Source organism: Uranotaenia lowii, chromosome 2 (genome assembly GCF_029784155.1).
Source record: "Uranotaenia lowii strain MFRU-FL chromosome 2, ASM2978415v1, whole genome shotgun sequence".
In the NCBI taxonomy this organism is placed as follows: domain Eukaryota; kingdom Metazoa; phylum Arthropoda; class Insecta; order Diptera; family Culicidae; genus Uranotaenia; species Uranotaenia lowii.
This window is the reverse complement of record NC_073692.1, coordinates 59,223,351-59,295,439: the sequence shown is the minus strand read 5'-3', so window position 1 is coordinate 59,295,439 and position 72,089 is coordinate 59,223,351. Positions and strand designations below refer to the sequence as shown.

Genomic DNA, 72,089 nt, shown 5'->3' with positions numbered 1-72,089 from the left:
GTGTTCATTGCGGATCTTGCGGATCTTTTCCGCATCTTGCGGATTTTTTCCGTTCGTACATACATTGCGATTAAATTATATTGTTCATGCTGTTGAAATCGACAATCCTTTCTATTGCTCTGGTACCGACACATAGAAGATGTTTGATAGACTTCTGGTCAACATATGTAGCCAATGAATGTCACCGAGACTGATATTGACGAAAGCTCCGGTTTAGGGGTTCATTCACCTTAAAATGATGTCCAACGTTCGGATACTATCTTCATGTTAACTTCATCTTCATGTCCCGTGATCATACAGTTAAAACAGGAAAATTAATGATAAAATATGAATTATTGGTTTTCACAACTCAGCTCGGAGATCAAATGAGTAACCGTTGAATAATAGTACCGTTTTATAGATTATATGTTAACTGTTTATCAAATTTGTAAAACGCCAACAATAAACACACGCTCATATTTTTTTAAACATTATGACTTTTATTGAACCATTTTATGAGATTTCCGATAGAACTGCGATTATTGTTGTTTTTCAACCACAGTGTACGGTTCAATTTCAAGCATTTTAGAAGATCTGAGGAAGAATGTAAAAAATGGTTAAATTTCAACCGCAATAAGCAAGAAAAACAGTTGCCATCTTTGGACGCGCCGATAACAAATTTTTGTTTTTTACTGCTGTGCGTCGAATCGACTGAATGTTGAAGTAAATTTTCTCACTTCAGAGGAACAATCAGATTAAAAAGTTTGTAAGTACACCCACAATTCAGCCTCTGTGCCAATGACGGCATCATTGGTACAAGGCATCATTGGTACAAGAAGATAACGCGACCGGTGCTGATTCGATTTGCTCCCACCGGCATTAACCTCCTAATTTAACCGAATTGCGTATGTCTGAAAGAAACAAAATAAAAACGAATTCACGTCCCTCCATATCGCATCACAAGACGAAGAAGGATAGAAATAAATACCGGCCAACACCAGGCAGCCAGCGAACCGAGCACTGTGCGTGTGAATGTAGCAAAAGCAACAACAAAAATATTCCTTCAATTCAATCCGCCGCGCCGGCAAACAACCACGGTAGAGCTGTGTGTGTGTATGTAGTAAAAGCAACAACAACAACATTGCTTCAATTCAATCACTGGCAAACAGCCACTGGCTAAGCTGCGCATGTGTAACAAAAGCAACAACAGAAATATTTCTTCCACTGGCCAAGCTGCCCGGCTTTGGCAGCTGTGTATATGTAGCGTGTGTATGTAATAGCAGGCAGTAAGCAAAGCACAGTTCTCATTCAATGGGTTTCCCGTTCCTTCACTCCCGTTCCCTTTCCCGTTTCCTTCACGAGACAAAGGAATGAATTGAAAGGAGACCAAACGCCGGGAAGCCGCCGTTGTGCGTTTTTTTTTTTGTGATTGATCGGTGACATAAAGCCTATGACAAATATCCCACATCCTGCATGAAGTTCGAATAGTGCACTGGTTAAGGTGTCGGACTGGCATGACGATAGAATTAGTAACTTGAGTTCGATTCTCACTACGGCACTGTGATTTTAATTTTTATTTTCTTGTTTCTGGGATGAATTATCCAATAGGAAAGAAATCCCATAAAATGTTTTTCTTGTTTTGCTTGAATGTAGTGGTCATTATTTTGGTTGGGAGCCGAGTCCTTATGCCAGTAACGGTTTTTCAAACATACCGTCTTCGGCACAGTGCACATTTCAGCGCATTATCGGCACAGAGATATGCTAAATAGGCATTGGATTTTTGCAACCTCTTCTGTGGGTGTATCTACTAAAATGAACTAATTTGTAAAATTACTTTCAAACTTCCTTCAAACCCCCCGCGTCACTAACATTTTTTCTCTCTCAAACAGGACAACCGGTAAATGAAATTTTCTACCATTGGACGGATCACAGGCTGCTTCATATGGATCCGCATCAGGAGCTTCCAGAGTAATTCTGCAGTAGCAGAATCGGATGCTCCGCAGTCCCCGCAGACCAGAAAGCATTCAGCGCTTCATCCGGAAATGGTGGCATAAGAAGTAGAGGAAAATAAAATTACAAAAATCGTAATTGTATCATATTGATAAATATATTATAAAATATAGGTACTATTCATGAAACTCTGATTGATTCTTGTTGTTCTTAATTCATTAAAATCATTTTTCCCTGAATTTATTTCATTTTCACTTTTTTTGACCATGCTTGAAAAATAACCATAATCCAAGTTCTCCCCGGAATCTCATTTTATGAGTTTTCACTGAAAACTCATAAAACGACTTGATCCACAAAACTGTCATTATGGTTATTTTTCAAGCATTTATGGTTCAATATGGCCGAGCGTGCACTTATGCAAAACATAAACAAACGAGACTAGGCTTAAAACCATTATGACCTAACATTCCTACGTAGTGTTATAGCACAGACAAAGTTATAGAATTTGCTAATTGGGGTTTTACATAAAGTTTAGTTCGCGTTTCGTGGAAAAATTATCGTTTAAATTGCGAAATTCTCGTAGCAAAGTAAGGGTGATCAATAGAGATCTCATTCCGTGGGTTTATTTAAGATTATTTCGTTCAACGGAAATTGATTTAAAACTAGTTTATTTAAAGGAAATTGAAAAAGAGGTAGAATTGATCAGATTCATGGCAGAAGCCAAGTAGACGAATTTTCGAAAACAGAAACAAACTTGCTGTCCAGTATCTTTTTTTCTTGAGAACTTAATAAAAAAGGAACGATTTCAAATCGCTTTCTTCCTAATAGTTCCAAAGTAATTTTGTTTGATAGGAAGAAGATGTGTAAATGGATTAAACCAATACCGAGTCATTCACCTCAAGCGTGCACGAAGTCAGTCAGTCGGCGAGCGAAGCAATGGGTACCCAGTGCTACTTCCGGACTTCGGGGCCCCGGACAGGTCTGCACTGTATGAAACCCATATTATGGTTGTGTATTCGTAAAAAATCCAACGGCCTCAACTAAAGCTTTTAAAATGCCATAACTTTAATATTAAAATAGACTTAAAGAAGTGTTCGCCCGAAGGAGTTGTTGCAATAAAAAATATTCACGAGATTTTAAAATGCTCTTATCATTTTAAGTAGAAATAAAAAGAAATGAAAAATGAAAATAGACTTCGAGTTCATCAGCAAAACCTGGAGATACATCTGCGGCGGAATCCTCTTGGTGCCCTTTTTTGTACAGTACACGGAGTCCACATCATGAGCAACACTACCTACGGTATGGTGACTTTCGAGCAGTGTGCGCTCCTCATTTTTTTCACTCAATGAATAAACATTCAATTTTGGTTCTGTTCATCAACTTTGATGTGTGCTCACGGAAAATGTTGAGATTTATCGGAATATTAAACTCCATAATTCTAGTGATGATACTTCAAATTACAAAAAAAGCATGCGTGTTGTGGTTAAAATTATTTTACTGTAACAAGTGTCGATATCGTTACAACAAAATTTAGAACATCTCCAGAAAGACTGATAATGTTGGAATAGTAAAATGTGCTTCAAGTTCACATAAGTAGCGTGGCTTCCCGAACAATTTCTTAACAAACAATTTTCTATCCACCCAGGGTTTGATGTCGTAAAAGATTTGTTCCAACGACAGGTTGAGTCACCGGAATGATCTGCTATACATTCAGTAGTCTCATTCAGCTTGAAATTGCTGCTCGGCTGCTCCTCTTCCAGTGTCGCGCATTTTGGTCTCGAATCTAGAGGCCACGCTTCGTCACGGTAGAAAACATTTCAAGAATAGAACTGACTGCCCCTGATTGTAGGACCAGCACCAACACCAACACACACACATCAATACGTTACGGTAGCCCAATCATCGTTTCGGAGTCATTATTTTAGAGCTGGAAAATGGACGGGGAAAGAGTAGTGCTCCGTATTGAGTACGGGAAAAAGGTACGAAATAAAACTATAATAATAATCGACGGACGGGCTAAAACCTTCACCACACGAGAATAATGGTCTGCTGCCTGTATGTATGTATGTATGTGTGAAGGTGTAATTGTGGTTCTAAATAGACGTGCAAAAGAATGGAAAGCTCCGGTGTGTTTAACGATTCCGACTGGAAAATATGGGAAACAAAACAACAACAACACGAGAAAAAGAAAGAATACAACAGACAACGAACCCCAGGTGAATGGTGCGCTCAATTATGAATGTACTGACTTTGGATATCTAGTCCTACCAACCTGTCTGTACCAAGTTGTGGGGAAGCCAAAAAAAAGAACGATCCAAAAGCAGTCGATACTATCACCTGATGTGGCTATCAATTTTTTTTTATAAATTTTGTAACTCTAGCGTTTAACATGGAGTGCGCCAAAAAATGACAATTTGTTGAAAAATAAAAAAAAATTCTCTTTTTGCCCAAAAATTCATGTAGCCGACAAAAATGACAATTTGTTGAAAAATAAGAAAAAAATTCTCTTTTTGCCCAAATATTCATGTAGGGGAGATGGGGGCATAATGGCCACCTTAAGGAAAACGGTTATTTAACCATAGAAAATAGCTATAATATGGAGGTTACATTATTGTTTCGTATTCAGACACTTGAAAAGCCTATTCCCTAACGGTCTGAAATGTGAAAAACTAGATGAAAACGTTAAAAAATGCATTTTAAAAAATTTTGCCAAAAGTTGAAAACCAGCCACTGTGGAGGCATAATGAGAACCCCCCCCTGAGGCAGTATGAGCACCATTAATCAGAGCAAGATGTGCGTTTTTGCCGGGGAATCTAGCAGCGAATTCAATTCGATGAAGTCAGGTGAGTCATAGATTCATCAAACAAAGCAATAACAAAATAATCTAGGTCTGTTTGTAGAATACAAACAATTCACGCACGCTCATACATTAAGTGCTTTGTTCGGAGGATGATGCTACTAGCCGTAAAATGTAACAATAAAAAAATCGATCATGAATTGTGAATGGAAAAAAATCACCTCGAACAGAAATCTAACTCTAGTCTTTTGATTACCTCTCCGACACCTTACCAATAGGCTAAATCGTCGGATGAAAACTAGTCAAGGTGTGGCGTGTGTGGCGGCAATTTTAATTCGCTGCTAGGTTCTACGGCAGAAAATGCTCATTATGCCTCGATAATATGGTGCTCTATATGCCCCTAGTCAAAAAATTTAAGTAAAAACGTGTTTTAAAATTGATAAAAGTGAAAAATCAAAAATTTTATGATGGTAAAAATTGAAAAACAATGTGTACATCATGTTGCAGTGCGTACATTATAGATCAAAGTTATTTTAAGATCATAAGAGCTTATTTCGTGGGGCTCAAAAATTATAATATTTTCGTAACTTGAGAACCAAGCCAATTTTTTTCTAAATATCTCTGTAAAGATGATAAGGAGATTCCTTTTTTTTGTGAAAAATTAATACTATAGGAAGTACGAAACAAATCCTCATGAAAATTTATTTAAGAAAATACGTACTTTCGTAGAAAAGCGTAGTGCTCATTATGCCCTGGGTGCTCGTTATGCCCTCATCTCCCCTAGCCGTAACAAAAAAAATCCTTTTTCCCCGCATGTTTTTTTTGTTTTTTTAACAAATGATTTGAACGAAATTATATTAGAATTTTATCAAGCAGACTTCAGAGTGAAATAACTTAGTTCAATCCTCAAGATAACTTTATTTATGTTTCCCTTTTTTCTCAGAAAATCTATACATATTAAAATTAACTTCTATACATATTAAAATGAACTAAGACTCGAAACTACTGAACCGATTTACGTGAAACTTGACAGGTGAAGGTTTTTGAGACCGGGGAAGGTTCCTATAATAGCTTGGGACCCCTTCCTTTCACTAAAACAAGTCCTCATAACTCGATAACTGATCATGCAAAAAGAATCAAATTTGGCATGGGAGTGTAATTTGGTACGATATACACACAAAATTTTCGAGGCCGGAAATTAGCAAAATTTTGCTCAAATTTGACCAGCTAGAAACTTAGCAATCAATTTAGCAATATTTTTTAACTAAAATTTTAGCAAACGAGTACAATAGTTAGCCGCCGCAGTTTTTACTCAAATTTCTAGCAAAAACCGGAGAAAAAGATTGCCCGGATCCGTAATTTCATGTTTCTTTATTTTTTCTCTGGAGAATCAGGGGAATGTTTGAATATTGAATAAAATACATAAATTTCATTCACTTATAATTAATTTTTCACATTTTTTATATTTTTTTCACATTTTTCCTATTCTGGGAACGCACCTACTGGCGAGCGAAATGCCATGCCACCTTCGTCAAAGAAAGCACCGGAGTGTTTGCCGGATGCAGCTTGTTGAATTTCCAGTTGTGGTCCTTCTTCATTACCGGCCTGTGGCGCGCTTCATGTTGCGGTTTCATCCTGGTAGAAAAAAAAAAAAAACAAACACACAAATTAGAAATTGAGAAATTATAGAATCTGAACACTTTAAAATCAGACCTTACCCTGTAAGCATCCGGTGTTGATTCAGCTACCATTTCGTTGTGGAGTTTGCCACCACAAGAACCATCAGCAACGAACATCCGGAACCGCACTTAATCGCGACAGCTTTTTATTTTTCTCCCTACTGGCGCGGCGGCTGGTGTCTGTGAACAAAGCGGCTGAAAAACCTTCGTTTTACTAAAATCAAGTAAAATGACTTTTTTTATTACTAAAATCAAGTAAATTTAGATTTTTGCTAACTCAACAGTAAAAAAATATTTTTGCTAACGGGAAGTAACAGCGAAATTTTGCTAAGTGGAGCCCCGAAAGTTTTGTGTGTACGATGTTTTTATGATGGTTCGGAGGAAAAGCCTCTACAGCTTGGAGCAGGCGGGTCGTGATTGGAACCAGCAGCGATTCGACGATGAGATAAGAAAGCTTGGTTTCTATCCGTAGAAGAGTTACTGCTGAGTTTACCGGTCCTGCAAGCGAGGAATCACCGTTATCCTGTACGTGGATGATATCGTGATTGCCGGAAATGACGTTTCAGAGGTTATCTGTATCAAATCCGAGCTTGGAAGGGTATTCCAGATGAAGGCTCTCCTGGAGGTCTAGACTTTCTTGTAAATAACCATCAAACGAGACTTTACCAAGAGTAACATCGAGATTTTGCAAGCAGGATACGTCAAAAGGTTCTGCAACGATTTGGTATTGCCGATTGTAATTCTGTTGGCACACCGCTCGACAGCATTGGTATTCCGCAGAAACGCGAACCAGATCCGCTTATTGGATATCCAGATGCAGACTTTGCAAACGATTCCGATGACCGGAGATCTGTGTCAGGCTACGCATATATGATCTTTGGGAATCTTATTTTGTGGTCAACGAAACGTCAGCAGAGGGTCAATCTGTCATCTACCGAAACTAAGATAGAGGCCCTTTACCATGCAGTCAAGGAAGGTTTGTAATTAACTAACTTCCTGGGTGAATTGGGTGTGGTTAGCACTCCTTTCAGGTAAATGGAGGACATCATCGCTTCCATCCAGTACCTGTAAGAGGCACGGTCCCATCAGCGGATGAAGCATCTGGACGTGAAGTATGCATTCATCAGGGATATCGTAAGTAGCGGTCAACATCTCTACTGAGGATCAGCCAGCTGATGTGTCCGAGAAGGCGCGACCAAGGGCGAGGCACGCGAAGCTGTTCAGCATTCTCAGTTTACGAATTGAGGGGAGGTGTTGGAACTTACGATTGTACTTCGGTTCCTCCGGCATCCGATAACAGCAGCAGAAGATTTCAGCTGCCACGAGCAGAACCAAAACAATGTTTGTTTGGTTCCTCTTGCTATGTCAAAATCGCAATTGATGATTGCTGAAGCCTAGTCCACACTAGGCAACTTGGACTGCGATTTCGGTTGCTGAGATTTGTTAATGTTTACATTCGCACTCGTCTCGTTTCATTTCTCCCGACAAGTATGGGAGACCTTCATCAACCAAGATGTAAACATAAACAAGTCTCTGTCGTGACTGATGCACATTTTATTCCTGGATCGTACTTTTTAAAAGACTTATCTTTTCTTTTTAAACTCAATTAATCGTGACTAACCAGAAAAATAATCCGCGCTTCTCAACATTCCTTTACTAACTGACTTTGACTTCTTCCTCGACCGATCCCGAAGCATTTACTCTCCGAGAAATAGCCTATCACAAACACATACTCATCTCAACTTTAGCGTTCTTTTCCATGCAGTTTCCCATTACTCTTGGCACTCATTTGTCTCGTTCTATGTAATAGTTGCCAGTATTCTAGTTCGTATAAGAATCGAATTTTCAAATGGATTCGTAATTATCATAACATAACTATACATTTTTGTTATAAGTGGTCTTTTTCATTGGCATTATGATTTTTATCATTATTATTATAACTGTCTTACTATCAATATTCTCTACAGTCTCAGCAACCGAAATCACAGTCCAAGTTGCCTAGTATGGACTAGGCATGAGAACAATAGGATGGTGATGGCAATGACAGTACAAATGTTTGCATCATCACACGATTGAGCGAGACTACTAAAACTAGGTTCGTGGTAACACAACAGTGTTGCAAGAAATTCTGAATAGACGTAGCAAATTACTCATTGAGGAATGAGTACTTTCCTGATTAAGGAATTCGAGAATGGAGAGTGACAAATAGCTATCACTAATATAACGGGTAGTTATTTAAGGAATTGACAAAAAATGTCATAAATGAAACTGTGTTAACAGATATCAGCGATCATTATTACGTAATTTTATCGATAAGTTTACGACAAGTTAGCGAAAAGTTTGAAGCGAACTTACGCAATAAACCACTGCACACCCCATGAAGGCAAGATTATTGCTCCATACAATAATTTGAAAAAATAATGTTCATCATCTTATAAAATTGAAGCAAAAGTAAAGAGTTTTGCCCCTGGAATACGTTGGACCTCTGGCAGTGAAAATACGAAGTAAATTTGAACGAAATCCGAACAGCCTTTACCTCCGTGACCTTCCAAAGCACACCTCCAAAAGTCTACAAACCTTGTAAGAAAAAACTTAAAAAGAGTACTACAAAAATCTGTTTAGAAATGCGAACTCGAAAATTATGTGGAACTGTCTAAACTCTCTATCAGGAACTTTAAATATAGACATCCAAGAAAATAAGTTAAATAACGAAGGAAGACTTATTGAGGATCAGCAATTAGTCGCTAACGAAATCAACGATTTTTTCAGTAAAATAGGGCCCCAGCTTGTCACAACGATCACTAGTCTAGGTAACGTCAAGAGATTTGGAACACTTTTGCCACAACAGAACTCGAAATTCCTTCGACCTGCAAGTGCACAAGAAGTGCACAATATATAAAAGATCTCGACTAAAATAAAAGTGTAGGAGCTGATGGAATTCCCGCTCATTTCATTAAGCGACACTATAATTATTTTTTCTGAGTTGATCAAAGATGTTTTCAATGAAAGTCTATTAAATGGAAGATTCCCAGATTGCCTCAAAATTGCGAAAGTTGTCCCTGTCCATAAACAAGGACCAAAGACAGACCCCAACAGCTATCCTCCAATCTCAATTCTGCCAGTCTTGAGTAAACTCATTGAAAAAATGTTAGTATCACGCACTACCGACTTTCTTTAACAAAATAATATACCCTATAAACATCAATATGGATTCCGCTCAGGTTCAAGCACCACTGCTGTGACTTCTGATTTGTTTTCTCAAATATACCATACACTAGAAAACAAAAAGAAAACTGGCCTTCTCTTTCTGGACCTTAAAAAGGCATTCGACACAATCTACCACACGACCCTTTTGAAAAAATTAAACTTCTATAGGATTCGTGGAAATGCGCATTACCTCATGAAAAGTTATCTGTCAAACAGAAACCAGTAGGTGATATAAAACTGATTTGAGAGTTATCTTTGCCCCCTTAAAGTAGGAGTGCCTCAAGGGAGTAACTTAAGCATCTTGCTGTTCCTTATCTACGTGAATGATGTGCCTAACTTGCAGCTCCACGGAAAACCCAGCTTATTTGCTGATGATACCTGCTTACTGTACGTAGAAGAAAATTTTAACAATATGATCCATCTCATAACCGAAGACATGAAACTCCTCCAAGAATACTTCAGCGAAAAAATGTTGTCTCTCAATCTATCCAAAACGAAACACATGATTGTAAATCCGTTTCAATCTGCTGGCACTGAAACATACGAGCTTATTGTTCATTCCGTTAAAAAACGAACAAGTAATGGAATTTACATATCTTGGTTTGACGATCGACTCAGCGTTAAGATGGACACACCATATACAAAAACTGAAAAATGAAGTCGTTACAGCATGCGGACTCTACTGGAAAATGAATAGCTTCGTACCCCAAAAACAACTTTCCATCATGTACCATGATTATGTTCAGTTCAAATTTCCTGGTACCTGGTATTCATCTGGGGAGCCGTAGTCAGAACAAGACTCAAACCTCAAGCTCAAAATCGTTGTTTGAAGGCCGTATACAGGCGTCCAAGACTAAATCCTACTAGGAGTCTTTTTCATTAAGCAGATGAATTTACTCTGCCAATCAATGCATTGAGAGAACTCCAAGCTACATCTATAATCCACAATGTTCTACATAACCCACTTGCACATCAAAATTAACAATACGATCGTCCAGACCACAGATATCCTCTAAGATACCAAAGCAGCTTGTATGTACGACAACCCACCACCGAAATAGCTAAGAAAGCTTTCACTTACTACGGTAAAATCTGTTACAATCAACTACCTGCGGACATACGATCTGAAAGAAGTAGCACCAAATTTTAAAATTTAATTAGAATATTTCATCCAATAAGTTAAGCCAACAATCCGTACTCCAGTAGCCTGCCAATCAGCGTTCCCTTAAAAGAGAATTCTCTCACTGAGAACGCATGAAGTCCCTGAATCCACATCGCCTGAATTTGATAACTAAATAGCACTAATCCCCATGCAAATATTATTATCTTCTCGCCACCAGCCGCCACCGCTCATCACCACCCACCGCCTCCACTCACCGCCTCCACCCACCGTCACCAGTCACCTACGCCAAAAAACCTTTTAATAACAAAGTATTTGTTTCTAATATCAAAACGAAAGTGAAAATGGTAAAAGACAACATTGTAACAACACCATTGAAAAAATTAAAAAAAAATTACTAACGAAACGTAAGCCGCCGGTCGTGGCCTAGAGGATAGCGTTCCAGTCTTCTAAGCCAGAGTCCATGAGATCGAATCCCGATCACGGCACATATAGTACTCTTTCTGTGATCTGGTGGTGTTAGCATTTGTTAGATGCTAGCCATAATATCCTTGAAAGATGTACGCCTTAGAGTTAAGTAAAATTAGATCTCTTCAAAGAAACATGAAGTTTCACTGAGATCCTATATGTGTGTGTTCGTTTTTTTAAAAATAATTTAAAAAATCCAATAAAGTAGTGATGAGGAGGTTTTATGCATTTAGGAGAAATGGCTTTAAGAATGCTACACTCCCAGGGGCTTTTCCTTGCTTACACAAAAAAAAAATCCAACAAAAATTAAAAATGTTTTAGTTGGGAGTAATTTTTCGAAAAGCATTTTTTTAAACACAATGACAAATCCAAGATAAACATATTTTTTCCATGCAAAAGCTATTTTTAAATTGATAATACTTTGGTAAACATCGATGTATTTTTGCAGAATTTTAAAATAAGAATTTTTTTCAAAAAACTAGTATTCAAAAATTTTTCTATACATTTTGTGGCATTTTAAAAACTAGTAGTACATATGCAATCAACGGAGATATCTATAGAATCTATCTAGCTATCCTGTGTTCGCCCCACAAGCGGAAACTTGTAGTGCATTTTTATGTTCGTTCGCACTGAATGTTTCCGCTTGTGGTGCGAACCCCTCTTGGCCTAATATATGTGGTGGTAGATGCAAATCTATCTGTATCTACCACTTCACAGTTGTTGGCACGTGCTGAACAAAAATTTGGTATGAGATGATAATGCTTCTAAATAAATTCAACCCGCACATTTTCACCTGCTTTCATTTCTTCTATCTTTCTATCCTCCTATAAAATTTAATTATCTTATGATGTTCTTATTTAAAAGGACATCGCTTTCCACCGATAAAGCCGATAAATCTCTTTAAAAAGTTACCTTTTGATTTTTCAATTAAATAAAGATAGAGAATGACCAAATCCTCTCAAAACAAATAAATATGCTGGGCTATTTAAAAAAAACTACATATTTTCATTTATAATCAAACCTTCTTGTCGCTAGAACTAACTTCACAGATTCTCTTAGGACCCGAAGAAAACCACCCAGCATTCCAGTGAGGGATGTATTAGCTGTTATGGACTTGGCTTGTACGTTAGAAATAAGCTTATTCCTTAAAGCTATCGATTTTCGTTTAGAGTTCATTTTATGTTCATACTTCTCTATCTATTTCTTTTTTTTTTTTTAACAAAAAAAGTGATGAAATAGATTTAAGCAAACAATTGTAAACAAACAAAACGATTTTGGCTCCTTAAAGTCTCAACGTGTGAGCCGATTTGAATTAAAAAAAAAACAAAAAAATGTAACCAAAATCTTTGTCATCATTTCTCCTTAAAATAAAATAATTTCTACCCAAAGTTGATTGATACATTTTATAACTTTGCTCCCGAAACGAATGGTGTGGAGCAGCGAAAAGTGGCTGTTCCTACCAAGGTTTTGATCGGCTGACTGGGAACAACACACAACAAAATACACTGCGGGGAAAAAGTTCCACGTATGTGTCTGGTAGAGGATAGTTTGGTATGGTGTGGATCTGGTCCGGTTGGTCCAATCCCGTATGTGCTTTTCAGGCCCACCGAACGAAAGCATGACGACGACGACGACGACGACGATGGCTATATGGTATGAATGCAGCAATGGAATGGGACGAGACGGGACTTTCATTCGAGGTGCGCTCTCCAGGTTTGGAAACAGAGAAATTCTGGTCGCAGCAAAAGTTGAAGGCTCTGCCGCAACCATCTTTGGGTCTTAAAACGAAAGCAGCTCATCGAGTAAGATACAATGTGTGGTTGGAATCAGGGGGTTTTTTCACTCCTTTCTACTAGGTGGATACTGATGGACCACTTTGGGGTGAGAAGTGCAGAGCTCGGTAGAATAAATGGAATTCATGAATTCGAGCAGAGTGATTTTTGCGATGTACAAACTTACCGATTGAGTAGATGAGTGCGCTCGGCGGTTTCCGATGTTCCGCTATAGTTTTTGGGCCACGAAGGCACTATGAGCGATGATGAGGTATGTGTGGCTCAAATGTTACACGGTGTCCAATTACCAGCGATTATTTGATGTCAGATAGGAAGCGAATTTTCTTTTCTGTTGCACTGGAATTTCGGTGGTTGTGCAATTCTGGCTAATTCATTAGTATCATCAATTGGCACTATGTTTTATTACACGATCAACTCACTCTCACTTTGAACTGCTATTGCAATTTCAATTTTATAGGCTTACTCCCTTTTTTCTGCTTTTGAGCTGTTTAGACTTTCTATATACTTAACTCTTCTTAACTTTTCTCCACCTTTCGCATTTCTCGACTTCACTCTTGAACTTTATTTCCAAAGATAAAATGCCGTTAATTACACTCACACATATCCAGGCGCTGGTGAAAAAAAAAGCAGCCTACAAATATTTTTCTCCTAATTTGAATAAAAATTTGCTTCTTTCTTTCCACTCTTCGGCAATCGCTCCAGCAATCGAGAAACGCACACACACCTGACCCGCACCTTATCTCTAGAGCGATTCGACCCCACTCGTTTCAGCCAAATTTGTCACAAGATCCACTTTCCAATCAGAACTTTGCGCAATTTGCAACTATTTTTTTGCCTTCGCAATATTTGTTCGCGCACAGAGAAAAGCTTTCCACTCAACCAGAAAAAGAAAATGGATGAAAATCAGACGAGAGTACACTCCACGTTCAGGAAAATTTTTCCTCTACACGTATGATCCAAGTACGGAGCCCTGCTTGAGCTGTGCTTTGCAGTCACCTGGTTCTGCTGTCTTTTCGATGGGACACTCGATGTCTCACCCCGAAAACCAGGCTAGATTAACACCGTAACGAAATATCTCTCCTCCCCCAGGGTTGTCACTCTGTTCCTCACCTCTTCTGTCAAACAGAAAGAGAAAAAAACAGGACTTCAATATCTAGGGCGAGCACTAGTAATCTTCCCGAATTCCGTAGCCACCGAACGAACACGATACGTGTGCGCAACGTAAGCCAGCTCAACTCCTACTGAATGGCCGATCTGGTCACACTGCTGGCTGCAGTTAGGCGACGAAGCTCCCCGAATGGAAGAGCCATCGCCATCGCCAAGCAAGAGTTTCCGCAGAGTGACTTGGCACCGGCTGACTGAAAATTACCAACACAGAAAGGATAAATGGCTCAAAAGCTTTCGTATCGCTGGAGCTTTCGATGGAAAGTTAAACTGCAGGGAACATGCCACCCAGAAAAAATGGCAACACTGCCCATTGAAAATAATCATTGGAATTAAAAATTAAAATTAAAAAACTGTTGTTTAGTAAATTGGGAAAAAGAATTCTTCTACCGGATATAAGACCTAGTTCAGTTAAAAATTAAAATTGAACTTAAAATATTCTTTAACAATCAAAACAAACTTTGTTTTTCGATTGTGGTGATTTTCAAAGTTCAAATAAACTGCACAACATAAACACCCACCGGCAACAGGTGAGAGGCACTCAATCACTCACCGCTGCTGCCGCCATTAGTACAGGTGTTTTCAGTCATATTCCCATCTCCCCTCAAATTGCAATATCTAAATAGCGCCAGTCACTCCAGCGCCAGCGCACACCTCTAGAAGGGCGCCCGGCTTAATCCCAGAGCCCGAATAATGTTCGACGGTTAGTTTTGCTTCACGCATGACAGATCTAGCTGTCAGTTCACATCCGGTTATAATACAATCGAAACAGGCCCCCACAGCCAGTGTCAGACTTTATCACTGGGAAGCACATTCTCCCATATCGCACTGCACTGTCTGCTAGAACCATCATACATATATTCGACGGGAGACTTGCGTGACACTAAATTTATGCTAACGAAGTTCCACGCTGGACACACCGTCACGCATCGGCGAAAGTATTACACCTATAACAAAGCCAAGAACCTACCGAACAGTGAGGATGGAAACGTTGCCGCACGGTGCACCGAAACAAAACCAACCGGGGAACGCAAAACGTCGAACTGGACTGACGATGCAACGTAACAGGTAACAGGTAGATACCTAACACACCGGTTCGAGCCGGGCACTCAGCGTCAGCCAGGTGAAAATGTGATAGAAAAAACACGACGTTCCAGTAGAGAGTAAAAAAAGCTTCTCGAATCGATCGGTACACGAGAGCCATCTAATGGTGGACATTCAAAAGTTTCGTTAGCTTTTCGAAATGAGGCTCCTCGCTTCACATGCGTTGAAGTCTTTTGTATTTTCTTTTTTCTTGAAAACAGGAAACATGCGTCAATTCGTGTTTTCTACTAATTTATCATGGAAACAAGTCTGTTGGTTGGGGTGGTCCAAAAAAAGGAGAGATTCCGGAATAAAAACCTTGGGACTGAAGTCATTTCTTGGCATGTCAGTAGGTCTCATTACAAATTTCAGACCATTTGATTAACTCTAAGGAGGCGCAAACTACAAGAAAGATTGAAGGGCTCTATTTTGCAAACAACCATCATTTGGAACTTCCGTTTTGCGAACTGTACTGATATATCAGGGCAGCATAGTAGCAAAATCACACTGTATAGCATAATGTATTTTTCTCTTTTTTCGAAGATGATGGAAAGTATTACTGCCGTAATCTGGCAATCTGACGTATGCGCCAGCGAGTAAAATTTTACGTACGGAGCTTTTTGCAAAAATGTTTTTTATTGAGCCTCCGAGCAAATTTTAATAATCAAATCTGTACATTATGAGTTTAAACGAAGACAAAACATGGCCAAATACATGATTTGTGGAAAAAGGTTTATTAACGAAAGTTATGTTACCAAAGTCATTTTGTTGTGGAAACAGCTATTATTTTTTACTGTTTCCCAGACCAAATGACGTACATCCATCGTAGCATGCGACGAACCATTTCCAGATATTTTCTTTCACAATCAGTCAAACATTCGCGGCTCGTGGATCGTAAGCTGTCTAATGTTGCAATGGTACCATTTGTAATGAGCTGCAGCGACTTCTTTTAACCCAGAATTCAGTTGAAACAATCTGTTCTGAGCAAACTGAAACCTCGCCCGAAACTGTGCGACGTGGAACAGGTCCGATTCACGCGAGGATGTTTCGATTTCAGTTACAAGACACTTTTTGGAGGAGAATTCCGGAAGGTTAAACTGTTTACTCAATCGTAGTTGAGGGAAGTACAAAAGCCAAAATTCAGTCTTCCATCAACTCTCCTATTCAATAGCGTGGATAAAGATATCGAAAATTCCAGAAAGGAACATATTATTAAGAAACTCTGTCCTTCGATGTCGGAGGACAAACGACAGTATTGGGAAAATCTTGAAGTCAACGATAACATTGATGAATTCTGAATATTGATAATATCATTCTAGTCAACCATTATGAAATAAATTAGTAATAATTCGATTATATTATTCTTCCTCTTTAATAACGTCTATACCTTATGAATTTAAATCAAAAATCTAATAATCCAACCAGCATTCAATATTTTCACATATTATCTTATGAAGTCCTATTGTGTTTGTTTCTTGCAAAAAGAAAGTCCGCACTTAAACGCGTCATTCATTATGCAAGAAATATGAAAAACGAGGACTTAATTATGACCCAACCCCCCCTACTGCCCTTCCCAACCCCCTCGTGAATAGGCGAAGCCATTGACACCTTTTGAAATTAATAATCATTTTACTAGTATAAAGGTATAAAGGATTTGTCCCTCATTTCTATTAGTCCTGAAACTGCCACTAGTAATTTACTAGTAATTTCAATTCGTAGAATTAAAGAATTAGACAAAGACAGTCTTTTATTATGGTCCTCACACTCACTGTTACTTTGAGACGTAATCAAAGCGTTGCAAACATATTTTTTATTACACTTACGTCAGGTTGAGTAGAAATGGTGCATAAGTCATTTTGTTTTCATAATGTTATGTTGGTATTTTTTAATATTTCTTAACATATTTTTAAGTTATTAGGTCGAGTTTGATATCTTCTATCGTTCAACTGCAAAAAACACAGATCGGTAATGTTGGCGCATACGTCAGATTGCCAGATTACGGCAGATTAGAGAAACATGAAGAATCAAAGAACGAAAGAACATAAGTCGTAAATATTATGAATCTTTCAAAAAAGATACAACGGCTCACCGGCAGGACTTGAACCCGCAATCTCCGCTTTCTCGTTAAAAAATACTTGATGAAAAACAATACTGCTTCTACTGTCTATTTTAACACAATGCAGACAAAATAAGAAAAATCTCAAATGTTATAAATTCTATGATAAAACCCTCTTCTACAAATTTGAACAAAACAGTTTCGGCAACTCGAAGAAACTTAATTTGCTAATTTTGAACTTGCGAGTTCTTTAATGCATAGTGTTGTTTTAAAACAACATTCATCAAAATCCAAATATATCGAAAACGCGTGGATATTTTTGAATGATAAATTCACAAATAATACTTTAAAGATTAAAAGTAATAAGTTCATAGTATTTTTATTGCGATATTTTTATGTATGTTAGATGTTATTATGTATGTAAGATATAGACTAAAGTATGCAAAAAAATGCAAATATCAAATTTATTTATATTTTTTGAAAAAAAAAGTTTTTGGAAAAATGATGTTATTTCTTCAGATTTGCAAATTCTACCAAATTTGTTAATCTCAATCCATCACAAGCACCTCCCTGCACCTAATTAACAAAATTTGGAAGAAATTTGCAAAACCGTATTGGAATGAATTTGAAATTTCAAAAAATATTTTGCAACTTTGATGGGCCATAACTTTTATAAAACTCGAAATAACGATTTCAAACCTGTTGAGTTGTGTTGTATCTAATTAAAATGTTATTATTTCACTGTCAAGTATCGTATATTTTCATTATATTTTTGGAACTGGCCAAATCGAATTTGATTTATTTAGTGCCACAATGCTCTTTAATTTAAAAGAAAAATTAAAGGAAGATTTCTTAGAGCAAAAACATTTTTCTTGAGAAAAACATATCTGAGATATTACAACTAATATGAAAAGTAAATATTAAATATGTTTTTCGAACTGATGCCGTTATATCAAAACCCCGCCTTCCGACGGGGTTCATGTTTCATCTCATTAAGCTTAGCTTAGCTTAGCTTGATTGACTACTCACATCCACCTTTAAACATTGAACCCGAAATGCTTTATTAAAATTTCTTAGTAAAAAATTAATAATGAACAATTCCGTTTAATTTCTTCAATAGGCTTTTGAACTCTTTATTGGTTAAATGGATTTCGAATCCCATGATCGCAGGCGTGGCTCAGTAGAACGAATTCCACATCGCCAATGGTTGCTACTCCGTGATTGACCGAGGCCACCAATTTTGTTCAAAGGTCAAATGAAAGGTGTCTGGAACTGACAGCACATTCACAAGGCCCAAACTGATGCTCTCTCTTTAATCATCAATAACGGCGCCGGCCACGTCCTAGTGGTCAATAGATAGATTGGAAAAGCGAGAAAGGGATGAAAGAACAATGTCGCGCTTTAGGACCGAGGTCACCTCTGCATCCTAGCAAAAAAACTTGGGTTGGAGCGTTGGGTGAAAGGATATGATCAGGAGACACTGTTGACTAGTGTAGCGATTTAGGTTTTCTACAATAAATTTTCTATGTTTTCTGGTAAAAATTCAAAATTTACTTTAAAATGATTAAAGAGATCTTGACCCCAATATTAAATCCTCATAAATTTCTCAAACAAAACTATCGATGAAGGAAATTATTTGTATGTATTTATAAAAAGTTCTCAGTTGAACTAGGAATATTTTTTTAAATAACAAAATCAATGAATTAACATTTACTTTCTTTTTATAAAAATGTTTTTAATTCAATTGAGTATTCGACATTTAGTTTATTTGTAAGATTGTTTAGTTTTGAAAAAAAAATCATTAAAAGAAATATCAAGCTAACATTCATTGGAGCCTTGTTTTTTTATCAAGTATAAAGAATGGTTTATAACATTCCATGTAAACTGTAACATGAAAAGAACAATGCTTTAAATTACTACAAGCCGTAACACGATTCACCGTTTTTAAACAAGAGTGAAATTTTCCTTGGATTGTGGAACTGTTTTAGAAAATTTTGTTTTTGACAAATGCCTCAGATAAATTCCTATCATGGTTAATTAAAACGCAAGTAATTGCTTTTCAATCTTTAAATGATAATTTTATCGAAAATAAAATACGGATCAATCATCCTTTTAAAGGACCCCTCGTTTGCTATGGGCGGTTGAACTTACGTAAATATGCAGGAATTTTTTCCTACCTTAACTACCTTAACCTTAAACACGAACTTAGTTTTTATCGTTATTTAGCCTTCAAAAGTTCGAATGAAGTGCTACATACCCGGATAAAGAATTCACATCAATACGCAATCTTCAAATCTTATTTGAGTAAGCAATGCTTTAGTTTGTTTAAAATTTAACTCGACCAAAACTGCTAAAAGAAAAAAGAAAATACCTAAAAGGTCTTGCTCAGATGGATTTGCCTTAAATACCATTGTTCTAAAGAACGCAGAAAAAAGAACATAATTTATGAATGAATATCTGGGTGCGAAAAAGATCAAGAACCGAATTTTCATTAACTACATATTCCCATGTTGTGAATAGGAAATTATGAGAACACTAATCAAAAGATACTTAGCTTCGGTAAGTTGTAGGATGAATCGGATTTTTAAGACGTCCGGTATCAACCCTGCTTGCAATCCATTGTCGCTCGAACTCCGTCCGTACGTCGAACAAAGTAGTGCTAATGACCGGCTGGGATTGTTTCTTGATGTAAAACATTAAGACTGGGCTCAACTTACGTAATCTGAGATTCAATGGTAAAATCAAAACTGGAGCCATTTTCGATAAAAATCCACATTTTCACAAATCCACATTTCCACAAATCCAAATTTCGAGAAAAACTTTAAGAGCCCGATTTTTTTCGTCCGTCCGTCCCGAAACACGCCTACTGATCCGGTACATGTTTCATCTCATTAAGATCGAAAAACACATGGAAAAGAATTTCTGAGACTACCAAATTGACAATTTTTCGAAAAATGTAGGTCCATTTCCAGTTTTCTCAAGTTTTTAAGCTTCTTTCAGCTGCCGCTTTTGACAACTGCTTGTCAAACCAGTTTCGATAAGTAAGGGAGAATGAGGATACTTGGGATCCCTGGGGATTCTTGATTCCTTCGCTGTGTCTTGAAACAGTAATGTTTTACAAATATCAAATATTCTAGAAAAATGAGCCAAAGAGAACAAAACAACAATGCTGTTTTCTCAACGAATTTCATAAATGTTATTTTTCGAGTTAGTAGACTTTGTTTGAATTTTTTTTACAAAATGTGATTTGAAAAAGTGATTTGATTTATCATCACTTTAAATTAAAATGTTTCTAACATGAAAAAATTATTATAAAACTATTTATTCCAGTATGTCAATCGTTGTAGTATAATATGAACTTAATAATGTCATATTTTTAAAGCAATAGTAAACTCTCAATTTTTTAAGAAGAAGTTTTCCAAAATGTATGTTTGGGGTAGATACAATTGATCCCTAGAGTCCAAAAAAAAATTCTTATGAATGGATCGTGATCTCTGGTTATCATAAAATTTCTAATAACTGTCCAATAACTAATGTTGTCCAATAACTAAGACTAAAATTCTGTATTTAGGATAGTAAACAAACTTGTAGAATTCTCTTTGTCTGATACTTACAAACTGTGAAATGAGAACTAATGTGGCCAAAAATAGTCAATGAACCTGTTGTCATAGGCTTGCCAGATACTTTCAGAAAAAAAGCGGGACACAGACGAAAAATGGGCGACATTTAAGAAACTCTAAAACAAAGCTTAATTGTATTGCCAAACTCATACGTATACCATTTGCCAAAGTTATTAATTGAAAGTTTACTAAGGTTTTTTTAAACGTGGATTGATTTTGTTCCGTTTTTTTTTTTCACATGACTTCCTTTTTTTTCTCTAATTATAGAAACTTTACAGATGACTTCTATTTACACGGTTTTTTTGCCATAAACACGGTTATTTTCCACGGTTCTCAAAAATTGACACGTTATTTGAGAAAAATATTCCAAGTCCTCCATGAAATCGGCAGATTTGACATCTCGTTCAAAACCTTTGTGTAGTAACAAATATATTTCAAATTTGTTTTTAAAAGTCAAAAACTCAAGAAATCTCTCATCATTATATACGTTGGTGATTTGAAACTCAAACAACATTTTCTTTATACCAATATTGTTTAGATTGCATTGATTGAAAGTGCTCCAAGAACGCTAAACTGAATCAGAATTTTGTTGTAACTTTAGGTTTATTCAGTATCGTCTTATGTGAATTTTGAAAAATTGATACTTAATTTGAAAAAAGCGATGGGTATTCGAAAAAAATTTTGTTGTTCATTTTGAGAAAATAGTTTGATTTTTCGAATATAAGTCAGTAAACTTTGCGAAAGTTTTCCATGAAAAGAAAAGCGGGACATTTTGAGAAAAAAGCGGGACGGCGGGACATTCAACAAAAAAGCGGGACATGTTCACTTCCATCTGTACCGTTGAGCCGTCAACACGTACGCCGGAGCATCGTATCGTTGCTGTGTACCTGCAGGAACATTTTACATTATTTATTTTTTTTCCTTACCTGTTTTTCAATCAGCACTTTTCAGTGCTAAAATTATTTTCATTTTCTTTTATTCATATTTTCTCTTTTCTTTCCAGCATGGGGAAGTCATCGGCTGGCTCAAGGGCTGGTAGAAAGCGTATTGCCGAAACTAATTCAGGTCCATCGCCCAAAAAAGTTGAAATTTCCAACTCATTCGATGTCCTTCATAACATCGGTGATGAGGAAATATTCATATTTAATTCTGATAAGAGTACTAAGAAACCTTCTTCTTCTTATACTCTTAAAAACGAAAAGATTCCACCAATAACGGTCACGATTCCTGACTTCAATGCCTTTCGAAAAGAAATCGTCACTTCCGTTAAGGATGTGAAGACTTCTTTTCAGATCGGTCGAAGGGGAACTGCTCGTATATTGGCGGTATCTTTTAATGATTTTCAAAAAATTTTAAATTATTTGAATAATAAAAAACACCAATTTTTTACGTACGACACAAGAAGTGATCGTCCATTTAAAGTTGTTCTTCGTGGTCTCACCGGCGATCAGACACCGGATGAGATCACAGCTGAATTAAATTCTTTGTTAGGTTTTTCTCCAATTCAAGTAATTCAAATGAGGAAAAGAACCAACACGAATAATACCAGTAGTGTTGGTTTTGCTCCTGAACTTTATTTGATCCATTTTAAAAAGGATCAGGTCAATAATTTGCAAATTTTGGAAAAGGCTCGTCTTATGTTTCATTGTCGAGTAAAATTTGAACCTTTTCGTAAATCCCATACCAATTTTTTACAAAATATTACGCAAAGTCGTCGTTGTCAAGCTTTTTGTCATGGCACTAAAAACTGTAGAATGAATGCCAGATGCATGTTTTGCGGCTCATTCGATCATGAAAAATCTAAATGCCTTTTTGGTGGTGATAAGCCAAAAACAGAATTTTTTAAGTGTGCGAATTGCGCAGGTAATCATTCCTCGAATTCTCTAGAATGTCCCGTTAGGGCAAAAATTGTTGCTTCTAGGAAAAATCCCAAAGTTTCCAGAAAAGTTTCTTCTCCTCCTTCCTCTTTTTCGTTTTCACACGTCAGACCGGCAAACAACCTGCCTGTTCGCAGTCAGCCTCGGCCTACATTGGAATCACGGCTGGGTAATACCCGAAGTGATTTTAATGTTACCTGGGCTGATTCTGCGCCACAGACTCGTTGTTTATCGTTCTCAGAGGTGGTTGAAAATGGGTTGCCCTCTTCAGGTTTAACTAATAAAAATGGGAAAAAACCAAGTCTCAACGTTCACGCGAAGGCTTGGGAAAATCCCCGAAATTCAAATACTTTTTCTTCTCCTTCATTTGCTGATCCTAACAATTTTGTTGATTTGGGTGAGATTACTGAGGAAAAATTAAAATTTTTGCATCAAAATTTAATGGAAATGATGCAACTTATGTTGAAAGCAAATTCAATGTTTGAAGCTTTCCAAACTTCTTTTAATTATGCTAACAAAATTATTATGACTTTACGATTCCCTCATGGATCCAAATAGATGTTTAAATATTATGAATTGGAACGCTAGATCTTTGCTGGCTAACCAAGACGAGTTCTTTTTATTTTTGAAAACTCAAAACATACATATTGCTGCCATCACTGAAACTTTTTTAAAGCCAGACAATAACTTGAAAAGCAATGCTTTCTTTAAAATTTTACGAAATGATCGACTTGATCGACAAGGTGGGGGTGTAGCTATTGTCATCAATACTCGTCTCAAATTTAGACTTCTTCCTTCTTTCAATACAAAAGTCTTAGAAACAATTGGAATTGAATTAGAAACTTCTATGGGGAAAATTATAATAGTTGCCGCATATTTGCCTTTTCAATGCAGCGGCGAACAGAAAAATTTTTTGAAGGGAGATTTGCAAAAACTCACCAGAAATAAATCTAAATTTTTTATTATTGGTGACTTTAATGCAAAACACCGATCTTGGAATAATATTTCATCAAATTCAAATGGGAATATTTTGTTTAATGACTGCTCTGCAGGTTATTATACTGTTGAATATCCTAATGGGCATACTTGTTTTTCTTCAATTAGAAATCCCTCCACAATTGATTTGGTTCTAACGGATTTAGGCGAGCATTGTAGTCAATTAGTTACTCATGCGGACCTCGATTCAGACCACCTTCCAGTAACATTTTCTTTATCCCAAAGTCCCATTGAAAACCCTTTAAAATCAACTTTTAACTTTCAAAAGGCTAACTGGGAGCGATATATGAATTTTATTGAACGTAATTTAGATGTAAACGTTCCACTGAATTCAATAGAAGATATTGATTTGGCTGTAGAAAATTTGACAACTGCAATAGTCAATTCTAAAGCCGCTTCAATACCTAAAGTTAAACATAAATTCAATCAACCTTTGATCGATGATGATCTTCAGTTTTTGATACGACTGAAAAACATTCGTCGACGCCAATATCAACGTACTAGAGATCCTTATTTGAAATTAATTTATTGCGACCTTCAAAAAGAGATCAAACGTCGTTTAAATTTCATTCGTAATGAAAATTTTGCTAAGGCAGTAGAGGATATAAAACCCTACTCAAAGCCATTTTGGAAATTAACTAAAATTTTGAAAAAGCCCCAGAAGCCAATTCCTACTTTGAAAGATGGGGATAAACTTCTTTTAACTAATTCAGAAAAGGCTCAAAAATTAGCCCAACAATTTGAGTCTGCTCATGATTTTAATTTAAACGTTGTAAGTCCAATTGATGCTCAAATTTCCCTAGAATTTGATGATATTCTTTCTAAGCAAAATGTGTTTGAAAGTTCTTGTGAGACAAATATTGATGAACTTAAATTGATTTTCAAAAAATTTAAAAATATGAAAGCTCCAGGGGAAGATGGGATTTTCTATATTCTTCTTAAAAAGTTGCCTGAAAGCACTTTAAATTTTTTAGTTAAAATTTTCAACAAATGTTTTCACTTGGCCTATTTTCCCAATAAATGGAAAAATGCCAAAGTAACTCCAATTTTGAAACCTGGAAAAAGTGCTTCAGAGCCTTCAAGTTATCGACCAATTAGTTTGCTTCCATCTTTAAGTAAACTATTTGAGAGAGTTATTTTGAATAGAATGATGATTCACATTAATCAGAATTCTATTTTCCCTGATGAACAATTTGGTTTTCGTCATGGACATTCTACTACACATCAACTTTTGAGTGTAACTAATATGATTAACGCTAGCAAATCTGAAGGTTATTCAACTGGTGTTGCTCTTCTTGATATTGAAAAAGCTTTTGACAGTGTTTGGCACAAAGGTTTAGTAGCTAAATTAGCTCGATTTGATTTTCCTGTATATCTCACCAAAATTATTCAAAATTATTTGACTAGCCGAACCTTACAAGTAAGCTATCAAAATTCATGCTCTGAAAGGACACCCATTAGAGCTGGTGTCCCTCAGGGCAGTATACTTGGGCCAATTTTATACAATATTTTTACTTCCGATCAGGAAATGTACCAGAAGGAAAAGGTAGAAGATTATTTGCTGATGATACTTTGCTTTCAGCAAAAGGTCGAAATTTACGGGTGGTACGCAGTAGATTGCAACAAAATTTAAATTCCTTTTTGAATTACTTGAAAATGTGGAAAATTTCTCCTAACGCTTCCAAAACTCAACTTATTTTATTTCCCCATAAGCCAAGAGCAAATTTTTTAAAACCTAATGAAAATCATTCCATAACTTTTAATGGGGTTTCATTAGAATGGTCTGATCACGCGAAGTACTTGGGACTCACACTTGATCGGAATCTTACTTTTAAAAATCACATTGAAGATATTCAATCTAAATGTAATAAATACACTAAATCTCTTTATTCTCTCATCAACAGGAAATCCCGGTTGTGTCTGCGAAATAAGATGCTCATCTACAAACAAGTTTTCCGACCAGCGATCATGTATGCAGTTCCGATTTGGTCTAGCTGCTGCGAGACGAGGAAGAAAGCCATCCAGAGGATTCAGAACAAAGTTCTGAAAATGATTTTGCGGCTTCCACCTTGGCACAGCACCGAAGATCTTCATCGGATTGCAGGCATTGAATCTATCGAAGAGATGGCCAATAAAATCATCTCCAACTTCAGAGGCAAATCGATGCAGTCTTCCATCGCAGAGATTCGTTCTCTTTATGTTTAGTTTAATTTTAAGATAGTGTTTAGTTTAAGCGGGACATGTCCAGCTTGAAAAATTGAAAAAATAGACCTATTTTGTGTTATTTTTTCGGAAGAATCTAATGAAGGCCATTTGAGCCACCGCACGCATTGGTAACTCAATTTCCCAACAATTTTTAAATAGTTCAGAAAAAGCTTGTTGGAGTGTCTCATTCACTTTATTGTGTGATTATTTTTTTCAGATAAATCAAATGGTGGATATTTGTGCCACCACACACATCGGAAAATGGAGTTATGGGCGTATTAACCTAAATTCCCCGACGATTTTCAAATATTACAGAAAAAAAATGTTCGGACTTTAAGATTTTGAACCAAGTGAGACATATCTAGAGTGATTTTTTCTGAGGAATCAAATGAATGCCACCGCACGCTTACAAGAGTTATGGCTGATTTTACCCTCGGTTGAAAAAACTGAACCAAACTTACTTATCAAAAATGGATTTTCCAAGGAATCGAATGAAGGCTGTTTAAAGTGTTTGAGCTTCCGCAGGAAACGGAAAATCGAGTAATGGCTGTTTACCTTTAATTCCCATACACTTGGTCAGAGGTCAAACTGTATTCGGAAAATGAACAAAAATAATCCCGTGAAATATTGTCATAAATAATAGCTCTCGTTTTATTGCTTCGCTTTAATTTTCATCCTCTCCTTCCGCCTCAATGGCCTTCGACTTTTTCACCACTTTCACGATCTTAGTTTTCCCGTCGGAAACAACCGTCTCCTTGGCCGACAGGAACGCCTTAACCTTGGCCAGTTCTGCATCCAACAACAGCAGGGCTTGCCCCAGCTTGGAAATATGGTCGTTACATCCGCAACTATCGCCAAAGAATCGAGCCTCAGCCGAATCGGTAGTCCTGGCCTCCGACAACGGTTTGTGAATGAAGCTCAATACGTCGGTCACTTTGCTGCTCAAAAAGTGAGCCTTTTTCTGTTCCTCTTCCTGGATTAGGGTGTGAATTTTGTCCACGGTTCCGGTTACCTTCTCGATCACGTGCTCCTTCTTGTCGGTCACCTTCTCGACCAGTTTGTCCTTGGGATGGAACTTTTTGGTGGTTTTCCAGGTAGTTTTCCACGTGGTTGTAGGTGGATATGGAGTTGTGGTGGTTGTTGTAGTTGTAGTTGTCGGTGGCTTATGAGTGCAAGGGGGCTTGTGATGGTAAGTTGGTGGTTTGTAGTGATTGTAGTAAGCAGGTTGAACTACAGGTGCTGGCGGAGCAATTTCGTACTCCAAAACTGGGGATACATCGTAGTAGTAAGGCGCATGACGCTTCTGTTTTACAGGACCATGGTTGTGATTGTGTCCGTGTCCATGATCGTGATCATGATCATGATCGTGATCATGGTCGTGATCGTGATCATCGTGATGATCCGGATGGTGATGACGTTTAACTGTATTTGGAAAAAAAATCGATAAGATTTGTTATATAGCTTGTTTTATAAGTTGAAATGAAGCAATTCTAATTTAATTTGGTCTAGAACCTGTCATGTTTTTATTGAAACGCAGATTTCTTTGTTTAAAGGTTTAATGCAATATTCAAAATTGAAAAGAAACAAAACATCCTAAACGAGTCTTCATAAAAGTAGAAAACTTAATAAAAACATTCTATCTATTTTTTTATTCCACTTTAAAATCTTTTCACTTTGACATTTTTCAACGAAATATTTCAATCCTAAAAGATTCAAAAACTCCAAAATGAAGAACTGATATGGTAAACACTTTCTTGTACTGAGATTATGAATGAAGTGTAACAATAACTTACCGAGTTTGGATTCCAAACTAGCACTGCAGACCGCGCAGGCGATAAGTATCAGTAAAACGATAAACTTCCACATTTTGCTTGGTAAGCCACTTGCTCCTCTCAGTTCAATAGATACTTCGATACTAAAGCTTGATGACAGCTTTGGGTATTTAAGAAATCTATCCAGGTCCTTACAATGGCCAATTCGCCAGGTATAAATTATGTGAAGAAGGTAAAACAAAAGAGGAAATTTCCATTACCCTTTTAGCATTATGCTCTTTTTTGATTCTTATTGCCACTTATTTGGCAGAGGTACTTGAGAGGTAAGAAGAAAATTATTTTGTTCCGTAATTGTATCTGTTTCAAAGCATTTCTTCAGAAAAAAAAATAAAGATCCATGGCTTGGGGAATTTTTTTGTTCAGAATGATTTAGAAATTCAATTGTCTGACTACAATCCCATAGATGAATAAAACAGAAATTAGGTTGCAGCTTTGGTATTGAAATCGAAAAAAGAAGACTAAATAAAGGTTTGATTTTGGGTTGAAGCCAAATTAAAGTACCAAATGTTTCTTTTCAATTTGAAAAAAAAAATGTTGAAATAATTGTGCTTAGTAATATCAGAACTAAAATTTTTATTGAAATTCTGATATAGGGTGATTTGCCAATCGTTGTCCCCTAACCCATTGTTGCACAGCATGACTTAAATTGTCAATATTTCAGCTGTTTTTCAACTTTTTCTCAAAAATAATACTGAATCATGTGATTCGGAATGTTTTCTGATGAAATGAGGCTTTTGTGATATTTTCTGCTGGTAAGTGTGTATCTTACGACAGTTTTAATTTTTCTTGTTTTTTTCGCGCGGTTTTTGTGCTAATTGTTAACAAAAACCTTAACATTCCTTCTACGGCAAATAAGGTTTTACGTCAGAACAAAACATTTTTCGTATCAGTTTTCTATACGAAACGTTTGTTGGACAATTTTAACACCATGATTTTGAAAAAAAAATTATAATCTATACTTAACCAGAAAATATGTTGGATCGTGCAACAATTAGTCCGTTCAATCTCCTCCTGCCCCATTGTTGTACATAATTCCGCTGCAAAATTTGTTTGGAAATTTCAAATTTATAAATTCAATAACTTTGTTCGGTTGTTTTTACAGCTAAAAATAGCAATAAAAATTTTGGAAGCGATTGATTAAGTCCTGAATTATAACAACGTTTTTCGAATTAGTAAGGTACCTTGTACGGAAAAATCCAAATTTTCATTCAAAAACCATCAGCGATGTACTGAAAGTTCGAAAAGCATAATATTGTTTTTTTAAATATTTCTTGTTTCTTGCAATACATTGTATGTGAACAAAAACTAAACCTAACTTGTACCCCAGAAATGATATTCGTTGTCATACAAAAAAATCAAAATAGGCAAATATTTTTTAATTTTAGAGTTTTGACAGCGAATTTGAAAGGTGGTTAACCGGATTTAAATAAGAATCGCATTATACTGCTTTGCATAGCCCATAAGTATGATGATTTAAAACTTTCGCAAAAACATGTCATGAAATTATTGAAAGCTTCAGAAAGCAAATCCTGCAATTTTACAATACTTTTCAATGGATTACGATTTTTTATTTCGAAATGATTATAATTTTTTTCATGAAATACTTTGCTTCTTCTCATGCTAGCAAACAATTAATCTTAAGAATTGGCAAAATCAATAATTTAAAACAAAATTAATTTCAAACTCATTTGAATTTCTTGTATCTATAAGCGAAAAGTTCTTCTTGCATTCAAATTGTCATACAAAATTGAACACGTTCATTGACTACATGCTACTAAAACAACTCGAATTGTCTATTGATATGACATGTTTTTTTTTCTGAATTAGTGGATATTTACATTTAACCAGTAATTTTAGTAAGTTCTGTGCTTTAATTAATTATTTTCCACTCACAATTTTCACATTTTTTGCACTCAATGTTGATTTTTAATAATTAATTCAATAATTCAAAGACACTTTGTATATCCATAAGTTTATTTTTTCTACCGTTAAATCTTATAAATGAAGTTTTGAAATTATTAAACTCGTTGAAAGAACTTATGTATGTATGAAAGTCGGGCAGTTTGCATTGTCTGAAAAGTGTCCAAGTCAACTCAACTGCATTGGCTTTGAGAGACTACTTTTTTATCAGATTTATTTTGAAATCCTCAACACTCAACATTTTATGCAAAGAATCTAAAAGCTGTTCTGAAAAATCTGTTTCTCTAATTTCGTGATAAAAAATCTAAAAGAATTTTATTCCATGTCTACAGCGATCCCCTTGATATTGTTTTTAATATTGTCAGAATATTGTACAGGAGGAAAATTACGACCCTTAATCCCAAAAACTAGAAGTCGAAGGTTGGAAGACCTGGAATATTACTTATCTGACGTGCAATTTTCTCAGTAATTCGAATCTGCCGTCGAGTTGCCGTCACTGGAGACATCTATGTGAAGCTTTATTTGGCCCTTATCATCCAGAAAAATAAACAGTCATAGCTTTGCGAAACTTAATTTGATCCAAAACAGTTTTTCAGCCGGAAAACTCTTGGAAAGCATTTCTATGTGATGTGATTGTTTCCTGAAGATGGATGAAATGCTACAGAGGTTACATTCATTACAAATAAACCCACTTATATGAAAAAGATATTTAAATCAATTAACTTTTCGAAAAAAAAAATCTTATACAAAATTGTATATCATGAGCATAAATCAGTCAAACGTTCTGAAACTTTAGGCGTGGTTGTGTCCATTTTCAAGTTTTAAATTGAGATTCATTATGCAAAAATCGATCAACTTCAAAGTGAGTCCTAAAACATTTGTTTTATAAAATCGCATCTTCTTCATAAGGGTAAAAGGGGGCAAAACAGATCACGTTTTCTAATCTTTTCACCTGTTGATAGCCACTTAAAAATTTAGCATTAAATACCTTTCAGTTCATTCTATGAGATTTGAAAGACATAAAATTTTATGTTGGTAGGACATATAAAAAAAAGGCAGAACACTGGGCAAATTAGGTTAAATAACACTCCACTCAAATGGCTTCGGGTAAATTAAGAGGTGGGTTTGAGTTTCTGAGAAAACTTCACGTGTGATAAATGCTATTCCAGAAACTCAAACTGGCGGCTATGTGTTTTTTAGGCCGAATTGGAATTAGAAAGGGCATTGGACGGTTTATATGGAAGACCCCCCCCGTCCCCCTCCCCTCTCATAAGGGGCCGTCTAAAAATTAGATTGCATTTGAACTAGAAGTTCTCATATTAAGCTTCCATAACAAATATCAGCCTATTCGACCTCATGGTGACTGATTTTTAAAATGTGCAACCATTGGAAAAAATCGGACAACATTATGCACGACACAAAATTTGCCTGTGCAACTATTGGGCACAGACAAGCTGTTTTAAATGATTTTTTAAATTTTTATGTCACTTTTTTCAAACACTTGAACTTTTGGATCTTGTTGACCAATCCTGTCTGAGTGCATCGTCAAAAAAAATCGAGTGAATTTGGTTGAAATGACTAAAATACAGCATAAACACCAAAATCATGTGCTTAGCTGTGCAACGATTGGCAAATCACCCTAACTAAGCACAATTATTTCAACATTTTTTGCATATTTAGAATTTTTATTTTTACAGAACGTATGGCTTCCGAACAATAAAAACAAGGTTGTCTTAATCTAGAGAAATGTATTATTTGCTCATTTGTTCAAGTTTTATATCTTTTAAGATTATTCAGGTCCATACTTACCTAACTAAGAAGTTACCGTGATCATTATTGTAAGTAAGAAAGATAAGGAAAACTAGTTTGGTGCTTTTTTGTCAAAACTTAAAAAAAAAAATGATGAAGATTACACGTTTTAAAATGATTAATTGGTTTCAGTTTTTCGCTGCTAGATTTCGGAAAAGTGTTCGTCTTAGAAGATAACTTTTGACAAATTTGCCAAAATCTTGTTAAAAAAATTTGACGAGCGGCAGTTTTAAATAACTTTTTAAAAGATTCAAAACCCAAAAATATTTTTTGTCACTTATGTAATTTTTGTATTTCTTGTATATTTTCTGTATTTCGTGTATTTTGTGTAATTTAGTAATTTTTGTCACTTTTGTCATTATGGTCATTTTTGTAATTTTTGTCATTTTTGTCATTTTTGTCATTTTTGTCATTTTTGTCATTTCTGTCATTTTTGTCATTTTTGTCATTTTTGTCATTTTTGTCATTTTTGTCATTTTTGTCATTTTTGTCATTTTTGTCATTTTTGTCATTTTTGTCATTTTTGTCATTTTTGTCATTTTTGTCATTTTTGTCATTTTTGTCATTTTTGTCATTTTTGTCATTTTTGTCATTTTTGTCATTTTTGTCATTTTTGTCATTTTTGTCATTTTTGTCATTTTTGTCATTTTTGTCATTTTTTGTCATTTTTGTCATTTTTGTCATTTTTATTTTTGTCATTTTTGTCATTTTTGTCATTTTTGTCATTTTTGTCATTTTTGTCATTTTTGTCATTTTTGTCATTTTTGTCATTTTTGTCCTTTTTGTCATTTTTGTCATTTTTGTCATTTTTGTCATTTTTGTCATTTTTGTCATTTTTGTCATTTTTGTCATTTTTGTCATTTTTGTCAATTTTGTCATTTTTGTCATTTTTGTAATTTTTGTCATTTTTGTCATTTTTGTCATTTTTGTCATTTTTGTCATTTTTGTCATTTTTGTCATTTTTGTCATTTTTGTCATTTTTGTCATTTTTGTAATTTTTGTAATTTTTGTAATTTTTGTAATTTTTGTAATTTTTGTAATTTTTGTAATTTTTGTAATTTTTGTAATTTTTGTAATTTTTGTAATTTTTGTAATTTTTGTAATTTTTGTAATTTTTGTAATTTTTGTAATTTTTGTAATTTTTGTAATTTTTGTAAATTTTGTAATTTTTGTAATTTTTGTAATTTTTGTAATTTTTGTAATTTTTGTAATTTTTGTAATTTTTGTAATTTTTGTAATTTTTGTAATTTTTGTAATTTTTGTAATTTTTGTAATTTTTGTAATTTTTGTAATTTTTGTAATTTTTGTAATTTTTGTAATTTTTGTAATTTTTGTATTTTTTGTAATTTTTGTATTTTTTGTAATTTTTGTAATTTTTGTAATTTTTGTAATTTTTGTAATTTTTGTAATTTTTGTAATTTTTATAATTTTTGTAATGTTTGTAATTTTTGTAATTTTTGTAATTTTTGTAATTTTTGTAATTTTTGTAATTTTTGTAGTTTTTGTAGTTTTTGTAATTTTTGTAATTTTTGTAATTTTTGTAATTTTTGTAATTTTTGTAATTTTTGTAATTTTTGTAATTTTTGTAATTTTTGTAATTTTTGTAATTTTTGTAATTTTTGTAATTTTTGTAATTTTTTGTAATTTTTGTAATTTTTGTAATTTTTGTAATTTTTGTAATTTTTGTAATTTTTGTAGTTTATGTAATTTTTGTAATTTTTGTAATTTTTGTAATTTTTGTAATTTTTGTAATTTTTGTAATTTTTGTAATTTTTGTAATTTTTGTAATTTTTGTAATTTTTGTAATTTTTGTAATTTTTGTAATTTTTGTAATTTTTGTAATTTTTGTAATTTTTGTAATTTTTGTAATTTTTGTAATTTTTGTAATTTTTGTAATTTTTGTAATTTTTGTAATTTTTGTAATTTTTGTAATTTTTGTAATTTTTGTAATTTTTGTAATTTTTGTAATTTTTGTAATTTTTGTAATTTTTGTAATTTTTGTAATTTTTGTAATTTTTGTAATTTTTGTAATTTTTGTAATTTTTGTAATTTTTGTAATTTTTGTAATTTTTGTAATTTTTGTAATTTTTGTAATTTTTGTAATTTTTGTAATTTTTGTAATTTTTGTAATTTTTGTCATTTTTGTCATTTTTGTCATTTTTGTCATTTTTGTCATTTTTGTCATTTTTGTCATTTTTGTCATTTTTGTCATTTTTGTAATTTTTGTCATTTTTGTCATTTTTGTCATTTTTGTCATTTTTGTAATTTTTGTAATTTTTGTAATTTTTGTAATTTTTGTAATTTTTGTAATTTTTGTAATTTTTGTAATTTTTGTAATTTTTGTAATTTTTGTAATTTTTGTAATTTTTGTAATTTTTGTAATTTTTGTAATTTTTGTAATTTTTGTAATTTTTGTAATTTTTGTAATTTTTGTAATTTTTGTAATTTTTGTAATTTTTGTAATTTTTGTAATTTTTGTAATTTTTGTAATTTTTGTAATTTTTGTAATTTTTGTAATTTTTGTAATTTTTGTAATTTTTGTAATTTTTGTAATTTTTGTAATTTTTGTAATTTTTGTAATTTTTGTAATTTTTGTAATTTTTGTAATTTTTGTAATTTTTGTAATTTTTGTAATTTTTGTAATTTTTGTAATTTTTGTAATTTTTGTAATTTTTGTCATTTTTGTAATTTTTGTAATTTTTGTAATTTTTGTAATTTTTGTAATTTTTGTAATTTTTGTAATTTTTGTAATTTTTGTAATTTTTGTAATTTTTGTAATTTTTGTAATTTTTGTAATTTTTGTAATTTTTGTAATTTTTGTAATTTTTGTAATTTTTGTAATTTTTGTAATTTTTGTAATTTTTGTAATTTTTGTAATTTTTGTAATTTTTGTAATTTTTGTAATTTTTGTAATTTTTGTAATTTTTGTAATTTTTGTAATTTTTGTAATTTTTGTAATTTTTGTAATTTTTGTAATTTTTGTAATTTTTGTAATTTTTGTAATTTTTGTAATTTTTGTAATTTTTGTAATTTTTGTAATTTTTGTAATTTTTGTAATTTTTGTAATTTTTGTAATTTTTGTAATTTTTGTAATTTTTGTAATTTTTGTAATTTTTGTAATTTTTGTAATTTTTGTAATTTTTGTAATTTTTGTAATTTTTGTAATTTTTGTAATTTTTGTAATTTTTGTAATTTTTGTAATTTTTGTAATTTTTGTAATTTTTGTAATTTTTGTAATTTTTGTAATTTTTGTAATTTTTGTAATTTTTGTAATTTTTGTAATTTTTGTAATTTTTATAATTTTTGTAATTTTTGTAATTTTTGTAATTTTTGTAATTTTTGTAATTTTTGTAATTTTTGTAATTTTTGTAATTTTTGTAATTTTTGTAATTTTTGTAATTTTTGTAATTTTTGTAATTTTTGTAATTTTTGTAATTTTTGTAATTTTTGTAATTTTTGTAATTTTTGTAATTTTTGTAATTTTTGTAATTTTTGTAATTTTTGTAATTTTTGTAATTTTTGTAATTTTTGTAATTTTTGTAATTTTTGTAATTTTTGTAATTTTTGTAATTTTTGTAATTTTTGTAATTTTTGTAATTTTCGTAATTTTTGTAATTTTTGTAATTTTTGTAATTTTTGTAATTTTTGTAATTTTTGTAATTCTTATAATTTTTGTAATTTTTATAATTTTTGTAATTTTTGTAATTTTTGTAATTTTTGTAATTTTTGTAATTTTTGTAATTTTTGTAATTTTTGTAATTTTTGTAATTTTTGTAATTTTTGTAATTTTTGTAATTTTTGTAATTTTTGTAATTTTTGTAATTTTTGTAATTTTTGTAATTTTTGTAATTTTTGTAATTTTTGTAATTTTTGTAATTTTTGTAATTTTTGTAATTTTTGTAATTTTTGTAATTTTTGTAATTTTTGTTATTTTTGTAATTTTTGTAATTTTTGTTATTTTTGTTATTTTTGTTATTTTTGTTATTTTTGTAATTCTTGTAATTTTTGTCATTTTTGTTATTATTTTAATTTCTGTAATTTTTGTCATTTTTGTAATTTTTTGTATTTTTGTTATTTTTATTTTCGTCGCTCCCTTGAATTTTTGTTTTGACTTAATCCCATTGGTGATGTGATATATGACATTGAGAATAATTTATAGCAATAAATGGACTTTATTTCAAATGCTGTCAGTTTTTTTGCTAAAAACTTAACTTAAAATTTTATTTATTCAGTTAACATGACATAGTTCAGTTATGGGTATTGTTTAAAGGATAATAATAGTTTGCAAAACTGCAAATTGTTCTAGAGGAGTATGTAATGTTTAAGAAGCGACTTAGAATAATAAATATAAATTTCCCTTGTCCATGAATGGCCCCACATTATTTGTATGCTTCTGAATATAACTCATAATAACTAGATTTTTTATAACTATAATAAATGCATTGACGTAAGATGTAAATGGAAGAATAATAAATACAGTCGTTTGCGAATGAAACAGTGAGTAAGTGAGTGTTTGACGCAAAAATCGTCATTACATGTATGCCTAATAGGGTACCCATTAGGTGAGACAAACAGACACAGACAGATCCCATTAGTTGGGTTACCGCATTTTCTGGAGGTGATTTCTGGATAAACCAGGGGAAATCTCCTCCGAAGAATCACTAAATAAATAATTCACACTAAATCTAGCTGGAACGCCTCATTTACTTAGCATTTATGGCCTTGATTTGAAAATAAGCTGTCGCCACTCTATGGTTTTCCCTCCAAGGATAAAAACGCAGGTATGAAATCTTTCTCTCTTTGTTGTGTTTCCTGCTTCTGAACGAAAAAGGTACAGCTTGAGGTAGGTAATTCTAAACTAGCTGCATTCAACCGTATCATCGCAGTACTTCGGACAGTTGTACATACTGGTTGGCACGCAAATTTCTCCATTAAAAATGTAATTGCTCGAGCAAGAGAGCAGTGTCTTTTTAGTATCGATGCAGAAGAAATAATTCTGGCAACCACTGTCGTAGTCGGTTTGAAAGCCACTCTTGGAACAACTGGGATTACATTTCCGGGGTAGACAATTGAGATAGGGATTAGAGGCCGCACTCCCTACTGGACATTTATAAACATCTTGAGAAACGCAACTGTGACCGTTATAAATTTTGCTTCCTCGACAAGTGAGCGTTTGTAGCCTTTCGCCTCCTTGACAGTAGTAATAACTCCGACAGGCACTCTGAAGATCTTGCTGATATCCGTCGGATTTCCCGGAACACATAATGTCATCTTCACATACGGTATCTTCCTGACGATCGGAGCATTGACCACCGATGAAAACTTGCCCTGGTTTGCAGAGGTAGGAAGTTTTGCTGCCTTCTGAGCAATGGAAGTAAGACCGACAACTCCCACTGAAGTCTCGATAGAATCCATTCGCCTTATTGGCACACGAATCAGAGTTTTCAGACGGACACGAGTAAGACGATGATTGCACACAATTTTCTCCATCAAAAACCTGATTTGCAGGGCATCGCAGAATAGTTTTGAATCCGTTGAAGCAATAGAAAAAGTTAGAACACTTCGATTGATCCGAGAAATCCTGGTAAAAACCAGCCGAACGAAGACTGCAATCGTTGGAATATCCCACTTCTTGACAAAAGTCACTACCCGGATCCTCTGTACACACATTTTGAACCGGATCAAAAATGAACCCACTCGGACAGGAAAAACTGTCCACTGTTTTAAAGTTTTCACACTTCACGAAATAAGAACATCCTTTCCTGGGATCATTATACAGTCCATCGTTCTTTTTATCACAAATATCTCCCGGAAGTGCCATTCGCGGACAGTGGTACAAAAACTCGGGAACACACTGAGCTCCATTGAAAACGGTTCCTTTTGAACAGTCCATTCTCGCCATCTTTCGCCCGTCCTTGCATTTCACATAACTTTTACAGTTTTTAGATAGCGGGTCCAAGTATAAACCTTCTGGTAATGCTGCACATATATCATCACTTTCATCCATCGTATTACTTGCGCAACCCGGTAAACCCAATCCACTTGAGAAAATACAGCGCTTCATCCGCTCATCATACGCGTATCCCTCTGGACATTCCAACACTTCAACAACACTGCTATCCTCACACACTAGCACTTTCTGGCATTGATCATCCTCTAGCACGTGGAATCCATCGCCTCTGCCATAACAACGATCATCGCTTGGAATGGGAGTGCCAATAGCTTCATCCACCGGACTAGCACAGGTCACTTCCTGCCGCGGCGCGCATTCGATTCCATCAAACAAGGTCCCCAGTGGACAGTTGTCAACCTTCACCAAATTGCCTCCGCTACACTCGTAAAATCGGCGACACGCTTGAGTAGTGTCGGCATAAACCCCATCCGTTTTTCCGGTACACAACAGATCGTAACAGGTTCCTAAAATAAAACGAAAAAAATCGTGAATATTGGTCCAATTTCTTTGCTTCAAAATCATCGGTATAGCCAACCTTCATTTCTAACACACTTCTGCTGACGATATTCGAAATACGCTCCGTCGCCACATTTGTATCGTATCGGTTGACGATGATAGCAGCGATAGTACGTTGAACACCCGGAGGACGGAACTGCGTACAGGAAATCATCCCGGTGGGTGCACCGGATCTGCACGGCCTCGGTTTGGGGTAGTCCTGGAACGAGGGGAAATCAAAAGTCAAAATGACTTGCAATCTTGGAGAAAGTTGATCATTGAAGCTAATAGTTAAATAAGAATATCTTAGATATAGTTTTAAGCCATGATGTGGTATACCGCAAGCAACGTTAAGGTTGGCCTCACAGTAGCGATCGAGAAGATGGAAAGTTGGTTGCTCTACTTGGAGGTGATGATCGACGATCATCTGAGTTTTACGGCCCACGTCGACACCGCCTACAAAATAGCGGCAATGACGACAGTAACCCTCTCTCGGGTCATGTTGAACAACTCAGCGATCCGCTGCATCAGAAAGAGGGTCCTGGTGAGCGTGATCTCGTTCATTTTGCGTTACGGACCGGCAACCTTGAGCAGGCAGTGTAATCCTCAGAAGCTCTGCTGCGTGCAGCGGTTGATGAACCTGCGAGTTATCAGCGCATACCGAACAGTGTCCTCGGTAGCTGCTGATGTTGTGGTGGGGTCATGCTCATATCGGTCTTGCTAGAGAAAGATATCTTCTTCTACGAGTACAGGCACATGTCCGATGTGCGGAAACATGTCAGAGAGGCATCGATGTCCAATTGGCAGTACCAGTGGGACAGCTTGGAACATGGCCGACGGACCCATCGCGTGATCCCTAACGTGGGATTTTGGATGGATCGGAAACATAGAGAGGAGGATTTCTGCATGACACGGTTCTTGACTGGTCACGGATGCTTTATGCAGTACCACCATCGCTTTGGACATGTTGCCTCAACATTTTGCCCAATCTGCGGTGAAACAGTTGAGACATCAGAGCACGTAGTGTTCAACTGTCCGAGGTTCGAAGTGGAACGCATCAACATGCTTGCCGCCTGTGGACTCGACACGACAGCTAACAACATTGTGTGGAGGATGTGTGAGGATGCCAATACTTGGCGCATGGTCAGCGATGGGTTCCACCGGATCATGACTGCCCTGCAGAGGATTTGGAATCAGCACCACTCAGCGACCGGTGTAGGGTAACCTTTCCGCCGGGGAGCATCTCAGTAGTGTGCGTCCGAACCTAGCAGTAAATAAGACAAGTCTTTACCTTCTTCGTATGTCGAGCTGCTTGGTACGTTGCGTGCGTGGTATATCTCCACCGTTACCGTCACGGAGTATCCGAGTAGAACACGCCTTCTGCGACAGACGCAGCAGGGATTCGACTTCTTCGCAGTCGAACTCGTAGAGAGAAGAGCCACGGAATACTCTCTGATATAATGACTCCACGTCTTCGCCGGGAATCATCCGAGTTATTTCCTGTGCTGTGACAGGCGCCTGTCCAGGATAAGCTTCTCTCGATCGACACACGGACGGTCAAAGAGGAGAGGGACTCGAGCCAAACCAAGCGGAGCCAAGACCTCAAGTCGTTAGAGGAGAGGTCATTGGTCTCTTGCAGTGGCCTCGAACAGAGGCGGAGCGCACGATAGTCGTGGCGAGCCTCGAGTTACGAGTAAAGACCGTACCTCAAGCAGTCAAAGGAGAGGTCCTTAGTCTTTAACTGTAACAAGAGGCAGGGTATATAAGTTGGAGTTTTGACTTGAAACCGAGTAAGCCGATGAGCGCAGAAGCGCGGACTTGGTCTCCCATAACGGATACAGCCTTCGTTGCAGGTCTGGATGGGAGTCACGGCCAGAGGCCCCAGGTGGACTTTATGGCGTAGGGGTAAATAGTATCTAGAGTCGACCAATTGCACCCATGGACCCAGAGTAGCTTACTGGGGAGACGCGGTGGCTCGCCGTGCCTTGGAATCCAACTGCTCGGGGACCTGAGAGGTAACATGCCTGAAACCTTGATGTTGTCCGGCCATGAAAAACCCTCTCCCTACCTTTTGACGAAGATACTGAATTACGAATTTGGTAGACACTAGGAAGCAGAAGATCTATCGAGCAGAAGGTCACTCCACTACTGACTCTACTGTAAATTGCCACAACCGATCAGTGGTTAGGCGGGTGGCTGCCGGTTATAACTTGGTAAATTTTTAGGGAAGCTTCGACCGTGGATGATCTTAGTACCATTTGGGTGCGGATAAGTCGGCTTGGATCTGGCCCTGACTTTCGTAATAATTTCAAGCCAACCAAAACGTCGGGGAAACCCAATCACCTCTAAGAGAGAGTGGTCTTCTAAGAAAATCATCAACTAAAGCTTCAATGAAAGAAGGGTAATTGTCGGGATAATTACCTTGTACTTTATGCATAAAAAACTAAAGAACAAGGTAATTACTGAAGACCCAAAAAAGCCATCTTAAGCAACTCAATCGTAGGAAACGTCATGTTTCGGATACTTTCCGAAAGTAAAATTTTTATATCTACACATTTGGCGTACTCACGATGTACACTACTCCGTAGATGATGCCTCAACATTGTCGCTCCAACCGTAAGGAAAGCACCGTTTCGTTTTTGTTGTGAGCCAGGCACATCCAGTTCCTCAGTGGGAAGAGTCGTACGCAAATCTAATTATATAAACAGGCCTACGTCCGAGTGAGCGACGAAATTATCACTGTTCAACTGAATCCAGGGTGAAATAGTGCAGACACGGTCTCTTTTCTTAAGGTCTTGCTCCCTCGCTGTCCTTTGGATCCGGCTCTGAGTCACATTTTCTAGTATCTCACATCCAGTATATTCAGTAGACAAATCGTATCGTAAAATCCAGTAGACAAATCGAGTGATAAGCAACGTTGCCAGAAGTGGTAATCCAAGCAACCAAAAGTCACGCATTTACTTAAATGAAGGCTTTGAAAGTTACATATTGGCTGACAAAGAGAAACATCTGCCCAATTCCCTTGAGCGGACCATATGTACTCATTAACGAACTTGAAAGATGCAAAAGTAATTTATATATACGTTGCATGGACTTGTTTTGTCCAATTTCCATTAGTGAACTGTATGTACTCATTAATGAACTTGAACAACTTTCAAAGATGATTTATATGTAAATTAAGAAATCAGAGTCATAAAAAGTGCACAAAAGTACACAAAACGGGATTCACGAAGTCACAAAAAGTGCATTGAGGAGCTTTCTTCCTGACTGGCTGGCTATTTGTTTGCCGTAATTGATCGAGTTTGGAATACGGCGCTTGAAATCATAGCGGCACTATGAACTGAACATCGTAAACAATCAAGAGAAGGTGATATGAACTGATGCGTAAGGTGCAATTGAGATAGAGAGAGAATTTTTTTCTCATTTTACAATTTTTGGAAGCTGAATTAAAAGGCCCCTGGAAGCTGAATAGAAGGTCAATTAGACCTGTTTTGGAACTTGGAAATATCAATAAGAACTTAAATTTTGATCTGCATGGAACGTACTTCAGATCAATTATGAGTCCGAGTATGCTGGTTCGCATCCGTTTTATGGGAGTTTTCTTCGCTTGGGAATCGCTTACCGTAATTCACGAATGGGAAATGTCCACGGAGTATGGCGCCTTTGAGTAGTAGCGTAAAACTCCTAAGTGCATAGTTGCTAGTTAAGGAGAAGAACGACTCCCTAGTTGTTAAGAGGAGGTTCTCTAGTCACAAAAAGAAGGACAAAGATCAGTAAAGGATTTTGCGATGTTCAGAAAAAGATAAATCCGAAAAATCATCCTGCCAGCTGAAAAATCGAAACTGAGGAATTGATTTCTGATAGATCGTTTTCTTTAATTTAAAAAGAGACCAACAAGTCAAAAATGTGTTCTCCTTAAATATATGGAAGAAAAAATATTTCTAAATCGATTAAATTTACTCAATAAACGGACTAACTTTTTTGCCAAGGTTAGACAAAGCTCTTAGAAATGCTTTTTCGTCGGTATCAGAACTCAAAATCTTTAATCGAAAAATCGCAAGGCTTAAAGGTTGATTTTGTTGTATGTGTGTATGAAGGTATGTATGAAAAACTCACAAGTGACTGAAAGGTTTTTTCACCCGAGTCGGTACAGGAAGTTTCGATCACACATTCAAATATTGTTCATGCTAACTCATCAACAACCAACCTCCAAGGGGTCCGTTACCACTGGCTTGGGACAGGTTTGACACTCCTTCCTTTTTTCCAACAGTTCGAAACAAATTAGGAACTCAAGTATCCTTTTCACGATTCAAAATTTTCCGAGATACTCCGACTGGCTTAATTTCACAATCCCTTGTAGGTATATCAATTTTCCGATCGTTCCATGAGCTGTCAAATCCCTCCACAAATCCTCAATAATAAAGTTAAGCTATTTAATATTAATTCATTTGATAATCACGTTTCATATCGATTGAAAGAATAAATACATTTAATAATAAAGAATACAGACACTCTCTTTGAGCAAATTGTATCCAAGTGATAATTTTTTTTTTCGAAGCCTAAAGTATGACTAAAACTTCGCTGATGCGTTTCGATAAAATAAAAATTGTTTAATTTTTTTTTTGTTGAAAAATTGCTGGGTTTTGACCAAATTTGCCCGGATATTGCTCAGCTTTTAGGTTGAAAAGCTTGAAGCAATCGTAGGACTTTAGAAGATTTTCGGCCGTCCACCTAGAAAACAAAGAAATATTTCTGGCTCTTCAAGCATGCCATGAATTCATAGCTATCGTTATAGAAAACAACCGGTTTGGAAATTGACTTCTCCACCCCAGCATGAAACAGTTATTCAAAAATCTCAATGACTACACTAGTTTTTTATTATTTAATGTTTTTCTTTTCTTAGCTCCCAAACAGTAAATAAACCCTTGCAACAAACGCTTATCGTTAAATCAGCAGCAATTTCGATCACAATACATTTTCTTCAAACTAACAGATTTCCCAAGTACAGGGACTTAATTTTCGAGCATATAAATTTCACTTTTCTTGCGGGAGAGCGAACTTGAGTTCGCATTCGACCGCGTTACCGATCGGACGTTTTTTCCATCCGCTCTGCGTTAAGTGTAGTTTTTTCTCATTTGCGTTCTCGTGTATTCTCGATCACGGACATCCTTTCCACGCGAGTTTCCAGTGCCAGTGTGGTGTTTATTCAGCGAAACATCGCAACCAGTGTTTTCTCACTCCGAGATGGGGGAAACTCCCCCAGTGTGGGGCGGGGCACTTAACCCGCCAGGAAATCGAAATATGAGAACTGTTCCTTCATGGATGGACCCGTTTGGAGAGTTTGGCGATATGCAATTTCTCCGAATGAAACCATCCGGCCACCAAAAACTTCCCAAAAACTCCTTCATCATATCGACGTCTGTCGAAAAATACGTCGGAAAAATTGACGGAGGGAATCCTACTGACCGAGGGGAGAGTTATCTCCTTAAAGTTAGGAACCCCGCTCAAATCAACAAGCTGCTCAAACTGGATCGACTGATCGACGGCACTCCGATCACCATCGACCACCACCCGACTCTTAACCTTTGCCAGTGCGTGGTGTCATGTGAAGATGCTGCGGGATTAAGTAACGACGATCTGCAAAGTTTCCTTGCCGATCAGGGCGTTACGAAAGTGTATCGTTTTCTAAAAAAATCCGGCGAAAAAACTGTGGTGACTCCGACTGTGGTGACTCCGAAGTTCACAAGGATTGCCCCAACGAACCGCACTGTGTCAACTTCCAAGGACCCCATTCATCCATAAACCGGAACTGTCCCATCTTCAAGGAGGAGCAAGCCATTGTCCGCCTTAAGGTTGACTTGGGAATTTCCCAAGGCGAGGCCACTAAGGTGTACAGAAGCAGACTACAGCACCGAAAGGAGGCCACCGAACGAATCCAAGCCGAAACCCAAAAAGATCAGCGGATCCGTCAACTGGAAGCCCAAGTTTCTCAACTATTGGAACAACTGAACCAGCTCAAGGAGAACCTCAACCAATCTACTCTCGTTGGCGACTCCACAACCACTCAAGAAGACTCCGACGACTCCAGCTGCGACTCCGATCGTCAGATGACAATAATCCGCACTCCAAGCAACACGTCCACCCCAAAACGAAGCCGCCAAAATAGTTCCATCGAAAGCCCACCCAACCAGGTAACGACAACAAAGAAGAATAAGCCAGCCATACCAGGTAATTCCAATAGCCTTCCACCCAACACAACTGGTAAGTCATCTTAATTCAATTTTTGGGAAATTCTTACCTTCGAAAATCAAACCCCTTTACCCCTAACAATGGCTCACTCAACCCCCAACTCAATATCTCAAATATTTACAAACAACTGCAACATAACATCTAAATACTAGTAAGAGCCCCAAAAAATCTCCTGCCCCCAAGAAATCATTGAACTTTGCCGTTCAATGGAACACACGAGGATTAACGTGCAGACTTCCTGACATCCAATTACTATTGAAGAAATTCTCCCCGCTAGTCTTGTCCATTCAGGACATTCTCTGTAACTCCGTAATACCGCAAAATCTCATTAAGGGCTATCAATTGCACACCACCAGCAACACAAGCTCCCGACAAGGCGCTGGCCTTGCTATTAAAAATGGAATCCCCTACGATCTGATAAATATCAACTCCACAATGAATGTTGTCTGTGCCAAGCTACACTACCCGTTCAACATAACTGCTGTCTCTCTTTACATCCCACCTCAAACTTCCTACTCAGATTTCACCGAAAAAATTGACGACCTTCTTCCACAAATTCCAACACCATATATCATCATGTCAGACCCAAATGCTCACTCACTATCTTGGGGCAGCTCGCACACATCCAGAAAGGAATCTTATCTTGAAAATCTCGCCATAGCCCACAACTTAACCATCCTGAACAACTCTCAACCCACCCGTCTAGACCCTTCCACAGGAAACATGTCCGCCCTGGACCTCACGATGGTCTCATGGGAGCTTGGTCCTAAGTTTTGTTGGAATGTCCTCGACGACTGCTATGGTAGCGACCATTTTCCCATCTTAATAAAAATCCAACATCCTTCTCCGCAAAACACCGCTAGGCCCCGATGGAAGTACGATAATGCCGACTGGCTTGGATATCAACTTGATGTTGACAGTCTCCTGTCCACTCATAACCCTGCTTGCATTCCCACCTTTTCCACTATAATTTTAAAATCCGCCGAAAAACACATCCCTCGCACTAGTGGTATACCCGGGAAAACCGCCGTCCCCTGGTGGACTCCTGAGGTTAGAGAAGCCATCAAATTACGGCGAAAAAGACTTCGTACCCTTAAACGCATCCCCAACGATGACCCTCGAAAAGAAACTGCTCTCGCTGAGTACAAGATCGCTCGGTCCTGGTCAAAGCGAGCAGTTAATGAAGCCAAAATCGCAAGCTGGCAGCAGTTTACCGAAGAAGTACACCCAAATACCCCCTCCAACGCTCTTTGTTCGATAGCCAAACTGTTCGAATTGGTTGTTCTGGATCCGATTTTCTCGTCCACAAAACAATACATTTCCAATGATCAGCACGGATTTCTGCCGAAACGATCCACGACAACAAATTTGCTGACTTTTACATCGTTCGTGCAAGATAGCTTCACCATGAAGTCACAAACCGACGCCATCTATACTGATCTGTCTGCTGCTTTCGATAAAGTAAATCACGATATTGCTATTGCTAAACTCGAACGCTTAGGATTCTGTGGTTCCCTACTGGACTGGTTTCGAAGCTATTTAACGGGACGAAGGTTATCTGTGCAAACTGGAAATTACTTTTCAACACAATTCTCTGCTTGTTCAGGTGTGCCCCAGGGAAGCCACTTGGGACCGATAATTTTTGTCATTTATTTTAACGATGTTCTCACTCTATTGGACGGCCCAAAACTTGCGTATGCCGACGACCTTAAACTTTTCCACATCATCAATGACCAAGACGATATCGATCTCTTGCAGAGGCAGTTCAACACCTTCGCTCACTGGTGTGACACCAACTGCTTGCCTCTGAACCACAGCAAATGTGCGGTCATTTCTTTTTCTCGCAAGCGGAACCCTCTTCACGCAGAGTACACTCTTGGGAACGAAATCATCGCCCGGGTGGACCACATCAACGATCTGGGCGTTATCCTAGACCACCGGCTGGAGTTTAAGACTCATACGAATTACATCGTCGATAAAGCGTCTAGAAGTCTTGGCTTTTTATTTCGCGTAACAAAGAAGTTTAAAGATGTGTACTGCCTAAAAAGTTTGTATTGCAGCATAGTTCGCTCAACGCTTGAATATGCATCTGCAGTTTGGTGCCCATTTTACCAGAACGGAGCTAAACGAATAGAGGCTATCCAGCGGCGTTTCATACGTTATGCCCTGCGACACTTGAACTGGTTAGATCCGTTTCGTTTACCCAGTTACGAAAACCGTTGCCGCCTAATTGATTTAGACACGCTTCAAATTCGTCGTAACGCTGCACGTGCTCTAGTCGTAGCGGATCTCCTTGCGTCGAGGATTGACGCTCCCATGCTGCTGGAGGCTATTCCTCTCAGTGTGCGACCCCGAGGATTAAGGAATCAAAATCTACAGCTCTATGTTCCCATCCGGCTGAATAACTACGGAGCCCACAGCGCTCTTATTGGGATTTTGAGAACTTTCAACCGCTTCGCCGAGTACTTCGACTTCGACGCTTCAAGGACTACTTTCCGAAGAAAAATTTTAATGGTTTCGAGAACTTTGTAGATTTAACTAGTTTTTAACTCATTATTTTATTAAGTTATCATTAGGATCAACATGTGGTCCGTTGATGTTTTTACACAAATAAACAAACAAATAAACGTACTTTGGGCCAAAATCAAGACCCTCAGCGGGGACTCCCGTAAAAACCCCTACCATATTCTCCTCAACAACAAGTACACAAATGATCCTTCTACCCTAGCCAATTCCTTTTGCGATCTCTTTTCCTCAGTCTCAGCCTCATCCAATACTCCCTTACCCGACTTCCCTTCCACACCCAGCCACATCAACTCCGACTACAATAGCCCTTTTACCCTCGACGAACTGGAGTCATCTCTCAGAAAAGTGAAGGGCCTATCCGCCGGCCCAGACGAAATAGGATACCCTTTATTAAAAAACCTATCACTTCTTGGCAAAAAATGCTTCCTCAACATCCTAAACCAGATTTGGTCTGAAGGCAAACTCCCCGACAGCTGGAAGACTGGATTAGTAATACCCATACCCAAACCGAAGCAAAACCTACACCTGATCGATAACTATCGCCCAATCACCATCCTTGATTGCCCCGGGAAAATCCTGGAAAGGATGGTAAACCGACGTATGCAAGCCATCCTGGAAAAACGAAAACTTCTAGACTCCAGACAGTTTGCTTTTCGGACCGGGAGGTCTACTGACGACTACTTTGAACAACTTGAATCTATCCTATCAACCAACCTAAATCAACATCAACACGTCGAATGCCTCTCGCTCGACCTGTCGAAAGCCTTCGACAGGGTCGATAGATCGGCGATAATTAACCAACTGGTCAAATGGGACCTGGGAGGTAGGATACTCCAATATATTAAAGAATTTCTCACTAACCGATCCATTCAAGTGCTCATAAACGGAGCTCGCTCAATCATCAAACCAATCCTCGGAGGAGTGCCTCAAGGCTCTGTCATCGCTCCCACTCTTTTTCTAATTGCAATTAACTCGCTCTTTGATGCTACCCCCAATAACATCGAAACATTAGTGTACGCTGACGACATACTCCTAATCTCCACCTCTCCCTTTGCCAGAATGGCTCGTAGAAGACTGCAATCGGCCGTAAACTCTGTTGCCGAATGGGCCCCGACCGTCGGGTTTCAGTTTTCTCCCTCCAAGTCATCCCTCCTTCACTTTGGCCCAAATAGAAGAAAACTCAAAAAAATTCCCCCATTAACAATGCTTAATCAAACCATCCCATTGGTGCACTCCACCCGCATCCTAGGAGTATGGGTCGACGATCGTCTAAACTTTAAGTGTCACATGAATCAAACAAGGAAAAACGCCATTAACAAACTCAATATTCTCCGCATTCTAACCAACAAGACCAGTTTTGCCCATCGAGACTCCCTCTTCCGATTTCTCCACGGCTGGCTTATCCCCACTATCCTCTACGGCCTAGGGTTCACCAGCATGGCAACAGACGAAGTCATCAAAAGGCTGGAGCCCCTTTATAACGACTGTATCCGCACAATTTGTGCCGCCTTTTGTACCAGTCCTATCGACTCTCTAATGGCCGAAAGTGGGCAACTTCCTTTTAAATTTCTTGTCGCTAAACACCTTTCTTCCAAAGCTATTCGTTCTCTCTCCTATCAATGTCCCCCAGACTCTCCATTGGTCTTAAGAACCAACTCACAACTCATGGAACTTACGGGAATTACCCTCCCACCCATCTGCTCAAGAGAAGGGCTGAAAATCAAATTTTGGAACGACCCTACACCTAACATTGATCTATCCCTGAAACATAAAATCAAAGCTGGCTAACCCCCAAGCCATTGTCTTGCCCTACTTCCGTCAACTGGTGGAAGAGAAATATCAAGAACTGACACGCATTTACACCGACGGCTCTAAGACCATTAATGGTAATGTCGGATGTGGTATACACCACAGCAGTATCCCTGATCGAAGCCTGTCTCTTCCTAAATACTGCTCTGTTTACAGCGCCGAAGCCTACGCCATACTAGACGCAATACAAATGTCAAACCCAGGGTCCGTCATTTTCTCAGACTCGGCCAGCGTTCTGGCGGCGTTGGCTGCCGGTAATGTTATACATCCATGGGTCCACACCATCTCTGAGATAGCTCCACGGAAAAACATCGCAATTTGCTGGGTGCCGGGTCATGTCGGCATTGAGGGTAATGAGGTGGCCGATCGTCTAGCTTCTGTTGGTGCAGGGCTTCCCTCCCCCTCGATGGAAATTCCGCAATCTGATGGTACTCTACTCATCCATAAGACGATTAGAGATGCCTGGAATACAAAATGGTCCAACTCCTTACACGCCAAATTGCGCGAAGTAAAGAACACCACCGAAAAATGGACCGATAGACCCAGCCAACCTGAAAGAAGAGCCCTCACCAGGCTCCGTATCGGGCACACCCGACTAACACACGCTCACATATTCACCAAAGACGAACCCCCGCTATGTCCATCCTGTCATTCCCCAATTACCGTCAAACACATCCTCACCTCCTGCCTCCAATACCTTCCTCTAAGACAGTCCTGCGACCTATCCCCCAGTTTACGACAAATACTCTCCAACTGTCCCCATGAAGAGAAAAAACTTATTTCTTTCCTCAACAAATCCAAACTCTTCTTTGAAATATGAATCAATGTTTGTTATCCACTATCTTTCTCTTTCCTTTCCACATAAATCTTGAAAAAAGCACAAGATCTTCCCTTTAGTTATGTTCTATCTTTTCTCTTTACTTCTCAAAAAAAAAAAACAAAACAAAAAAAAACAAAATAAAAACAAAAAAAATACGAGAAAAAACAAAAAAAAATACGAGAAAAAACAAAAAACATACAGAAAACAACACCCAAAAAGAAAAAAAATGCTAACGTGAAACGGCTAAATTTACGGGATGAATAAGCAAACAAGTTTAAAATCCCAGATAAAAAAAAAAAAAGAAGAGCGAACTTAACGCAGCAATTGATTCAAAATCAAAAGGTCGTTTATCCACTTCCGATAATCACATCCGGCCACTCGTAGTTTCATTTTAAAACATTTCTCTAATAATTAAATGTTGAAACATCCAATAAAAAAAAATGCGGATACGAAAAAAAACCCGTGCGATGCCGTTGGGCCAACGCCTACTCCTCGCTTAAAGGTTGATTTTGTTGTGCAAAAAAAATGTTTCTGTGTACTATGGACTATGGTGGGAAGCAAACTTTTAAAGTTCTCTTTGTCTGAGACCCGTAAACTGTTTTACGAGAATTAGTCAATGGACCCTTTCTCCGTTGATTTTGCTTCATTTTGGGCAAAGAATAACTTCCCTCCCTCGAATAAGGAAATGAATATCTTTTAAGCATAAATTAATCCAGATTTTTTGCGTTCCACGAAAATGCTTCTTATTGCTTTCTTAATTTTTTGAGCACAGCAACGGTAGCTTGATATTACATGCTGTTACAAACTTTCAAAGAAGATGAGTTGTTTAATAACCAAACTGAATTGTTTAAAACTAGCGAAGTAAGATACCTTTGTGTGGTAGGCCACGACCACACAACCAATCAGAAGCTACTAGAATGTCACAGCATTCTATCATCACGCTAGGAGTACCTGCTGGTATAAATACCACCCCTTGTGTGATAGCTCTGTCATTCAGTTGTCACACTTGCTTGAATAAACATATACTCTAGTTTAGTCAACTTGCTTTACACTCTTCTGGGAACACGACACTTTGGTTCTAAATATTGATAATATATCACTTGTAAAAAAATTTGCAATTTTGAACTTTTTGTTTGAAAATCAAACAGTAGATATCCAATGAGCTTTGAAGGTTGATATACTGTAACATTTTTCAGACTAATTATGAAAGCTATGAAAAGCCTGTAAAATAAAATTGCAAATTAATTAGTCACACTGACCTATCCCGGACTTAACAAGCCATTAAATTTATCTTTCTCTCGTAAACAATCTCTTTGACCGGTAGGTATATTGCTAAAGCAATTTCGAATGGAAAACGATTGAACGATAATTATTAAACGGATAGTGTAAAGCTATCAATTATACAAAGTTTAGCAGATCGTAACAAACATAATGCCAACGAGGTTTTAGGAATGAGTCATAAAATACAAATTATAGGTTCAAATACAATACACAAAATCATCGGTTCTAAAGATCTTAAAAGAATTTTGAAAATTCCAGCTCTCTAGAGCCACAATTATGATTTCACCGTATATGAATATCAATGGTAAAGAAGAAGTGACATTCTCTTACCTGCTGCTAATGAAGTAACTAGTGACGCCACTGCCGCCGCCATCAGGAACAGCAATCTTCCAACAACTCCCTGTGATCCGTGGGACATCCGAATATGACGACATTGGTCTGCCAGGAGAATTTCTTCTGATCCATCATTCCAAATATTCTCATCGAGCTGCATTCCACGCTTCCGCATTGTAAGCCACTATGGATTAACACTCTTCTCCAAAATACAACCAGTTGGTATTCGCCTTTCCCAGAGGGTGCCGTAAATAAATTCCGCTCACCTCAATTATCGGTTGATTGAACTTCACAGATAACACCCCGGCTGAGCTAAGTTTAGAAGCACACGCCCGGCTGTCTACCCGGTGTATCGTAATTCGCAATTCGAGCAATTTGTTTTGTTTATTCTGCTGGAGCCACCGCGAGATCAAATCGAGCGAGAGAACTCAATCGACGTTATAGAGGGCCTTTAGAAGATACCTGCAAGTGTAACGTAAACAAGACAAGTTCATCGTTAGCAAATCCGTTGCATCTTCCTCTAGCGTTCTCGAATGATGACTGTTGCAAATAACGCGCATGTGGAGGAAATGATTGTTGTTTTTTTTTTCTCGTGCAAATCCGCCAATGAATGCGTGTTTCGAGTAGCTTAAAATAAATGTTTTTGATTCATTCTTCGTTGGTAAGATTCCAACAGTAGAACTACATAAGTGACTTGCGTTCAATATTATGATCATTCAGTTGAGTTTAATGGTTGAGATCTAGTAGAAGATTTGACATCTTGAATTGAAATCAACATTTAACACACATACGACATAACCGGTTCAAAGTATACGCTGACCTACCACATTAGCTGCCCATGTTCTCAGCTGATCATCAGTTTACAAAAAAAACTTGTTCACTCACTTGCCGGCTTTCTTGAGTTTTACGTTCCAACAAGATTAGACTCGCGAAGTCGCGATGACTAGTATGTATTTTTGTTTTTTTTACTCTCTACCGAGTTGTACAAAAATCAGTAATTTTGTCGATAATTTGTGTTAATAAAAACGAGAATGTCCAAAACTTTGATTCCAACAACATTCGCAACTGGTAATCTAGCTTAGAGCCGTTGACCCTACAGCAAAAAAATTCTCTGCATCATCCAAACAACAAACGCTACCGTTAGCAAGGAGCCAAGACAAGAAAAAAACACAAAAATGACGTAGAAACTCCTATACCTATTTAATAACCGTTTTATTAGATCCGCTATACCTAGTCGCTGAACCTACTCGGGGCAACCCGACCTTGACATATCTGAGAGATCGGCAGATCTACCGAGTGATACCTCGCGTGACCAGGAATGTTCCTACGACGAGTTGATTGCAAGTTGTCGGGCGTAGATGTTCTGGGTTAACGTTGAACATCCGGGACCGGGTGCTTTTTCGGTGGGCTTGTTTTGATGAAGCATCACAGTTATGCTTGCGTATGTTCAGAATTTTTGGTAGCGAAATAAAAATTATATTAAAAATTATATATAAGTAAGTAAGTAAACAAATAAGTAAGTAAGTATTAGGATGGGGGTACAGTGAGGGGCAAAATAAAGTGTTGAAATTATTTTTTTATCATTTCTTTTATTTTTCTGGTTATTCAACGTTATTCAACGAAAACACATCGTAGTTTTTTACGGCTTGTTGATTTTTTTGGGTGATGCATCGATTTATTTGGTAGATGTCAAATCTCCTTCCAATGCTTTCGCATACAGTTTGTTTAATTTACGAACGCCAACATCGATAGAAAAAATCACTTCGATAGAAAAAATCAATTAACGAACACGCCGTTATTATGTTCTTCTCAATTTTTGTTAATGTTGCGCTGGTAAAAAAGAAAGTTTTTCTGATAGAGAAAAAACAGTTAAATAATATTCCAAAAAATGGGCAACATAAAGTGTCCAACTCAAAAATCAATATAATTTCCATAAGCTTCCATCGCAAGGCCCCTCGAATTTGTTTGTTTTGTGTATTTCGACGTTTAATAAACAACTGGCTTGGCTCTGGAGTATTCAAGAGGTATCTACATTCGAATAAGTTGTAAAATATGGAGAACGCAAAAATTTCTGGTTCCATTCCGTTGTCCATCCGGACACTGGTTGTTCGTGATGTTAATAACGGTTAAACGCACCGGGAAGTGGCCAAGTACTGAAGCACACACACACACACATGAAGAAGATGAAAACGTTCGGATCGGTGGTGGATCGCCCGAGAAAAGGGCGGAAGCCCAATACAGATGCCAGAACGGACAAGAAAATCATTCTTGAGGTAAAGAAAAACCCAAAAATTTACGATCCGGCAGATACAGGAAGACCTCCCACTTTCGGTATCGCGTCGTACTGTCCGTCGCCGCATCCATGCAAAGGAGTACCATAGCAAGATCGCAGTGAGAAGGCCTTTCATCAGCCAGGTGAACAAGGCTAAGCGGCTCAAGTTCGCCAAGGAACACGCCGATAAACGGCTCGAGTACATTGTTGTGGACCGACGAATCCAAATTCGAGCTATTCAACCAGAAGAAGCGGGATCGTGTGTGGCGCAAGTCGGGTGAGGAGCTCCAAGACCGCCATATCCAAGGAACAGTCAAGCACGGAGGAGGTAACGTGATGGTGTGGGGGTGCTTTTCTTGGGGTGGGGTGAGCAGTTTGGTACAAATTGACGGAATCATGACAGCTGAGTCATATTGCAATATCCTGCGGGAAAACCTCGAGGTATCCCTCATCAAGACGGGCCTCGAAGAGCGCTTCGTTTTCCAGCATGATAACGATCCGAAACATATGGCCAAGCTGACGAAGTCATTTTTCCGTTCCTGCCACATTAAACCTCTTGAATGGCCCCCACAAAGTATTGATCTGAACCTCATCGAAAATTTGTGGGTTGTTCCTCGATGTTCCGATTGATAAGACTGGTGCGACAAAAAAAAATTTTTTTTTTTTTTGATGCCCTGGATCGTGCGTGAGAACAACAATTGCACAACCTTGTTGAAAGTATGCCGAAGCGCTTGCAGGAGGTTTTGAAGGCTAAAGGAGGCCATACCCATTGTTAAATCGTTTTTGTTTGCCTTCAGTTTGATGTATTTGAAGCTGTACTGATCTGAACACATTTTGCCCCAATCAGAAAAAAAAAATTCTTTTTAACCAGTGCAACATTAACAAAACTTGCAAAGAACATAATAAATAATATTTTAAAAATGATTATTATGTGTTTTCGTCGAATTTCAACCAGAAAAATAAAAGAAGTGGAAAAAAAATATTTGGACACTTTATTTTCCCCCTCACTGTATGCTTAATAGCGGCACGTTATCCAAACATACGGGAAAATTGTGCCTAAGAAAGTGTGTAGGTAAGTAAGTAAGTTCTACTGTCACCCAGACAACCATTTGGTGGGTATTTCGAATTGGCAACACAAATATATGTGCAAATATACGTGTAAACATACCTTATATAGGGTCAAGTGGGGTAATTATGAACACGGGGTAATTCCGAACAAGTGCCATACGCGCTGCTGTGGGGGATGAATGAAAACAAAAAGTTCCAAAAGTGGTAGTTTAACATCCGATTGATAGCTTTAAGCTGTTTCCGATCTGTTTTCAAATCCTAATGATATGATTTCAGATGTTTTAAAAAACCATTACCCCGTGAAACGGAAATCGTTTTCGACAATGTTCAATGTTTTGAATATCTGATCACAGGAAATCCAGCTGGAATGTTGCCATCTCCTGTTTTACATCCAGTTTAGGATGCTTTATCTGGATTTTGAAAAAAATTTGAAAATTTTTTTTCCCACTGATTCACAGATGAGTGTTCATATTTACCCCATAGTTTTCGTCCTATGGGGTAATTATGAACACATGTTCTTATTCATTTCCTGACATTTCTTTGGCCTTTTTATGGTCAAATGTTTTATACATCAACTTAGGAGGCCATTTACTAATTACCCAAGCATTTCCAGACCTCTTTCCCCCTCTTCCCCTTGTAAAAAACCTCCCACCCTCCCCCCTTCTGTAAAATCTTAACACATTAAGGATCGTGAAGAAGTCTTAGCCGGGAAACATCAATACTTGGCATACTATATCACAGAAGAATCCACTGGACCCAAAAAATTTAATATTTAAATAAGGTCCGCAATGTGTTAAGTGTTAAGTTTTGATTTTTGAGAAATTGATTTTTTGAAATGAGATTCGGATTTAAAAAAAAAGCTATGCCAGTTCTTTTCAGTCTTTGAAAAAACTTTTGAACACAATTTTATCAAAACTGTAAATAAAATTTCAAAAGTGAAAAAAATGCATAAAACAGAAATTGAAAAAAAGCTCAATCAGTAACTACATTTAAAAAAGTCTTCATTCTGTTTAAAAAATTAGTGATAAGAACTTGCTTTTTGGTGATAGAAAAAAGCCAGTCAAATGTTTTCTTAGATTAAGTAAGTGGTGCGTAAGCATAGTTTTACCGGTAATACCAAAACCGAAAACGTGTATCCCAGGAATAGTTTTTTAATACCGCATACAGGTTTTACGTCCTTCCAAACCAGTTTTTTTTGTATAGATAAATAACAAGGTTATGAATTAAACTTGAAGAAATGTTTAAATTGACTTAAAATAAAATGCACCGTTTGTTTGCAAAATGTTTGCTGCTCGAACTTTTATTCATAACCGCGTTGTATTTAACATTATTATGAACTTTAAATCTCTGTGGTCATCAGTCAAATGTATGAATTTTAATAAATATAAAAGGTGAATAAGTCCACAAAGCAAAGAGAAAAATGTTCAACTTTCCTGTATGTTTGGATAACTTGCTGCTATTCAGAACATTAGAATTACAGCAAATAATAATTGTTTATAAATAACAAAGATCCAAAATCTATTTTCTTGCAGTCTTATTTTTAAACTTTGATATTTTTTTAAATGTTAATTTGTTCGAATAAATTTGTGGTGATGCACGAAATCCGCAGCATACTGTAAGTACTACTTTCAACTAATACACATACTAACACCCACGCAGTGAACGATCACGGCAAGCAAGCATACATCGTGGGTGAGCCGTCTCGAGCATTCTAACGTAGACTCTCGACCGTGGCACATCGCTATCACAGTGGCGACGAGTTGTAACGACGCGCGTGCAAAGAAGAAAAAGTGGTTTGATCTTGATCTCGGTTTGGAATCATTTGGCTCATAAGAGAAGCCTTGGAAAAGTGTTTCAAATTAAAATTTGGAAAATAAGGTTTGATAATAAATCATGATCAAGTGTGCCTTAATTGGTTTATTAGTGATTTTGGGAAAGTGTGCTAAGTAATAGATATGAAATAAAAGAAAAAACAGTGATGTCCAATGGCATCATTTTCTTGCTTAGGAATATGAAATAAAAGAAAAAGTGATTTCCTATGGTATCATTTTGAAAGCGAAATAATGATAGTGAAAAATTGAGGGGGCCAAAAAAAAAATGTGTTGGGGAATTTGGGGGCTAAAATCAAAAGTTTCTGTGCTTTAGTTAAAAGTTGGAATAAAATGTGATATTACGTCTTCAACCTAGCATTGGATCATCTTGAAATAAAAAGGTACGTGAAATTTTCATTCTTAAAATCATGCTTGTATGAAAATAAAACCTGCTTCATTTGATTTTGAATCATAAATTACGAGGCAGAATAACGGTAATCTCCGAATATCCAGAAAAAAAAAATAATGTGGGAGTAAAGATAGAACGAAAATTAGATGACCGAAACTAGAAAGCTGGCGCAAAATAACTGTACTTTTGCACCAACTGGTCGCTGAAAGTGGGTGGGAGAAAAAAAAAAGAACATAAGCGTTTCTTTCCCGTTACGTACCCGCTTGGGTGGTAAGATCGAGGCGGTTGATTTTCGTCGAAATGGAAGTGCCGCACAAAAGGGAATCATGAAAATGAACTTTTGTTGTATTTGTTGAGATCAGCTTTGAACTATTTTATCCATTCCTACAGTGTCAAGGGCGTTCAGAGGCTCATGTGTACTGGGTTTGCTGTAGTGTTCAACACTACCCGCTGGCATGCTTTTCAAATTTACCCATAGGGGAACTGGGGGTATAATGCCCAGTGTGGGCAAAATGCCCCACTGCGATATCTAGCTAGATATACACTTATTTTAAGAATTCGGTACGCTATTCCCTTCTTATTAACAGTAGAAACCTTTTGTACAAAAAATTAGCATCAAATATGCGATAAATCCCTGCAAAAATCCAAAAATACTTTTCAAGCCATATTCCTTGCAATTTTTGCCTCGACTTTCGTAAGGAATTACGGTATCTGTCGCCAAAAAAAATTACCTGACATCAGTTACAATGATGAACATTGGTCTTGAAAATCATCACAAAACGAAAAATTTCCTTATTTAATATTTTTTTTTATGTTATTTTGAACGATTTTTAATAAACATGTCTAGGTGGGGCAAAACGCGCCATGTCCGTTTATCTACGAATATATTTAAAATTTCTAAATTTAATATTGATTTAATTAACTATTCACAAGAATTTCAGTATATCTGGCAGCACTGCGCGTAGCAATACATTTTTCCATCTATGAAGAAGAATAGAAGTGTTTCTACCTGGCAAACACTTTGGAGGCACTAGAATCAATAAACACTTATTAAACGTTAAACGGCGCGATTGGGTACACACATATGCGCATTATGCCCCTACTGAATCTGAAATCCAATTTTCAACCTACTCTTCAAACTTCATTAAATTTGTGGCCTGTTTTGACCTTCCAGTTATTCTAACTATCAGATTTAGACAAAAAATAAACCAAACTATCAAGCACAATCGAAAATTAAAGTTAATCTTTTCAAATGTACTCTAAAACAAGGCTTTCTTCTTAACGTGGGCATTATACCCCCTCTTCCCCTACACTTTATTTCGAGGCAGGGAATTAAGTAGGAATTAAGACGTGCTTCTTACCTTCGTACTATGATGTTCAATGTGAAATTTTGACTGAAGATCTCATAATTCGTTTGAATGTAGTTGTGTTTGCTCAGAAAATGGTTTTGAGCGAAAAGAAAATAGACGATTGAAAATGGCCTGGACTATTGGAAAATGTAAAATTTCGTTTACCCCGAAACAGTTTTGGGTAAATTTTAGAAGTTTGCTCAGAATTGGTTTTGAGCGAATCAATCAAGTTTTGTTTGCTCAGAAATTGTTTTGAGTGAAAAAAAAAATGCATTCTGTTTACTCAGAAAGAGTTTTGAGTAAAATTTGATAGAAGCCAACTTTCTAGATCAGATGAGAAAAATGAGGTTTAAAAACTCATGTTGGAGAAAAGGAATGAATTATTGCACGGAGGTTATTTTGAAAGTTGCATCCAATGTTGGTTGAAGTGCTAATGCTAAACAATCTCAAATGAACTTGATAAACCAATTGAGAAGCAGAGTTGCTTCTGGATGTTGAATTTATATATGAAATTTTTGCCTTCAACAGCTTAAAATGGAGGAAGAACGTGGCACCGAGTTCACGGGAGAACAGCGTGAACAACAAATTAAACAAAATGTTGCACTGTTCAGTCCAGCGTCATATAACATGCCTCAATTTCGATTCCTGCATTTGCCCTCATCAGAAGTTCGCAATTCTTGGGTGTCTTGGATTCGCTGGTTTGAAAATGTCATGATCGCTACTGGTATTGTGGATGGAACCACACGTAAAGCACAGTTATTAGCAATTGGAGGAGCTGAACTACAATCTGTCTATTACGGAATCACTGGTGATGATTCAGAAGTTTCAGCTGGAACTGATCCATATGAGAAGGCTAAACAAACACTTTCTGACCATTTTGCCCCAAAACAACACGAAAGCTATGAAAGATTTGAGTTCTGGACATTGAAAAAGGGTGATGACGAACCTATTGAGAAATATTTGATTCGCATTAAACAACAGGCTGAAAAATGTTATTTTGGAAAAACGGAAGTTGAAAGTCGCCAGATTGCAATTTTAGACAAACTTAACCAAAATGCTCCAGAAGAACTGCGCCGGAAACTGCTTGAGAAACAACACCTGTCGTTGGATGATGCCACACGAATTGTGAACTCATTTCAAGCGATTAAGTACCAAGCAGCTCGAATGAGTCAGCAATCAAATGCAACGCAAATCAATCGAGTTGATTTTTCTAGAACATCGCTCAATAAAAATAAATCTAAAATGGAGTACATACCAGCTAAATGTGCCATGTGTGGTTTTGCCAGACATCGTGACGGTATGAGATGCCCTGCAGTAGGGAAGCAGTGCTTTCGATGCCATGACTACGATCATCTAGCTAACATGTGTCCTCAGAACATTGAAAGAATAGCTAAAGGCCGGGATTCAAATAAGCGAAAATGGTCTAGTCAACGGAACCAAAATTATGACAAACGACCCAAGTATGTACATAGAGTGGAAAGCGAGGAGGAGGAAGACAGAAAAGTGCACTTGTCGGTATACCACGGTGTCTCTGGTGGAACAACTTTATTTAAACAAAATTAGCATCGCTAGTTTTTGCACCGTTGGAAAGCTGGGTTCTTCCCCTTTCATTTAAGCCCAAAAACAAAATGTTCCACCGGGGGGTCTAGAACATTTTTTTTTTTAAGATTTGTTAGATTTTTGTTAAGAAAATTTCATGAAAAACTTAGTCATCAGAGTAGTCTCGGTCAAAAATGTTCCGTATCTTTGTAGGTATGTGTATGGATGTGTGTCTGAAAATGTATGTGTGTACGTGCAAGTATTCATGAACTTGTATTTGTATGTATGTGTGTATGTATGTGTGTATGTATGTGTGTGATCATTTAAATGATAATTGCTCATTCATCTTGAACAACTAATAGATTGTATTTCAATGAATTAACATTGAAATGAATAATGAAATGTTTAGAATTTCAAAACAAATGGGGATTTATTTTAATAATAAAGGTTAAATATGAGAGCTGTTGTACAATACAACGGCACGAAGTAACTGATGATCATATAGTTCTGACGTCTCAGGCACTTTCATGTTCGCCCAATTCGTCGCAAAATCGAAATGAACAGTTTCGCATGACTGCTCACCGTATTTTCCCAATGAGGAATTTGTCTCCTCGCAAAATTCGGGAACATGAAATTTCAAAATATGGTATTTTGATAAATTCGGTAGCTTGGCTTCTTCCCAAACCTTTGAGAATTCGCCAATTTTCTCGGCAAAGTGTGGACATAGTTCTTCTTGGAAGCATGCTTTAAATACTTCGTCAAAGCGGTCCAGTACCTGGAATGAGCGAATCCGTATGAAATGTTGTACAAAAAATATGTCAAATTTACTTACTTCTCGAAGTAACTTTGTGGATCCTTCCAAGGAAATCATTTGTCTATTTTTTAATAGCTTGTGGCAATCTCTCCCGGTAAAACCATAAATATTGTGACGGTGGCAGTTGCTAATTTTTGACCAGCGTTCTGCAACTTCTAAATTTTCAGTTTTGATCCGATTGAAAACTGCATTAATTAATCCCAAAGTGATATGAAGAGACGGAGGAGGACATAGTCTCAGTGTTTTGGAACTCAATTCGCCGTGCAATAGTGGTGGATTTATGCTGTTGAAAAAATCTTTGGTCTTTTTTTTATCAGCGCCTGTTTCATACCACTCTTTATAAAAAGTGTTTAGAGTTCCCAACGTTCGCGGATTTCCTTTTCTTGTTTGGAGACTGCTTTTAGGTGATGTGCAGTATGGACAAGGAAAGCTTGAACTGTGTCCCATTATTCCCAAAATTATATTGATCATTTTCAGATCTCCGGCAACAACTGCTTCGATGTGGTTCAGTTCTAATAACTCCTGCCAAACTTGTTTAATATTCTCGTAAGTTTCGAGAACTTTGGGGATAAGAGCCAAAACGAACATCATTTTGACTCCTGTATCCTTTCTTGTACATCGCTTTTCATCGGTTAAATTTCTCTTTTTGGATAAAATAGACAGAACTATTTCAAAAAAAACCACCTCCCCCGTCAGCCCCAATTTTGATCATGATTTGATCCCGTGATAATTTTCTGTGTTCTAAAATTTCGCCAATCATACCGTTGACATCATTACAAAAAATGACAGGCCTTAGATCCAGGCCACCAGAATTTGGATCATCAGCTTGAACATCGAACGGTAGATGAACTATTGCAAAGTACTGCTGGAGGCGGTGGTTTGAAATTGTCAATTTCGGTCCCACATTCGGAGCAACCTCAATCTCCAAACCTCGCATGATGCTGCTCAGCTTTATGGTGTTCCTCGTGCTTAAGTTGCATTGTCTTTTCATCAGAATCAAATCATCAACTGAGACGTAAGGTTTTTTCACAAGGGGGTTTCGATTTAACGACAGAGATGTAGGTCGTCCTTTCAAATTAGCTAATTCAACAGTGCCATCAATCTCTCTCTTCATATCTCTCACATATTCAGCAATTGCCGATTCTCCGCCTTTTCCGTTATTGGCTCGCAAAACCTGCAACACATTATTGTGCCTAGTTGTCAACGAACAGTTGTGACGCTTGCCTTTTCCTGTTAAAAAGTAACACTGATTATAAATTATCAAGTATTGCTGATTATTGAAAATACCGATTATGGAAAAACAGGATAAACACTGCTTAGAAGATCGAGCTTTTTTAGAATTTGTTGATGGTGGCCTTCCTACCCTTTTTCGTGTAGCAGATATTGTTTTTCGAGCTGCCAAGCATAAATCACACTTACAATAAGGTGAATTTCTTGTGGAAATCGTCATTGATTGCGAATATTTGTTACATTTGACTTATTGGTTTCTTCCATAAATCCCGAACGAACAATTGCCGCAGATTTTTTTGGGGTAAAACCATTTTTTTAAGGAATAATCGGTAAGATATTGTTTCTCAATTATTCCTATAATCGATTTTGATAAGGCTCGTCAATTGTTTTTTCCTAAACACAGAATGCACACAGCTTCTTGGTTCTCTTGGTGAGTTTTCGGTTTCATCTTTTCGGAAATCACAAAACAAACTGCAGAAAACTTATCAACTTTACACAGTACAAGTATTTATTTTTTCCTGTTTATATGTTGTTATAGTGATTATAATAACAGAGTAAACGGGGGTAATAATTATTTCGAGGAAATTTAAAACTTCAATCAAATAAGAAAATAAAACAAATCAATAATTCAGATTATTTTGAAAAAAAATGTTTAAGTGTAAACTAAATAACTAAATAATACCTAAGTACATATCTATACGTACACACTTAAATACACACATACATTCACACATACATACATACAAATGCAAGTTCATGAATACTTGCACGTATACACATACCTACAAAGATACGGAACATTTTTGACCGAGACTACTCTGATGACTAAGTTTTTCATGAAATTTTCTAAACAAAAATCTAACAAATCTTTAAAAAAAAAAATGTTCTAGACCCCCCGGTGGAACATTTTGTTTTTGGGCTTAAATGAAAGGGGAAGAACCCAGCTTTCCAACGGTGCAAAAACTAGCGATGCTAATTTTGTTTAAATAAAGTTGTTCCACCAGAGACACCGTGTATACAGGATTGATGATGAAAAAGATGAAATGGTGACTTGTGAAATCGGAGGTGTTTCTATTGAAATGTTAATTGATTCAGGTTCAACACACAATCTAATCGATGATCGAACATGGGAGTTTATGAAAATGAAAGGAGTGTCTTACCAATCTGAAAGAAAAGATAGTACCAAACGATTTTTGGCTTATGGAAGAGTGCCGTTGAAACTACTTACAGTGTTTGACGCTACTCTAAATATAATCGATGGAAACGACATAATTACAGCGGATACAACGTTTTACGTCATCGAAGGAGGTCAGCAGCCTTTACTGGGCAAAGTAACAGCTCAAAACTTGGGGCTTTTAAGAGTTGGACTGCCAAGCTGCGTCAACAATAAAGTGAATCGAGTCAACGTAAACAAGTCCTTTCCAAAAATCAAAGATTTTCAGCTGACACTTCCTATTGATGATTCTATACCAGCAGTTATACAACCACTCCGTCGTTGTCCTATTCCTATGTTGCATAAAGTGAAAGAAAAGTTGGATGAGCTTTTGAGCGTAGGTATTATCGAGCGTGTTGATAAACCTTCTCCATGGGTGTCACCGTTGGTTCCAATTATCAAAGACAATGGAGATTTACGACTTTGTGTAGATATGCGAAAAGCAAACAAAGCTATACAACGGTTGAATCATCCGTTACCAGTTTTCGACAACATCTTACCAAAATTAAATGGAGCAAAATTTTTCACTACACTTGATGTCAAACAGGCTATCCATCAAGTAGAACTGGCGGAAGAAAGTCGATATATTACTACGTTCATCACAAACTGGGGCTTGTTTCGCTATACCAGATTATTATTTGGAATAAATTACGCTCCTGAATTCTTCCAAAATCTAATGGAGTCAATTCTAGCAGAATGCAAAAATACAGTTGTATTCATAGACGACATAGTTGTCTGGGGAGCTACTGAAATAGAGCACGATGACGCAGTTAAAACAACTTTAGCTGCATTGACCAAAAAAGGCATTGCTTTGAATGTAAACAAGTGCCGGTTCAAACAATGCAAAATAGACTTTTTGGGACATAAGCTCTCTGGTAATGGAGTTGCACCAGCTGATTCCAAAGTGGAATCCATACTACAATGCAGGCCTCCACAGACGAAAGAAAGCTTCGTAGTTTTCTAGGTTTGGTGACCTACGTCGCAAAGTTTATTCCCAATCTTGCTAAAGTTAGTCATCCTGTCCGACAACTGCTTAAGAAAAACATCCCGTTTCAATGGAACACCGAGCATCAAAAATCATTTGAAGAACTAAAACGCTTGATTGGATCTATAAAACATTTGGGCTATTATAATCCCAAGGATCGCACAGTTTTGATAACCGATGCTTCAGGCAAGGGCCTTGGGGCAGTACTGCTTCAATTTAAAGGAGACAGCCCACGTGTCATAGGCTATGCATCTAAAAGCTTAACTTTCGCAGAACAACGATATCCGCCCATTGAGCAAGAAGCACTGGGCATCATATGGGCAGTAGAAAGATTCAAAATTTATCTGTTGGGAATAACATTCACCTTAGAAACCGATCATCGGCCGCTTGAAGTTTTGTTCTCCACAAACTCCAGACCTACTGCAAGAATTGAAAGATGGGTCCTAAGATTACAGGCATTTAGATTCAACGTTGTGTACAGAAGAGGTAAATCGAACATTGCCGATCCTTTGTCAAGGATGGCCTCCCACATACAAGACCTATCGTGGAGTGATGATTCTGATACATATATTTTCCGTATTGCAGCAGAAAGTTTATCCACCCTGAATGAAAAATTTGAAATCACAAATTTTGATGATGGTACGGAAATAGCAATAAGAGCTATCCAAGAAGCAGCTGCGATAGATATAAATGAGATAAAAACGGCTACTTCTAAGGATTTGGAGATGAAAGCGGAAAATCTTAAACCATATTCTGCATTTCGAGATGAGTTTTCATACATTAACGGCTTGATTATGCGGGGTTCTAAGCTGGTTATCCCGTTTGAACTAAGAGCAAGGATGTTAGTATTGGCTCACGAAGGCCATCCTGGTCAGTCTGCTATGAAACGTCGACTGAGGGACCGCTGTTGGTGGCCTAATATGGATCAAGAAGCAGTACGTATATGTGAAAAGTGCGAAGGGTGTCGATTGGTTCAGACATCAGATCCACCCGAACCCATGCAACGTAGATGTCTACCTTCTAAACCATGGGTGGACATTGCAATTGATTTTCTGGGTCCGATGCCAACAGGAGAGTATATTTTGGTAGTTATTGACTATTTCAGTCGATATGTGGAACTAGAGGTTATGAACATGATAACGGCTAAAGAGACTGTCAAAAGGTTATCCAAAATTTTTGGCGTTTGGGGAAATCCCATCACAATCACTCTGGATAACGCTAAGCAATTTGTGTCTTCTGAAATGGATGATTTTTGTAAAATAAAAGGGATTCATTTGAATCATATCACACCGTATTGGCCGCAAGCCAATGGGGAGGTGGAAAGGCAGAATCGTACACTGTTAAAACGCTTAAAAATTGCAAACGCTATAAACGGGAACTGGAAATCAGAAATTGCCAATTATCTCGAAATGTATAACAACACCCCACACTCGACCACTGGGAAAGCACCGAGTGAACTGCTCCAAAATAGGAAACTCCGATTTAAATTACCGGACGCAGGAGATCTTGAAACAACGCCCGTATCGACTGATTATTCTGATCGTGATGCAATCCTCAAGAAAAAAGGAAAGGAAACAGAAGACCAAAAACGTAACGCAAAGGAGAATTACATTAAAGCTGGCGATACAGTGCTCATGCGCAACCTACTTCCGGGGAATAAACTCTCAACGAATTTCTTACCCGAGAAATTTATAGTTGAAGAACGAAACGGTTCAGAATGTCGAATCAAATCCATTGAAACAGGTAATCGGTCACTTTAAGGGTTGAACAACAGTAATTATAAATTTGGTTTCTTTAGGTAAAACATTCAACAGGAACGTATCTCACTTGAAAAGAATTTCAGATGAGTTTACGGAATCAACAGCGAACACCGAAACAACCACAGAACTATCATCTTTCCAGCCGAGAAGATCTACGCGACTTAGGGCTTATCAAGCCGTTCTTAAAAATGACAAAGAGTGATCAATCAAATATCTTTTAATTGTTAAAGAAAAATAATCATTGATATTGGAATTTAAAATTAAAGTATAACAAAAGAAAAATCTGTTCAAAATAATAATGTTTTATTTATTTCAAGGAAAGGGAGATGTGGTGATGCACGAAATCCGCAGCATACTGTAAGTACTACTTTCAACTAATACACATACTAACACCCACGCAGTGAACGATCACGGCAAGCAAGCATACATCGTGGGTGAGCCGTCTCGAGCATTCTAACGTAGACTCTCGACCGTGGCACATCGCTATCACAAAATTTATTTTTAATTTTTTGCAAAATGAATATTTTTTGACTGAAGGTTTTCTCTTTCAGTTTGGTGAGGAAAGCTTCTGCAGCACTTCAATTATTTTCAGAGAATAGAGCTGTGAATGTGAATGTGTAATGTATGTATGTATGTATGTAATGAATGTGTAATGTGAAATTTCGTAGATGTGATTAAAAAAATTATTAGTGTAAATATTTTTCAAAACAGTCGATCGTATATAACTGACAAGCCTAGCAAAAAATGACTGTTCACTGATTCAAGAAGATTTCAATTAATGTTTTTGTGAAACAACTATCTTAAAAGAATTTCGAATTTTCTGTATATGTATAGGTTTCAATTTTATGATACCTGAAAAGCCTAGCCCACGACATCTAGGTGAAGACTTGATGTTTGCTGCGCAAAACCTTTAAACGGATGTAAAAAATATCGAGTAGCCTAACTCGCCTAAAATTTCACTCGAATGGAGAGGTCCTATCAATTAAAAATGTTCTGCAAAGACATATAGAAACGGAAAAAAGAAACCAACCAAAACGTAAAAGATGCAACAAAGAAATTAAACTCCCGAAACAGAAGATAGAAAAAATCAATAAAAAGGAACACTAAATAGTTATTTTGTCTGTTGCTTTACATCTTCTTTTGATTACATTTGTTTATTTTACAAGTTTTATGCATGAATTGAATTGAGTTTTTATTAAACAACCCATTTCTTTATCACTGCTAATTATTTTCATTATTTGGTGTTGAATTGAGATTTTCTGACACCATATAAATCATATTGGACAAGTCTCGGGGTAAATATGAACATAGTTCGGGGTAATTATGAACATAATTTTTAAGTAAAAAATCACCATACACTGCTTACTATGGGTAAATGTAACGTATAACAACTGTTACTTTTCAAAAAATTTATAGCAAGTTCGTAATCCGTGTTCATAATTACCCCCTAGACAGGGGGGTAAATATGAACAGACGGGGTAATTATGAACAGACGTCTCAAGGTCGTGGGTTGCGACCAAAACAAAAAAAGTTGCTCTACAGAATGATGTAGAGCACGGAAACATTCATTGTTGGCAGCTTTTCAGCATTTATGATAAGAAATAAACATATGGTGGCTGTAAGTGTGCCAAATGAAGAAATTTTGTTCATAATTACCCCACCTAGCCCTAATGTAGCAAAACCAGAGTATACGTATCATTTTGGAGGCCATATAGGTACATCAAGAACATGTGTTGATTTGGAATGTATTAAATTACGATTTGCACGATTTGTCATGCGAATCATTTACGACTGCCCTGATTCTTTCTGGAATATACTATGACAATTTGCGGTTGCAGGCTTGTAGGCTCAATATGCGATTGGGAATATCTTTATATACGACATATTTCGTAACAATATGGAAAATTCGACGACTTATTTGGTCGTCTTCTGCGACTTGAGTGCAGGGCTCTCATTCTCCGTCAGTTGAATAAAAATAAGATTATTTCAAAGAAATGCGTTTTTTGCTGTCAAATTCAAGTTTAGATCATACAATTTATTATTTCCTGATTGCAGAATTTTTTCAACGTTCATGAAGTAATTGTAGTACCTGGACTTGATCCTCTGACGATACGATCTGCAGCTCATGATGGTTCTTCGACGCTATCTCGAATATATAAATTAAAGGGGATTTCGATGATCTGAAAATAGACCAACATTTTGAGGCCTCCTTAAAAAAGATTCCAATTATCGATGTCTCATTATCATAAACGATTTCATTGAACTTATTTGTATTCTTTTACGATTGCCAGCAAATACGTTTTACGAAAACCAGACATGCGAATTAATTTGAATAGGTATACGATTGCATGCACATTATTACATCTTGTTTGATAGAAAAATGCACTTTCTGCTAAAATCTAACACCTGGTTGTTATGATAATATAAATCGTATTTCATGTTAAAAAAAATCTTAATTTCGAATTATTTTATGCATAGGACGACAAAATCTGTCAATCACGGCAGATCATTGTATATTGGTCGTTTCACGGATTTTTTACGAATTGTCGTACATAAAGGTCGAGTTCATATGTACTCTTTTTTGCTGGGAACAAGCAATTGATATTTCAGCATTCGGTCGCGTTCTTGCCATTTTTGCTGGAAAATCAACAATCGGTTTTCAAATTGCTAAACTTTCCAGCGATTGGTCTGGTTTGCTGGAAAATTTAGCCAGCGAGTTGTCAAATTGGGGTCTATTAGTTTTCGCACGCTGAAGTAAGGTGTAACTCTATTTTAAGAATTATGGTTACATTAAAACAAGTTGGTGTTTTTATTTATCCTTTCATTTTTGCTACCAGACATAAAGAGTGAGTTATAAAAATACTAATCAAAACTATTTTTTTCAGGTGGCGAATGATCAACACTTTGGCACAAAGCTGCCACCTCAAAGCCGATGTTGGAGTATTGCAAAAATAATCATGTTTCTGAAAATAAATACATAAGTGGTTTTATTGCTAACTATATGCACAGCCAGTATTGGTGATTTTATTTTGAATTAAAATATAAATTTGATACCATATACATCCGGTTTTTTTTAGAAATAGCTGGTTTTCAGCAATCTGGATTGCTGATTTCCAGCTTTTTGATTTGCTGGAAATAAGCATTAATGTTTGCTGTTTTTTTCCAATGGGAAGGAATTCCCGAGAAACCAAAAATTCTTTTTTAATGTTTCGATTATAGTCTTTTTAACATCTTTTATGTCATTCGCGACTTATATCTACGATGCAGTTGGCGGACAGTCATTGAACAACTTATCCGGGACAACTGTATTCGATGTTAACTCTTAGGCTCGAACTCACGGGCATCGGCTCAGGAAGCAACTGACTTGCCAACTGAGCTAAATCACAAGCCACTAAAAATCTGTCTGTATCATTTCAAACTAATGATTTAGTAGAATAAGCCAAAATTGGAGTTTTTTCAATTTTTTTTTCAGTATACAAAACCTCGAAACTAGTTTCCGTTTTAAAGAATAGCTTTAAATTTTTTGATAAGTTAAATCGAAAAAAGATGCGTGAGATGGCAACGCGCCAAATGACCTAGACCGCGAGGGGGTGGGGGGAGGGAGGGAGGGGGGGTTGGCAATGCACCGAATGGCAAAGGACTCTAAATGGGATTGCGCCAAATGGCATCCGGCGGAAACAAAATTAACAAATTTACTTTTTGAGTTATTGCACTTTGTTTGAAAATTCCATAAAATGTTACTTGAAGATCTGAAAAAATGGTATTTCGAAGCAATCTTAAACTCTTATTGTCCAGAAAAGGTTTCTAAAATGTTCATTCTGGGTTCAATTGATCCCTAGAGTTCAAAAATGTATATTTTGCTTTTGAATAGATCGTAATCATTGATAAGTACGGAAGTAAGAATTTTTATACAACCACTAATATTTTAGAGATAATAGCTTCGTAAAAAGGACTCAAAAAATTTATTCTGTTTAAAAATGAGAATATAGCGCCTTTAAGTATGCAATGACTATAGAGGGTTGAAGATATAATTTTGGAATGCTCTTTTTCTGGCACTTATAAATTGTGAAATGATAATTTACACGGGTCAAAACATTCAATGGACTTTTCATCTTTTTATTTTGTTTATTTTTTTTTTCAAGGATTAGGGCCTCCTGAGTAAAATATCAAGTCTCCTTTAATAAAGGATCAATCCTCCCTTAACTTTAAAAATAACACTCTTTTTTAAATTCCACCAGAATGCTTCTAATCCATCAACGGGATCAATTATCTTTTTTTAATTTTTGAGCATACATACGTGAAATTACACGCTGTCAGAAAATGTAAAAGACGACGATCCTTTCTTGATTTTTTTTTCCTAGATTTTCACGGATATTGCCTGGCTTTTGAGAGAAAATTCTAAATGAAATGCCCAGATTATGCCAGGTTTTTTAAGAAAATTTCCATCCCTCTATAGGAGCGGCAAATATTCTGGAATGCTTAACCTGAATGAAAAAACGTTGGACTGAAATATTACAAAAAAAAAGAAAAAAATAACATTATACAGTACTGCCTTTCTAATCGAAATAATGTTTTACACTATCTGTTTTGCTTTCCTTTTTCAATTTTCGATTAGCGATTAGCGCTCTGAATTAGAGGTCACTAACTTTCCCACAACGTTAGCGATTTCGATTAGCTGTAAATAGCTGTTATCGGGTTAGCAATGTAATAACTCACGTTTCAATTAGCAATTTCGAATAATGGAAGTCGATAACTCACTCACATCTCAAATAACAGTATGGTTATAGTTAAAAAATATCACTTCCAATTGCACTTTTCGAAAATTCGCTTTCCAAAAACAATATCAAACTGATTTCCACCGTATGACGCTTTGAATTGGAGGCATCAAAAATACTCCAAAACGTATATGCAATTCATGTTAATCGGAAAAAGATGAGCCGAGTAAGATTTCAAACTTTGTATCCCATCCACTAATCCAATTTAACAAGACAATGTAGAACAGATTAGATAATTGCCCCCACACGCACTCTATATTTTCACGCCTCGAGCATCGTTGTACAAGATCAATCACCAACTGTCACCCGGAGGGAACATTGAGAAGCTCACTAATGAATGGCGCGTCACCTTTTGTTTGCCACAGTCTCGTCGCCGTCTACCGGTAGCGGATTCTGCAGACTGAAAACAACACACGCGCTCTCGCTACTCGTGTCAAGATGCACTGTCTATCAGCGTTGTACCTTCACTAATCAAACACGAGTCATTAGATCGATGTGGGTATCAGTTGGTTTGCTAAATCACTCGCGGAATCGCGCTTACGCGAAAACCATCAATCCTGGAGGGAGCTACAACGCACGGATCAACCCGGCTTATGTGTCGCGAATGAAACGATGAACTCCGAAAGATTCATCATTTATATCTTCTCCGGGATGCGTGCTTGATGCAATTTGTTGGGAGGAGAGAGCTGCCCGGATGCTGTGCCGCTTGCTTTGCTGCTGCCCAGCCCAGCCAGATGTTCAATCTGAGAGATCTGATGAGAGAACATGATCGTGAAGCACGTTTGGTCAAAATAAACGGAAAAGGATGTTTCGACGGTGGAGACGCGTTATGCTTGGTAGTAGCAGCAAATCGTTGACCAAGCATATATCTCAACCATATCTGCATGCGTCCACCGTTTGTCGGTCTATCTGAGTGAAAAAAAACTGCCGCTGTTCAACTTCTTGTGGTTCTATCATTTGCTCAGCTGTTAGTAAATCTCGTCGCTGAGCGGTGTAGTATTTGGCCAACCTCGGGGCACTTGCAAGTAGTGCGAAAGTGTGTGTCTCTGTTATTAGCGCACTTCAAAGGGTTGTGTTTCTTGCACTTGCTAGCTTGTTAGTGAATCTCGATCGCTAGCGGTGAAGATTAGGCAAACGCAGCCAGCGCACATGAGTAGGTACGAAAGTATTGTTGCTTCCGTTAGTAGCACACATTGTTGGAACTATGCGTTTGCTGGTTTTCATGGTGACTCGTCACTTGTATTCTTGATAGTCGTACACAGTGCAACATAAACTTGAAAATTGTTCTTTTTGGAAAGCAATGATTTTAACTTTCGATTTTATTAGATTTTTTTTTTATTGTGCGTTTAATATGTAATCAATTTTCTTTTATTTCAACGCTTTTAAATTGAATTATCTTCATCTCCGTACACACACATAATTTAGGTTTGTCTTTGTCCTTAAAATTTTATTTGTTTTGCGATTTTGACATTGAACCCTTTTGAAAAACGCTTTTTAATTAAATATTTCTCATCTCCGTACATACAAATAATTTAAGATAGCTTATGATTTTTTTTTTAATTTAATTTTTTTTTCCTCTTTTCATAACACTTTTTCTTTGAAATATTTATTTGTATTGTTTTCTTAAATAATCTTAGTTTGTGCGTTTGTTAAAATAAACTTATAAGTCTTTTATTTCTTAACTTTAATAATTTCTAGCTTTAGTTGTGCGTTTCATCAAAAGAGTTAGTTCCTTTTTAGCTTTTAATTGTTGTATTATGGCAATGGCGAACATGGAATGTGATGATGAAGTTATTTGTATTGAATGTAATAATGTTGAAAATAATCTTGATAAAATACTTAC

General features: G+C 36.7%; 3 protein-coding genes across 6 annotated transcripts in view; all 3 read right to left on the bottom strand.

The window, feature by feature from the left end:
• LOC129741543 (myosin-VIIa) overlaps positions 1-15,195 on the bottom strand; it is a 122,380-nt gene extending 107,185 nt beyond the window's left edge. The window contains exons 1-2 of one of the 4 annotated variants that reach the window (XM_055733286.1): positions 15,128-15,195; positions 13,160-13,552 (exon numbers count right to left, since the gene is read on the bottom strand). The gene's annotated coding sequence lies outside the window, so the exon portion shown is untranslated. Of the gene's footprint in view, positions 1-13,159; positions 14,242-15,127 lie in introns of those variants that run through there. The other 3 variants (XM_055733285.1, XM_055733284.1, XM_055733283.1) reach the window with 3 other exon arrangements.
• Positions 15,196-26,619: 11,424 nt separating this feature from the next.
• LOC129749534 (uncharacterized) lies at positions 26,620-27,896 on the bottom strand. The gene is made up of 2 exons (XM_055744512.1): positions 27,788-27,896; positions 26,620-27,416 (listed from the first exon to the last, which is right to left on the bottom strand). The coding sequence occupies exons 1-2, from the start codon at positions 27,858-27,860 to the stop codon at positions 26,659-26,661; spliced, it is 831 nt and encodes a 276-aa protein (XP_055600487.1). The 5' UTR covers positions 27,861-27,896; the 3' UTR covers positions 26,620-26,658.
• Positions 27,897-35,817: 7,921 nt separating this feature from the next.
• LOC129746227 (uncharacterized) lies at positions 35,818-70,747 on the bottom strand. The gene is made up of 4 exons (XM_055739787.1): positions 70,596-70,747; positions 51,019-51,483; positions 38,044-38,223; positions 35,818-37,972 (listed from the first exon to the last, which is right to left on the bottom strand). Exons 2-4 carry the CDS (start codon positions 51,194-51,196, stop codon positions 36,414-36,416), a joined length of 1,917 nt encoding a protein of 638 aa, XP_055595762.1. The 5' UTR covers positions 51,197-51,483; positions 70,596-70,747; the 3' UTR covers positions 35,818-36,413.
• Positions 70,748-72,089: the final 1,342 nt, after the last annotated feature.

Coding starts and splice junctions, on each gene's coding strand:
- LOC129746227 (XM_055739787.1), bottom strand. CDS start 51,196: ATGCGGAAGCGTGGAATGCAGCTCGATGAGAATATTTGGAATGATGGA. Junction 38,224..51,018: donor AGTTACTTCATTAGCAGCAG/GTAAGAGAATGT, acceptor CCCTCGTTCCAG/GACTACCCCAAACCGAGGCC. Junction 37,973..38,043: donor GAAGTGTGTTAGAAATGAAG/GTTGGCTATACC, acceptor GTTTTATTTTAG/GAACCTGTTACGATCTGTTG.
- LOC129749534 (XM_055744512.1), bottom strand. CDS start 27,860: ATGTGGAAGTTTATCGTTTTACTGATACTTATCGCCTGCGCGGTCTGC. Junction 27,417..27,787: donor TAGTTTGGAATCCAAACTCG/GTAAGTTATTGT, acceptor TTCCAAATACAG/TTAAACGTCATCACCATCCG.